The sequence below is a fragment of the Urocampus carinirostris genome, chromosome 9 (genome assembly GCF_059441175.1).
Source record: "Urocampus carinirostris isolate Australia breed hairy pipefish chromosome 9, RoL_Ucar_1.0, whole genome shotgun sequence".
Classification (NCBI taxonomy): Eukaryota; Metazoa; Chordata; class Actinopteri; order Syngnathiformes; family Syngnathidae; genus Urocampus; species Urocampus carinirostris.
The window spans coordinates 23,604,359-23,661,568 of record NC_142357.1 but is presented as its reverse complement, the minus strand read 5'-3'; the positions used below and the strand labels follow the sequence as shown (position 1 = coordinate 23,661,568).

Here is a 57,210-nt window from a genome sequence, read left to right as displayed (position 1 = left end):
CGCAGTCTAGGGGCTTTACCCTCGACGACAGAAATCAAACGTCGCTTGCGAGACAGGGATGTGGGTCCCTCCCCTGGGGTCATTTTGAGGTTGGGTCATTCTGCTATGATTATGAGGGTGAAGAACCCATGTGGGGGAAGCAGGAACTGAGGCCTGGGTGCTCAAAAGAGGGATTGCACTTAACATCAAAAAAAGTGCAAAGTGACAAACAAGGATTCACAACAATAAATGTCAATAACAACAAAAAACTGACAAATTCCAAATCTGAAACAAAAAAAATGAAGCTTGAAATGAATGGTAAATGGTAAATGGTCCGCATTTAAATAACGCTTTTCAAGTCAATGAAGACCTTCCAAAGCGCTTTACAATGTGCTTCACACTTTTCCCTTTTATACACTAACTAGCCAGTGGTGTAATCAAGGCTCATTTCTATTCGGACAAATGAAGAGTGGAAAGTAACAAAAAGAACAGATACAAACAAATCTGACTTGCTGGTGTAAACGAAATAAAAATGTCAATGAACGGACAAAGTGTGCTGATCAAAATGTCCTTTTAAAGGAGGGGTGTCAAACTCATTTTAACTCGGGGGCCACACGATAGAACAAACTTTCTGTCGGGGGCCGGACTAGTAGATTAAAGAGAAAGAAAATGAGAGATAAACAAATAAGTGAAAGAAGGAGGGAAAAGGAGAGAGGGCAAGACAAAGAAAGAAAAAGAGAGAGAGGGAGAGAGCGGGAGAAACAAAAGAGATAAAAAGAGAAGTCGTGAGAGAGGGGGGAAAAGAAGAAAGAAATCTAAAGAGAAATAGAAAGACAGAAGGAGAGAAAAGAGAAAAGAAAGCGTGAAGGGTAGGAAGAGAGAAAGAGAAAAATGAGAAAAGAAAAAAAGAAAGTTAGAGCAAAATGAGTTAAAAAGACACAGATAATTAGAAAAAGAGCAACAAAGGAAGAAAAAAAGAGAGTGAAAGTGAAAGAGACAGAAAGTGAGACAAAAGGGGTGAAAACGAAGGAGAGAGAGAAAGAGAGAGAGAAAGACAGAGAGAGAGAGAGAGAGAGAGAGAGAGAGAGAGAGAGAGAGAGAGAGAGAGAGAGAGAGAGAGAGAGAGAGAGAGAGAGAGAGAGAGAGAGAGAGAAATACAAGTACAGTGTCTTTGTTCGAGGCACCTTTATTTGGCAACATCAAGTTGACATATTTCAACCTGCAGCTTGTTTTTCTCTTGCGCTTCTCTGAGTGTTGTCTCGCGGGCCGGATTCAATCCCTTAGCGCGCCTGATCTGGCCCGCGGGCCGCCTGTTTGACACCTGTGTTTTAAAGGGTGAGGATAATTTGGCACAGGTATATCCAATCACCACACACCTGTATCCAGGTCTAAACATGTTTGGCGCCCTCTGGTGGAATAAGGTTCAGCAGACCCTATCCTATAACCATTGTCTGTGATTTACGTGTAAACAGATTATTCCGTATATAAAACCTTTGAAGTAATTGTGCATTGTGTCCAACCTGTATTTGAGTATTTGCAGTTGTTCTTGTAGGTTTTTTTTGTCAACCCATCAGTTCCCCAGTCACTTGTACTCTGACAAACTTCAATATAAGATAATACAAATTTTGGAAAAAATACAATTAACAGGCCATAGATATGACGACATGAGCGCAGGTCTTGCGTGGCATCCGCTTATTTTAGGTCTCAAGCAGCACACGGAAGCAAGCGAGAGATCACGCAGAGTTCATGTTCCGCTGCGGGGAGTCATCATGCAAAAAAAATAAAAATAAATGCATTTATGCGTATATGGCTACACGCATCTTATATAACTCAATAAATGAATCAGAGTCACGTATTGCCGACGAGAACAAAAAGGCCTGTTCCCTGACCTTGGTGAGACTGGTAATGTGCCACTTTGTAGCACACTTGCCTCAGGTTATTTTTGTTTTTTTTTGGGGTCGTGTTGCATTGGCCAATTTTCGACAGGAGTTTCGAACCGACGTTGCATTTTTATCCCTGTCTAAAATAACTGAACTGGAGCTCACACTTTTGGTGTTGTCATGCTGAGAAACGCCTCGAGTTCACATGACAACAGCAGAAATTGTTGCCAAGGAAGTGGAAACATATGCTGCAAAGGGAATAATGGATCTTACTGACGCATAATGAATCCATCTACTGCCAGGAAAGAATTATTATTGGAATTTTGATGTGATGATGCATTTTAATGTTAAAAAACATAGAAAGTACATTTTGTTTCAGGGTAGATAACTTCTGATGAAAGCATTCTTTTCTATATTTTAGCATGGTAATATAAAATGCCATTTTAATTATTCTTTATATTTATTCTCTAAATCAGGGGTGTCAAACGGGCGGCCTGCGGGCCGGATCAGGCACGCTAAAGGATTGAATCCGGCCCGCGAGACAACGCTGAGGGAAGCGCATGAGAAAAACGAGCTGCAGGTTGAAATATGGACACATGTGGTCACCAAAGCCAGGTCCCTCTTACAAAAGCTGTACTTGTATTTCTCTGTCTCTGTCTCTGTCTCTGTCTCTGTCTCTGTCTCTGTCTCTGTCTCTGTCTCTGTCTCTGTCTATCTCTCTCTCTCTCTCTCTCTCACTCTCTCTCTCTCTTTCTTTCTCTTTATTTGTTCATCTTTGTCTCATTCTCTCTGGCGTTTTACTTTCTTTTGCTCTCTCTTCCTTTTTTCCTTTTCTCTCTCTTCTATCTCTCTCTCTCTCTCTCTCTCTTTCTCTCTCTCTCTCTCTCTCTCTCTGTGTCTTGCTTTCCCCTTCTCTCTTTCTCCCCTTTTCTTTTTTCTCCTTATCTCTTTCTCTCTTTCTCTCTATCTAATTATCTTTGGATTTCTTTCTTTTTCTCTCCTTTTTCCCCCTCTCTCACTATATCTCCTTTTTCTAACATTCTCTCTCACTCTCTTTTGTCTCTCTTTCTCCCTTTTTTCTCTTTCCTTGTCCCGCACCCTCTCCTTTTCTCTCTCTCTCTCTCCTTCTCTCATTTCTTTTTTCTTTTTTTTCCCTTTCTCTCTTATCTACTAGTCCGGCCCCCGAGAGAATGTTCTTTTTCTATCGTGTGGCCTCCAAGTTAAAATGGGTTTGACAACCCTGCTTAAATTTAAATCTGAATTTTTTTTCCTACATACCTAAAACCTATATTTAGAAACATAAGACAAATAAAACCTGCATAAAAAGTGTATTATTTTTGTTGTACTTTTAAAAATATATAATTCATTCGTATATAAGAAAAAAAATACCTAAAGTTAGCATAATTATCTGAGATGAAAGACAGCACATCATATTTCTTATTTTAAATACACTTTCCCCCTTTTTTTATTAGGCACGTATTTAATTATAGATTAAAAGAAAAATAACACCCAAAATAAGCAAAACAATCTACTGGTAAACAATACTTCTACTACTACTACCACTACTACTACTACTACTACTACTACTACTACTACTACTACTACTACTACGACTATGAACGATGAATGATTTCAAATTAATTTTCTTAACAACCGTTATCTTAATCATCTGTATTATTTTTAATGATTTCCTGTATTGAAAATGTGTTTATTTTTGTATTTATTCATCCAATGTATCTAATTCTATGTATTTATGTATCTATTATAATTGTACTTCCTGATTGCAGCTCGACATCACACAATGTCCTGTTGAAAATTGAAAATAAACGAAATAACTTCAAAAATGTATTCGGAGAGGGTTTTTTTGAATATGTGTTGGTCATAATAATGTCACTTTCTTATTATTTGCAACATTTGTTTAATTAATCATTTAGAAATACTGCCGTTAATTATGTGTGTGCCGCAAAAAGCCACTAGATGGCAGAAAAGATACATTTTTGAAATATGTTCGCTTGGTTTTCAGTTTGCTTTTTGCTTTTGTATGACTATTTTTCTTGTTTCGCCTTCTTTTTATTTCATCTTCTTTTATATGTACTTCTTTTTTTGCCCTGATAAACAAAATACAATGCAAACACTAAATTGTAATCATCATTTGCATATATTTATACAGTGAAAAAAATAAATATTTGAACACCTTGCTATTTCGCTTAGAAATCATGGAGGGGTCTGAAACTTTGATCGTAGGTGCATGTCCACTGTGAGAGAGATAAACTAAAAAGAAAAATCCAGAATTCACAACCCATGATTTTTTTTTACAATTTGTCTGATACAGTTGCAAATAAGTATTTGAACACCTGAGAAAATGAACGTTAATATTTGGTACAGTAGCCTTTGTTTTCTTTTACAGAGGTCAAACGTTTCCTGTAGTACTTCACCAGGTTTGCACACATTGCGGGGGGGATCTTCACCCACTCCTCCACGCAGATCTCCTCTACATCAGTCAGATTTTGCTCTGTCGCTGAGAAACACTGAGTTTGAGCTCACTCCTAAGATTTTCGATTAGGTTCAGGTCTGGAGACTGGCCGGGCCATGCTAGAACCTTGATATGTTTCTTAAGGAGCTACTCCTTGGTTTCCTGGCTGTGTGCTTCGTGCCGTTGACGTAGAAGGCCCAGCCAGGACCCATCTTTAATGCTCTGACTGAGGCGAGGAGGTTGTTCCCCAAAATCTCAAAATACACAGCCCCAGTCATCCTCTCTTTGATGCAGTGCACTCGTCCTGTCCCATGTGCAGCAAGACACCCCCAAAGCATGATGCTACCACCATGCTTCACAGTAGGGATTGTGCAGGTGGACTTCTAATGGACTAACAGTGTCATGGTTGCCATGGGGCCTAATTGGTCCCCGCCATTTGGCGCCAGGTTCTGCCACGGTTGCCACGGCGCCCAATTGGCCCACCCACTGACACCAGCTGAAACGTGTTGACAGATTGCTGCCGGACTAGTTAAACGTGGTCTTGCGAGTTTAGTTCTGATTTCGATCCACTTCCGTGACCATTGATCCTCGGATCGAGTGTGCGCGCATTCATCCTCTTCTCCCCAATAAATCGTGAGTAACGTTACGCGAATGGGTTCTCATTCCTGTTTCCTGTCCTGGTTTGTGACAGAATGCTCTGACCACAAAATGAACAAAGCGAACGCTCACACAAGCGCGGATTGGGGGGAGCTAGATACGCCCTACACTCTGCAGCAGTTGGACGTGGCAGAGGGCGCCGTCTGGCGATTGCCCAGTGATGTCACCGCCCTTCAACTGCTGGTCAGGCGAAATCTATGGAGCATACAGCACCAGACGGAGCAATTAGCTCAGCGTACTGAGCTCCTGACTCCCCGGCTCTCCAGTCTGACTCCCCGGCTCTCAAGTCTGACTCGTCTGCCCGCCACTCCGACTCATCTGCCCGCCACTCCGACTCGTCTGCCCGCCACTCCGACTCGTCTGTCCGCCACTCCGACTCGTTCGGCTCTTCCGGCCCAGCATCTCCCTGTTCCTGCTTTTGTCTCGCCTTCAGAGGCTGAAGTGGGACCACCCTTCTCGGGGGCATCAGCCCATTCTGGGGTGCAACGTATTTTGTTTTTGTTGGGACTTCTGGAGCCGTCCCTTGGGGGGGGCTCTGTCATGGTTGCCATGGCGCCCAATTGGGCCCCGCTGTTTGGTGCCAGGTTCAGTCACGGTTGCCACAGCGCCCAATTGGCCCCGCCCACTGACACCAGCTGAAACATGTTGACAGATTGCTGCCGGACTAGTTAAACGCGGTCTTGCGAGTTGCCTGGCGTCTGCGAAACTTCTGCTAGACTCTGTGTGATATGCCAAGTCCTGTGAATTTGCCTGTGTTTGATCCTGTTTTATTTTCGGCCCGATCTGTTTGATTTCGACCACTCTTCAGTTCTGATTTCGATCCACTTCCGTGACCGTCGATCCTCGGATCGAGTGTAGGCGCATTCATCCTCTTCTCCCCAATAAATTGTGAGTAACGTTACGCGATTGGGTTCTCATTCCTGTTTCCTTTCCTGGTTTGTGACAAACAGGTCTTTCAGGGTCAGAATTCTAGATGATACACAGGTGTTATATATATATATATATATATATATATATATATATATATATATATATATATATATATATATATATATATATATATATACATATATATATATTCTGAGCTGTTTGTTTGTGTGAAGGGGTGATGAGACGTAAACATGTATTACTCAGCATGCGGTGATTAAATGCTTGACAGGAGGCAGATGGTAAAGCTAGCAGGAGTTCACGGCATGATTTTTGGAGTTGATGTCACCAGCAGTTGCTCTTACGGTTATGTTTCCATGATGTTTCGTGCAAATTTAAACAAAGGAAGGTTCCTCTTTGATGCGCTATCATATTAAAATATGTTATTGTTTATATACAACCACAGTTGTAGTTTCATACACAGTAACTTCATATTTAGGCATGATTATAGCTTAATTTAATTCAGACTTGAGCATATAAGTTCTATTTTTTTAATGTGTCTTGGGTTTTGTAACCAACTATGGCCTAATCCCTTTCTGTATCATGGGTTTACTATTCGCAGTTTCGCTACTCTGTGAATTTTCCCGGTGCATTGTGTTCTGCATTCTGATTGGCTAAACAGTAGACCCGCCCTTTTCTGCGTGTGTCTGCCTGTGTGTCAATTACTATTAAGTTTAAACTTCAGTAAAAATTTCAAAGATTGGAGAATAAGAAGACATCAATAGATTTTGAGCTTGCACGGAGGACCGGGAAAATAGATTTTGGATGAGAGAATTCCATCCCGGCCTGAAGCAGTTCCTCCGAGCTTCCTCTTTTTAGTAAATCATCAGGTTACAAAAAACTGATCAGCCTTAAAGGGTGTGAAAATTAAGAACAGCAACATGATTGGTCGATAATGATGCAATAGTCATACAACGAACAACAGTGAGCCCAAATAAGGAAGTGGCATCTCGGTAAATCTCATTTGCACTTGTCCAATAGAGACAATTTTTATCATATCAGCTGTGGCTTTACGCCGATCAAAAGGGAGAAAACAATCCACTGATCATCCAAGCCTCATGGTTGGATTGCGCCATGCTTCCTTGTTGAGGGCCCAAGAACCTGGGCTTCAGCCTTCTTTGTCCCCATTGTCAAAGGGGGCAGACGCCAGCCAGGGCCTACTTTTCGATCGTTGTCGTGAAAGTAAGAGAGTGGAAAATGCCAGAGCAGGCGTTCCCGCCTGCACTTTTAAATGCCAATCATGTCATTGGTTACAGAAGGTATTTTATATGACCAGTCAAAGTTTCCCGTTGACGTGTTTTTTTCAACAAGGTGTACTGATTGATTAATAGGCATAATCTTATTCTGACACGCAACAAAATAAATCTCTGGAATTAATGTTTTGATTAACAAAAAACTCTTTGGGGGTTCAAATCTTTATTATACAGCTGGAGAGTCTGGTCACTTCCCGGCTATTTTGTGGCGAATTGTGAGTCGTTCCTAGTGTTGGGAGAGTCTGTGGTCGGAAAGGTTGAGGGGAAATGTATTTGTGGCAGTTTAGCCTCCCACACTGTAAACTGTAGTTGAGACTGTGCCTTTTATATGCTTGACCGAACCCAATGTTAAATCAGTGTTGCTTTGTTTTTGCATGTAAAAATCTTGGCTCCGCATGTATCCAAATTGGATCTTCATGGTTTTGATAAAAAGAGCCATAAATGGCTCGCAAGCCATAGGTTCCTTGCTCTGGACTGACAAAAACACCAATAAACCCGGAGTTTTACCACATGCAAAAGGAAGGCAAAAGCATTTTTACGCCAAATTTTTGTTTTCCAATAATGTCCACATGACGGCAACAAGTTATCATCTGAGGCATCTGTCACGATTGCCCTCACCTGGGCCCGATTGTTTGGCCCTAGCTGCTGCTCGTTGCCTGATCGGCTCCCCTCCTATTTGAACTCAGTGCTCTAATTCACTCCTTGTCAGTCTGTCAACGAACTTCTGCACTTACAAGGCAAGCATTCTGACTCTGTCCGGTATCCTGCTTGTGTATCCAGTATACGGTATCGATCCCGTCCGTCCCGTCCTGTCCGGTATCTTGCCCGTGTATCTGGTATCGATCCCGTATGTCCTGCCCAGTATCTTGTTCATTTATCCGGTATTGATCCCGTCTGTTCTGTCTGGTATCTTGCTCGTGTATCCAGTATCCGCTATTGATCCCGTCTGTCCTGTCTTGTCCGGTATCTTGCTTGTCTATCCAGTATCCGGTATCGATCCCGTCTGTCCTGTCTGGTATCCTGCTCGATTATCCAGTGTCTGGTATTGATCCCGTCCGTCCCGTCCTGTCCAGTATCTCGCTCGTGCATCCTGTATCGATCCCGTCTGTCCTGTTCGGTATGTTGCTTGTGCATCCTTTATCCAGTATCAATCCCGTCTGTCCTGTCCGGTACCTTGCTCATGCATCCTGTATCCAGTATCTATCCCGTCTGTCCGGTATCCTGCTCGAGTAGTCAGTATCCGGCATCGATCCCGTATGTCCCGTCCTGTCCGGTATCTTGTTCGTGCATTCTGCAACAGGCATCGTTCCCATCTGTCCGGTATCTGCTCGGGTATCCTGCATCTGGTATTGATCCTTTATGTCCTGTCCGGTTTCTATCCCGTCTACCCCTGGCTTACTGCTTTACCGCGCCTGACTTCTCTGTCTCACTTCTTATGCCCAGCAATCGTCGAATCGCTGGTGTTTGTGTTCCCACGTATAACTGCCCCGTTTCTGTAAAATTAAACTTGGTGGGAAAACGTTACGCGTTTGTGTCCACGGTCTGTTCGGGTTCTGACAGATTTATAATTTGATGGTACAAATGATTGAGCCTGTAAATAGGGTTTGTTCTTTGGTTTGAATGTATAGTAGTACCTGTACTCAATATATAATATATAAATAAGAAACGCTTTCTTCTTTTGACTATTACAGGTCCTTTTTGGATGGATTACAGTACAACAAACATGTTTGAGCTGGTTAGACAGATGCTTATACTACATTCCTTATTCTTAGTGTGCTTGTCCGCTATTTGCTATTTCCTCACGTTATGTTTTGACTCATGGACCGCCCTTCCAGGATAGAAGTGATTGCCAGCCATGGTAGTCATTGCCATTGTGAATTCCTACAGCCATTGTTCTGTGGCCCTGAAAATTCTGTAATAAAAACTTCTAAGGAATTGCGTGTCTCTCCAGCTTTTATTTTGTCTTACAATCCGGATATTAAAATAAATGCAGGGGGAAAAAAACATTCTTCTTCATAAGACACAATGTTTATGTTTTTAGTCAAATAAATCCAGTCATTTTATGGGCAGTATTCTTGTGTTATTACCCTATGATGTCTTAAATTCAAATGTTGCGAAACAAGCCTCTGAAATATGCAACGCTATACCAGCTGTTCTGGTTCTACAAAAATACAAAATCTAAGTCAAAGCCACCCCTGGGCAACTTTACTGCGTCATTTGTCCCAGAACATTTTGTACCTTGTTGCTGGCCATTCCAAATAATTGTCCGTGATGCCCTAATTTCTCCCTTGTGTTTAATAAAATATTTTGTACTTTTACTCTATTGTTTCAGTCTTACTGCACTTACTGCCCACACGGCTCAGGGCTGAAGCCGTTGGGCGCTGTGTATGATTTTCCTCAAATGTCCTACTCGAAGTGCACCAATTTGCGAAAAGTAATTGCGGGGGCCTTTTAATGCAAAAATCTCCAATTATTCAACACTCATTTGTCGTTTCAAACAACGGACTGAATCCTTTTCTCCATTTCTCCTTCCTATTTTGAGTTCCAAAATACGCTGAAATTCTTATACTGTATGTTTCCTAGAATGCAAGACAGTATCTCCAATACCGTACTCTCCGATTGTGTCATCCTACTCTTAAACCCCATCTGTTTATCCTGCACGTAAACGATCAGATCTATATATGGCTCCCCTCCCACGGCCTTGTCTTGTATGGAAAGCATGCGGTTTTAACGGTGGTGCAGCTGCAGATTTATTCAAGTGAGTCTTTCTTTACTCAACTGTAAAGATTACCAGGTGAGACACCGATGAGAACTGGTGATAGAGAAAATTAGGTACATATACAGGGTGTCCCAAAAAAGTGTATTCATATTTTAGCGGCTGATAACTGTTATTTATTCTTACTTTATAGACTGAACCCATTGAACCGAGTGATGGCAGCCAGACTCGACCTTGAAGACATTCAAATTCAAAAGTGTTTATTGTCATATGCACAGTAAATAACCAAGATTCCCTGCACAATGAAATGATTTGCTGTCCTGAAAGTTGCTAGCGTAATAAAACGAAGAAACTATATACATGTATACATAAGAGAATATTACGAATATTAAAAAGATAAAAATGCAAGATTCACTCAAGATGAGTTAAGGCAGTAAGATGAAAATAAGATAAAACAAAGTTGAAAGTGACTGTAGTCCAAGAATAGTCCATGTATGGTCCAGTTTAAAGTGTCTGTAGTGTGCTGAACGTGTCTGTGGTGTATTGTTCAATCAGCAGCCATTTAGGAGTCTGATAGAAGAGGGGTAAAAAGAGTTCTTTAGACGGGTCGTCCTGCATTTCACACTCCTGTACCTCTGTCCTGAGGGCAGAAGTGTAAACAGTCCGTGTTGTGGGTGGTTGGGGTTCTTAATGATGGACGCTGCCCTCCTGTGGACTCTGCGGTGATATATGCTCTGCAGAGAGGGCAGTGGAGTCCTGGTGATCTTCTGAGCGTTCTTAACCACTCTCTGCAGGCGTTTGCGGTCCTAGGAAATTAATTTCAAAAGTTTTCGAAATGCAGAAGAAGTGCGAGGACAATTGAGGAGAGGGTTCGACAAAGAACCACCAGCACTAGTTTACATCACTTGAATGACAGATTATTTAGACAAGAAGCCTTCCTGATGACAGCCTCCCTTGATAAACCCACAAAAGAAAAACAATTACAGTACTTTAAACTCCTTCATTAAAAAAAGTCTTAACAGCAAGCCTTAAGAGCATGGACTAATTTTTGGAATCTTGCAGCAATTAGCTTCCAGGGCCTGCGAGGCCTTTTCTGATGGCCTAAACAATTTCTAAACCATGTGATATTAATTAGATTTTGTCCATAAGTGCTTATTATATAATTCCATATTGTAAGACAGCCTTCTTTAGTTGCTTTCCCTGGTTGCGCTCTTTCCAGATGTGTGTATTTAACCAATAAACATTTCAGCAATTACTTGTTGCCAAGGTCAGAAATCTACCTGGAGGCCTTCACAATCAGTTCTGCAGGCCCTGTGGCACAACATATATGAGCATAAAGCTGTTGGTTTAGCCAATTCCATTAAGAGTTGGCAGACTGGAGACGTCTAGCAGGCGTAAGGATATGTCAGCAGTTTTACAAACCATGATTGGCTAGGGGCGGTATTGGAAGTATCACAACAAAAAGTTAAATACATATACAGTATCACCAAGTCCAGTGCTTCTGTCAAATGGACATTCTCAGCCCTAAAGCGAATTGAAAACTAATGCCAGAAATATGACAGGCTAATCTCGACTTTCAGCCTTAGTTTCGATGGCGATAGAAATGCACTTCATGGAACTCAATCGCACGGATAAACAGTACAACAGAGTAATTGAAATGTACCTGAAAGGAGGATGGTATTTGTGCACAAATAAAACAGATTTTTGGTGAGTAAAACGTGGCCTTATTCCTAAATAATAGTGCAATTTTATCAAGTGATAATTTCTTATACGGGTCGCTGCTGTAGCTTCAATACATTTTTTATATCCATAAAATTGTTATTTAGAGTTGGATTGATTCAGACGTAGCACTAAAGGGCTGGATGTGAAATGCATGTCATCCCACTGTTGGAATGTAACTTTTCCATTGATATTGTGTCATGATTAGATTTTGAAATTTTTACCTCACAACTACCTTGCCGCTATGACATTCTTGGACATTTTTCTTGCGAAGGCAGACTAAAGGATGGTGAGTGAAAGCCCTCAGTATGTTAACCCTGAGTTGTCCATTTCAGAAAGCAGAGGTAACTCTAAACAGAGAAACAATGCAAATCCTGGCCATTTACTATAGTAGCAGGGTCTTTGGATCCAAACACATTTCATTTTTTGTCGGCATGATAGTTGGCCCCTGACATCCATCCATTATCTGCATCGTTTATCCTCAGTGGGGTCAAGGGGGTGCTGAAGCCCATCCCAGCTATCTTCAGGCAGTGGGCAGTGATCGATAAAGGATACTGGATACTGGCGCAAAATATCCGACTTGATGAGACAGGCGTAATCGATACCGGATACCGGAGACTGTAGCAAGATATCAGATAGGATAAGACAGACGGGAATGATACCGGATACTGTAGACTGGCGCAAGATATCGGACAGGATGAGACAGGCGTATCGATCTTGGATACCTGAGACTGTAGCAAGATATCAGACCGGACGAGACAGGCGGGATCGATACCAGACACTGGAAACTGGAGTCAGATAACAAACAGGACGAGATAGATAGACGGGATGGATACCCGATACTGGAGACAAGAGTCCGATATCAGACAGGACGAGACAGACGGGATCGATACCAGACACTGGGGACTGGAGTCAGGTATCAAGCAGGACGAGATAGACGGGATCATTATCGGACAGGATACACAAGCAGGATACCGCACATGTCTTGCGGGTGCAGAGGTTCGTTGACGGACTGACAACGAGTGAGTGAGAGCACTGAGCTTAAATAGGAGCGAAGCCAATCAGGCAATGAGCCGCAGCTGGCGCTAAACGGGCGGGGCCAAGTGAGGGCAATGGGCAACCGTGATACGTGGGGCTGCGCACTAACCACCCAGCTGCCATGCTGCCCGAGCCTTGACATATTTCTATTTTATTTTATTTAAACTAAAGAAAGGAAAATAATATCAAATATATTTTTGACTGACCAAAATTGATTTTCTCATCTCAGGAAAAACAAATACACAAAGCCGGAAGCTTCATCGCTAGCACTCCCTGAATTTCAGTGTCTTGAGACCAAGCCAAACTAATCAACTGAGAGCAAAAAAAAACATACAAGCATCGCCATGTTGGCTAACACATATCAACTAGCTAGTAAAAGTTTGTTTTTTTACAGCTCTCAAATAAAACTGTAAATCAACAAGAAAAGCCATTTCCAGGGCTTGTTCATCAGTGCGGTCAGCTTAAAAAAAACAGGAAGCTCTCCTGCAAGGGCATCCTTAATTTACTTGACTTTTGACCATGCTAACTAACCAACTCTTAGCCACAGACAGTAATCTTATAATGAAACATGAAAGTTAGATAATTGTCCATTTTTTGTGGGATTTGAAAACGCTGTTACTCTCTGCCGCCATACCCAGCTTTAAGTCACAAATGCAGCCTTAGGCAGCATGTTTCTTAATTCCTAATTTCCTCATGCTGAGTTTTTTTTTAGTTTTTCCTTGCCCTCATGAATGTTTTAGATCAGAAGATGGTGTAGTCTATAGTCTGTACAGCCCTTTGAGACTTCTTGTGATTAAGGGCTATACAAATAGACATGACTTGACTTTATTGAAATTTTTCCAGTAATCTTTCTTATTTTGCTGGACTTGTCGATATACCGTGTGTGGTCTCCCGCATTGCTTCTTTGGACCTCCTGAAGAGTTTCATCAGCTTCAAACTTATCTCTAAATCGAGTGATGGAAACTCGTGTTGGTAGTTATTGGTTACTGGAAACTCCAGCCTAAATTCTCTTTGCACTTTTAATGCGTTTTTGTACTTCATAATACATTTCCTTTCTTCAGAGTCAAGTTAGTCTGCCATTACTCAGTTCAAAGGGTTATGCATAAATAATTATTAGATGCGTTATAAGCTACTGAACTGTGTACTGTATACATTTTGGGACACCCTACCTTTTTAAAAAATGAATCATAAACTCCATGAACCAAATGTAAAGGAATAAAACCAGAGTCAAAATGTTCTGTTCAGATAATCACTAAGAGTAGGAGCAAATTAGCCATCCACTTATGCGGCCATTTTCTCAAGCACCCACACCAGCTCATAACATGTTAGAAGCCTGAGTCAAGATTTGAACCTAGAACATCTTCAGCAGAGAAAAGTGTCAGTAAGAAGCATGCGTTGGAAAGTTTATTGTATACAAAAATCTCACAAAATAATGAAATTTAGAACAATGGACAATTGCCACTATTTGACATTGTCATGACCCGGAATAGGAGGAGAACCCAAATGCGTGACGTTTCTCACAAAAGCTTTTATTTTACGGGAAATGGGACAGTCATGCACGTTAACCCAAACACTAGTGATTCTGCGGAAGACATAAGGCAACAGTCTGGCGTGGAATGAAAGCAAATCAGAGGCTGACAAGATCGATACCAATTGCTCGAGCTGATCTCGGACAGATGGAGCAATACCGGACAGGACCGGACAGACAGGATTGATATCATGCTTGGAACACCTCCCAAGGGAGGCGTCCAGGAGGCATCCTTATCAGATGCCCGAGCCACCTCAACTGGCTCCTCTCAATGCGGAGGAGCATTGGCTCTACACAGAGTCCCTCCCCGATGACTGAGCTTCTCACTTTATCTCTAAGGGATAACCCAGACACCCTGCGGAGGAAACTCATTTCAGCCACTTGTATCCGGGATAGTGTTCTTTTGGTCATAACCCACAGTTCATGACCATATGTGAGGGTAGGAACGTAGATCGACAAGTAGAACGAGAGTTTTGCCTTTCGGCTCAGCTCCCTCTTCACCACGACAGACCGGTACAGGGTCCGAATGAAGGCAGACGCTGCACCGACCCGTCTGTCGATCTTCCGTTCCATCCTACCTTCACTCGTGAACAAGACCACAAGATACTTGAACTCCTCCCTCTTCCCATAGGCTAACCACCTGTGGGAGGGGCCAAAGGGGTCTGGTGCGTAGAGAGCTGGGTAGCAGCCAAGGGAGGGGTCCTTGGCGCGCCAATCCCCGGCTACAGAAACTGGCTTTTGGGCCATGAAATTTGAGTATTTGTTTTACAAAATATTTTTTCTCACTTCTTGAAAATGAAAAAAAATCCCTTTAATGAAGCAGAATTTTGCATTCAGCAGATGGTAGATTATCTTAGTCATTAGATAGATAGATAGATAGATAGATAGATAGATAGATAGATAGATAGATAGATAGATAGATAGATAGATAGATAGATAGATAGATAGATAGATAGATAGATAGATAGATAGATAGATAGATAGATAGATAGATAGATAGATAGATAGATAGATAGATAGATAGATAGATAGATAGATAGATAGATAGATAGATAGATAGATAGATAGATAGATAGATAGATAGATAGATAGATAGATAGATAGATAGATAGATAGATAGATAGATAGATAGATAGATACTTTATTCATCCCCGTAGGGAAATTCACACTTCCAGCAGTATCCTTGTATTGAAAATAAAACAATAATAATTATGAGAAATATGTTCTGCCTAGCTTAGAAAAAGCAATCTTGAAATAAGTGACAGAACTCTTGATAAAGACAAGTACCTTTACTTTGAGAATACATTTTATTAATTTCCTTAAAAAGTAAAAACATAAAATTATTTTAATAAACTGCCAATGGGGTAAAAAATTGTCTATTTTAGTGTGACTAGTAAAAACGAATAAAAATAACAAAGATACAATTAAAGTGAAATAAAAACTGCATTTAAAAAAGTATTATAACGTTTTCTAAGCCATAGAGTATTTATAATCCCTATGAAGGCGCCATTTTTACCGAATTAAGCTCCAAATCAGCCAAAACACTGAAATGAAGAATGACAGCGAGCTGACGCTATCATAAATAAAACCTCAAAGCTTCTCCTTTGCAGCTTTGGAGGCATTAAACTGTGAGAGAGGAGTCGTCATCTTTTTGGCATCGGCTGACTGGGAGAAAACTACAAAGAAAAGGGGGAAAAATCCAAACAATGCAGCGTTAGCAGCACCATCACTCATCGGAACACTTATTTAGAGCACATAAACAGCCAACATCAATCTGTTGTTGTCAAGATCCTCATTAGACTCGAGAGATCGGCAGCAGGGCAATGACAAAAAATGGATTTCACACATGACTGCGTTCAGGAGGGATGAGTGGCAGCCGCCATCTTGATCTGTTGGTTTTCAGAGTGACAACGTTGTCCCTCAACTAACAAATCCACAGGAGGCCAATGATCTCGACCACGGGGGTGAAGAATCAAGGCTATAAACATAGAGCAGGATATACAACAAAGTGGACATCGCGTCAGTGAGGTGCGATGCGGTTTATGTCTGCTGAGGCCAAGTCATATCTCCAAATAATTGAACCTACTGTACAGCCAGTGTTGGAACTACAAAAGCACTCGTTTTTGGAACGCACCGAGCATCTTGACAAAGATCGATGGATGACTGCACTTGGAATGCTATTAGCTTGCTAATACTACTTCTTCAACAATTACAGGGAAACCTCTGTCATGGCTTCTTGGATTTCAAAAAGACATTTGACAAAAGAATGGCAAGCCACCTTGTGGGCCACCATGCAGAAAAAAAACATGGGCCAGAAAGTAGTTCAGACTGTTGGAATCAAATATCAAAATGTACCGTTTACCAAATTGTTTGAATTAGTTATCTGACTCCATTAACCAAACACAACCTACATTCACCCAACAATTTATGCGCGCTTGTTTCTTGAGGGAAAAATTAACAGGAAAGTCGACATTTGCACACGGGGGCAGATTTATTTTCCCTAACAGAAAATAACTAAGTGAACTCCATCGAAGACGGCCGAGGTGACGTTGGCATCTGTGTCTCTGAAGTCCTTTAGCTTTTTCTTCTTGGTCCACGTCTCCCCACAAGAAGGCGTCTCGGCTCCTCCCATGGGCATGCCAAGGGATTGTTTGCGCCCATCGTTCTCACAACACCGCGCCTTGATGTCTGTAACATTCTGTGTCAGCACACCCACGTGTCCTGTTATCAACAGAACTGGACAAAATATTATGCATTTCGAACAGCGTGCCCTGTCATTGAACTAAAGCCCACTCAGTGAAAATCTTCATTGCACTAAACTGAGTCAATCGTATAAAATCCTTTATAGTCAAAATGTATAAAATCCTTTAAGACAATTGAACAGCTGTATGCCAATGCCAATAGTGTGGTACTGGTGAATGGTAGCATTGGAGCGTGGTTTCAAACCACAGTCTGTGTGAGACAAGGCTGCATTCTCTCCAACTTTATTCAACATCTTCCTGGAGAGGAAGCCCCGGATCAACATGCCAGCATTGGGGGACATAAAGTCACGAACCTCCGTTTTGCTGATGGTATTGCCGGACTAGCGGCAGTAGCACCTCCAGAAATCTTTCATAGGGGTGTCCAGATGGGGCCACTTCGAATCTTGGGGTGGCAGACCAAAACTAAAAGCCTTAATTTCAGGTTATTGAAGTAAGAAGGTCAGGGCAAAGACTTAAGGACACAGCTGTCATGATTACAACTCAGATCACCTGGAGCAATCATGTGGCGCCTGGGTGGGCGCCTTCTGATTGGCTGGCACTTCTCTCTTAAGCGCGCTGCGTCCAGAGACCAGTGTCAGAGTGTACATTTGTAACTCTGTGTTTTTCTCCTGATATCCCGTTCATTTAAGAACTCTGCTTACCCGTTTCTGCCTGCCTCCGATCCGACCTGTTTCCGTACCACGTTTCGATCTCCTCTCCAGCCCCGGTAAACACGACCTGCTTGACTTCCGCACTACGATTCCAGACTCGTTCCGAAGTTATCTCCCCGGCGCCGCTGCTGACGTCTGACGGCCATCACGTCTCCAGCAAGCCCTGAACGCTTTCTTAATAAAAGACTTAAACGAATGCTCTGGGGTCCACTGGTCTGTTCTGGTTTCCTGATAACAGCTACTGATATACTTTGGTGTATTGTGTAATATTTGATGTTACTAATGATTTAATGTGCATAGTAGACATTTTGAGTTCCATAGAAATTATGTCTTATTGTGCCTGTATATATGAGGCATAAGGTGCACTACACCTAGTGCGCAAGTTTCCCAAGTTGGTTTTGCCATAACTACGCCCAACATCTCTTTCCGCTCAAATTGTGCAGCGTTTAGCCTCCTTCGCTCTACCCTGAACGAACCTGAACGAACCTCCAGGCTCCTCGCACTTTAGCCAATTAACACACAACTTACTTGCACATTCACATCTAGGGATAATTTGGACCGGCTAATTAACCTGACATGCATGTTTTTGGGAAATATGGGAGGAAACCCACGTGGAACACATGCAAACTACACAAGGGGAGGCTGCGGTAGTTGGACTTGAACCCTGAACTTCTGCACTGTGGGGCTGCGCGCTAACCACCCATCCGCCGCGCCGCCCAGAGATAAGTGTTTGATGAAATAATTTGTTGCTCGGATGCAAATTGAGCAGCAACAGTTCATCAAACGTCCCATGACTGAACTCGCTTGGTAATTCCCGGCCAGTGATGTCATCATTTGGTGGCTAGAACGTGACAAAATGGCAGCGCGTTGAAATGGTATTTTGAGGGATTTTGATGTTTAAAGTTCCATATACAGATAAAAACGCAGTACTATCATCAATTGGATCCACATTAAGCATAACATGAAAAATAACAATACACATAGATTTTTTTCATCTTCTTTCAGCCCAAAACAGTTTGTTTATATTATACTGCCCCTGGTTGGTCAATGCGTGCACACCAGAAGGAGCAGCAAAATGTCCCAAGGAACTGAAGGCCGAAATGCAGCATTTCTTAAATATAATTCCTTGTATTCTAAAGGTCTATACAGGTAAATAGTGCATATTTTTGTTGTAAACGCAAAGAATATGTTTTTTTGAGGAGGCTGCCCCAGATTACTGAAATCTACATTCGTTCAGAGGATAGAAGATGATAGGACGCATGAGCATTAGTTTACACATCAAGGCAGTACTGTTTTCCATGTATGGAGTCTATCTTATGGCTTTCATATAACTAAAAACTTTATTGCTGCAGTGATGGAGTGGCCAGTTTTCTGTGCCTTTCATGAACATGACATGAGCTAACCTTTCTGCAATCCGTTTCCACATCTTTGATTGCAATGATTAAAGGAAAGAAGCCAAGGTTAATATGATTTAAGAACTTCATGTAACTACTTTCTGTCAGCGGCATCCTCCAGTGATGTATTAAAGTACTTTTCTATACTCATCTAGCTAAAATATTGGCCTTTATGTCATATTGCCACATTCCAGGCTTCAAACTTAAAGCTATCCATCCATCCATTATCTGCATCGCTTATCCTCAGTAGGGTCGCGGGGGTGCAGGAGCCCATCCCAGCTACCCTCGGGCAGAGGGCAGGGGACACAGAGACAGACAACTCACTCGCTTAGTCACTCCTAGGGACAATCTGAACTGGCCAATTATCCTGACGTGCATGTTTCGGAATGTGGGAGGAAACCAGAGTGCCTGGAGGAAACCCATGTAAGCACGGCAAGAAAATGCAAACTCCACACAGGAAGATTCGATCTCATGACCTCAGAACTGTGCCGCACACGTGCTAACCACTGCGCCGCCGTGGTGCCTAACTTAAAGCTAAAAAAAAGAAAATATTTTCTAAGAATAAAAAAACACGTGAGACGCAATCTTGAAGTGGAACCAAATTCTTTTAATGTTTTATATTATATTTACAATAAGAAAGTGAAAAGTAGGCAGCACGGCGGCACAGTGGTTAGCGCGTGTGCGGCACAGTTCCAAGGTCTTGGGAACCTCCTGTGTGGGTTCAAATCCAGCTACCGGACTTCCTGTGCGGAGTTTGTATGTTCTCCCCGTACTTGCGTGGGTTTCCTCCGGGCACTCCGGTTTCCTCCCACATTCCAAAAAAACATGCATGTCAGGTTAATTGGCCGGTCCAAATTGTCCCTAGGTGTGAATGGGCGAGCGAGTTGTCTGTCCCAGTGTGCCCTGCGATTGGCTGGCAACCAGTTCACGGTGTCCCCTGCCCACTGCCCGATGATTGCTGGGATGGGCTCCCGCACCCCCGCGACCTTGCTGAGGATAAGCGGTGCAGCTGATGAGATGAGATGAGATGAAAGTGAAAAGTAGGTGTTGCAAAGATATTGGCCCCCTGTACTCTCAGCAGGGCCAACAAACTCCAGAAGTTCCTTGATGACTTCTTAATGATCCAATTTCAAATTAAGTGACAAAGAATGACAGAGTGTCATTAAATCTCACTTTGACTGCACCTGCTGTGACGGGCTCAAGGTCTGTGAAAGGAGTCACTGGAGAACAGACAACATTATGATGGCCAAAGAACACACCAGGCAGCTCTGGGATGAAGTTGTGGAAAAGTTCAACGCAGGAATGGGATGCAAGAAGATTTTGCAACATTTGCACATCTACCAGGGCACTGTGCAATATCGAAATGGAAAAGCATAACACGACTGCACACCTACCAAAACCTTCAGCTGTTTTGTAAGGGAGAATGGGCAAATATTTCTGTTTCAAGATGTGCAAAACTAATAGAGATACCGAAAAATAATTGTGGCTGTGATTGCAGCAAAAGGAAGTTGTACAAAGTATTAACTCAAAAAGGGGCCCCTTCTCAAGTTTTTATTTCTTAGCACTGTATAAATATGTTTCCTTTTCGTGTCACACATGTTGTTGATACTTAGAAAATATTTTCTGTTTTTATCTATAAGTTTGAAGCCTGAAATATGGCAATATGTAGTTGTTAGGACGGCAAGACTTCTACTAGGGACTGCAGATTGATGTTCGGTGAATACATGCAATGCAAAAAATGTCCAATCCAAACTGAATCATATTATTTATCTGTAAAACAAATATGACAAAAAGGTAATAAAATAAACAGATTTTTTTTTTTATCAAATGGCTGATTATTTAATTCCTAATTTTAAGGAACATTTTTCCATCGCAATTAGAAAAAAATCAAATGAAATGAGAAAAACAGAGTTTTTCTTATTTCAAGTACAAACTTTCATATTTTACTTGGAAATCAATAAAAAAAATTGAAGCTGAATGAAAGTCAATTTAAAATGCACTCAAAATTCTGCCAATGTGGTAAGACCAGCCGGCAGAAATGGGAAGCTGCGTCGTTGCTCCTATGGACTTTTTGGACAAATTTCAACATGTTACCTATTGTTTTCTTTTATTGATTTTCACTATGTTTTGTGTACTGTTACCCAATACTAAATCTATTGCACCTTGGTCATCCTGAAAGGGGGATGTAAGGGAAATCTTACAGTGGAACCTCGGTTCTCGACCATAATCCGTTCCAGAACCCTGTTCGAAAACCGATTTGTTCAATCACCGAAATCGTTTTTCCCATTAAAAGTAATGTAAATCATTTGATCATCATTGAGAACCGATTTATTCGAACTGAGAGGCGTTCGAAAACCGAGGTTCCACTGTAGTTTGATTATTGTTTGAAAGTGCCTTTGTATGATATTATCTTCAAAAGTGGCTTAACGAAGCCAAAGATTATATCCTAGGGCTGTTTATTTTCTTGCAAAAGTTGTATCCTCTTGGGGCCTGCTAACTATTAATCAAAATGGCCTTCGTTTTTAGTTCCGGGAAGCCTGCTCTAGAGTTTGACTTTTCACATTCCAAGCCTACTCAAGAGCTTCCCTTCCTACAATTACACATTTACAGAGACACATTGTGTTACAAAGTTTCACTATCCTTATTGCTCATTTATTATACTCGCACGGCATCTGGCGATCAACATAATACACTGCATTTAAACATGTAATTCCAGTCTAAACCAATCAGATTTGTTTCCTGTGTTCATATAATCTTGTTTAAACCAATCAGATGTGTTGTTTCATTCTTGTGTTTTCCAATAAATGAGCCTGTGGCCATGGGCGGAGCGTTTTTCCTTCCTGATCCGATCCTGGAAGCACGCCCCTCTGATGGAAGGGCTATCAAAAAGCTAAATCCCAGACTCAGAGTGGGTTCTTTTCTTCATTCTAATACAATCTCAAGTTTTAACCTTGACTTTAATCACTTGTGAGGCCCCTTCTCAAGGTTTCTTTTTTCCTCACGCTGAGGTTTTGAGTTTTTCCTTGCCCGCATGTTGGTTTAAGATCAGGCGATGGTGTAATTGTAATCCTGTGCAGTCTTTTGAGACATCTTGTGATTAGGGGTTTTCCAAATAAATGTGTCTTGACTTGAATAGTTCATGATTCCCAGTGTGGAATGTGATTGAAACAGTGAGTGTAAATCAAAATATTTTGAGCTTTAGAATGTAGGTGCAAACATCCACAAAATCTCCCAGATTTGGGATAGAAAAATAATCTATATCTCATCATGCGTTATAATGAATCAGGGGTGTCAAACTCTTTGTCGCTCCGGGACCACATGGTAGAAAAAGCATTCTCACAGGGGCTGGACTAGTAAATTAATGGCATTAGTGTGCCTTATCTGGAGGGCCGGGGCCTTTTCGGAGGATCACAATTAAATTTTATTGTGAGATGTAAGATTTGATTATAAAACTATTATTGAGGGGGTGTTTTTTGTCAATATTTTTTCCCTTACTAAGATTCAATCTCTTCTAGTGCAGTGTCAACCGTGCATTTATTAAAAAATGTTTTAAAAAAAAAAACAACAACAATTGAATTTATTTCCACTACACTATATTTAACTCATGCAGACTGGAAGGTTATGAAAATAGCAAACACTGATTTAAATAATCGGTTCAATGATTTAAAAAATCTTTATCTTCTCGTTTGTCAAGAAAATTTTTACCTGGGAACATCGCTTTTAGATATCATATTTTTTGTAGAAAGAAGCTAAAGCTTCTTTAAACTTCAGCAAAGACACCCAGGTGCTATTTATTATTATTTTTTGTTATATTTTTTGTATTTTCTTGACTTTTATTTCTAGTAAAATAACATTGGGGTGCGTTTCTACAAAGTTCTCTGGTTGATTATTGGTACTCAGACAATACAGCTAAAGTGGGTGCTCTGTGAGTGGCGCCTGTATTTTGGCGATACCCAGTGGACATATTTCAAACAGAAAGTCATTGTGTGATGCGATGTAGCTCATTTTTCTCTTGTATCTCACTCAGCATTGTCCAGCAGGCCACATAAAATGATGTGGTGGGCTACATTTTGCCGGTGGCCTTGACTTTCACACATGTATTATAAGTGATAGACCAGCCATGTCGAACATATGGCTTGCAGGCCGTATCTGGCCTATTGGATTATTCAATCCGGCCCACAATAAATTTCTGAATATGTCAAAGAAGAAGTGATTTCCTAAGTCATTTCTATTAAAATATATGATTTTTTTTAAATGCAAACGAAATACTCCCTCAGGCTGCTAGACGGCAATAAAGGATATACTATCAGCACAGTAGGCTAATCTGATGAAATCTAATCTTATTGCCCATGCACTACTAACTTTGTTTTTGGGTTTTCTTTTTTTTCATTTCAAACCAAGGCAATGGGTGTCATGATTGCTGATTCAGGGCACCTGTGACTGCCCAATTGGCGCCAACAGCCCTGAAATCTGATTGGCTTAGAGACTCCTTTTAAACCCCCGGCTTTCAAGAGGACGCGGTCATTTCGTTGCTAACCTTTGCTCCCAGCTAGGCAAGCTCATTCCGTCCGACATTTCCCTGCCCTGTTTTCTTCTGCCTGATACCGGTTTCCGAACTGTTTCCGGACCCCTTTCTGGACCCGTTTCTGCCCATCCCGACCACCGATCTGTTTTGCCCTGTTTCCCGCCTGATACCTGTTCTGACTTCTTTTCCGAAGTCGACACCGCCCTTGCTCTCCCGTCCCGGCTAGTGACCAGTATCCCTTCAGTCTACGATTATCCTCGCTTGACACGGAAGTGCCACTTCCGCGTTCCCGCCACCTGCTACCCGTGTCCGTCGATCCTCGGATCGTGGAAGCAAGCCCTGCTCTCCCTCTTTATCAATAAAACAGAGTAAACAAATGCTACTGGGTCCTGAGTCTGTTTCTGGTCCGTGACAATGGGGTCTTTTTCATTGCCCCCATTGGTATTTGTATAAAAAGGTGAGTTGGTTCAGGTGTAACACTTCATTCACTCAACTGCTAAATGAAACCGATTAACAAATTCAGTGCCAAACATGAAAATGATGTTTTGCCCATTTGTTTGTGAGAAAATGCAAAGAAAAGATTGTCACCCATGATTATAATATTTTGGGTAGGCTACTAAAGTAGTCTGAATAATAACACATCACACTAAAAAACAAAGCTAAGAATGTTGATTCTTTTACTGATCCGGCCTGCCTTCGAACAGATAGTGTGGACCTGGCCCTAGAGCCAAAATGAGTTTGACATCCCCGTGGTAGACCTTTAAATACTCATTAAATAAAGATAATGTTTTCATCCTCAACAGTGAGTCAAATATTGTATCATTTGGCTGATTAATAAAAAGATACGTCCACTCAGGATAGGAAAGATCTTCTATTCTGGATTTGGCAGCGTGTCCCTCACGTCGCTTATATTCCTTATCGGCTCCCCATCTGTGAAGCAAGCGTTAGCCTCCTTTCGCCACCATGGTGTCCTTGGATAAGTAAACCACCCAGTATACCATATTAAACGCCCCGAAGGACACTGGGAAAAGGATCCTCGCGTATTTGTCAATTTTACTGGTTCCGCCCATCCCGGCGGCGCTGGGTTGGGAGCACGGCGTCTGTTTCAGTTCTGCTTTGTTCCCCATCAACTGGAGGCGTTCTAGTCTAGGTCCAAGGAGTTGCTGCAAAGAAGCCGAGTCGGTGTTCGGCTCGTGCCGCGATCCCGTTGCTACGTCCGGCGTGGGCGCGTTTGACGGCTTTTCCTCCGAAGATTTGGTGCTGAGCGCGCTCTCGGATTTGAGGCTCGAACGGGAGATCGTGGAAGAACTGTCGTTGGCCCCGTCGTCGGGGGGTCTTGGAGGTCGAGCTCGGCCCACTCCCGAGATGTTGCTCATGGACTGAGCTCGCTGGTGGTTGCAAGGAGCTTGGTGGGGAATATAATTCATTCGCTTCCTCAGGTTGCCGTTTGTGTCTCGGTTTTGCTGTCAATACAAAAGCATAGAATTAACAGTTGCCTGCAAACGTTGATATTCTTCTTCTGTGGTGGGCAAAGTACTGCCAGCGGGCCACGTGCTTATTAAAAACATAATAATATATATAAATGGTTCAACAAATGGTTAAAAACGTAAGTACAGTGGGACCTCGCTACTTCGCGGTTCGACGTTCGCATATTCAGAGCTTCGCGGTCTGTAATAGTAAAAAAAAAAAAAAAACGCGCATTCTGCTGCGCTTCCGACAAAAGCAATCGTACTCTATATAATACGCTTATTGAAACCATAAAGCTAGCTTATTAAAATAATTGGGCGATCGTAGTCTATATAATGCGTTTATTTAAACAATAAAGCGCGATCATATTCTACAAATTGCGTTTGTTAACGCAAATGAAAAAGTCACCAACGTCACGTCTCCCGCTCGGGCCGCGATGGCTCTACATGGCGCTACACGGCCCTCGATGGGGGGGAAAGGGGTAGGGAGGACCTGTGAGGGTTAGGGGGCAGTGAAGCGGAAGCCGCGTGGACCCAGCAGTGGCAGCCGTGGGCTACCAGTACACTCAGTACGGCCAGAGTAAGTCGAGAGTCTTCCCGGCTTAGCATGGTGCTCGTGGCGCACGTTAAAGCTCGTGTTTGCTGACGGGATCTTAAAGACTATTATGCATTACGGCAGTGAAGCGGAAGCCGCACCAAAACCGCGCGCCGGTGTTGTGCCCAAATCCGACTCCCGTACAAAATCCTCCCCCCCTCGCGTGAACGCGCATTCTGCTGCGCTTCCAACAGGCCGTCGCGGTGTCGTGCGTATCGTGCCTGAAAGTACCCGCGGGTTAGGGGCTCGCTCGTGAATAATAAGGATAAGCAGTGCAGATAATGAGAGGAGATGAGATTTTTTCTTTTTGAAGGGGCGTCGCTACTTTGCAGATTTTCACTTTTTGCGGGTGGTTTTGCTCTCCATTAAACAGGTCTAAAAAATAATAATTAAAAAATAAACAAAAACTATAACTCACTCAAATACAGCACCTTCCCTATCTGGTTGCCGTTGTTTTTCAGTATAAAGTGTCATCTTTTTGGACCTCGTCATTGACAGGCAATTCTAATACTAGATCCTTAACCATTGAGGAAAAAATATTTTGTGAAAAAGTTTTGTGCACATTGTACGTTTGTGGCTTTTCATATTTTTGCTGCAAAACAAACTTGATGGCGATGGCGTTACCTCTTTTGCCATTGTGATTTATTAAAGGCTCAAAGGCTCTTTTTCCAGTAAAGGACTTTTTGTATGGGTAAATTAAGAGTAGTAGCACAAGATGATTATCGGTGATAGATTATTAAAATGGGTCACTGAGTCACCCTGACATGAGTATTCCAGCTATGTTAATCCATTCATCCATTATCTGCACCGCTTATCCTCAGTAGGGTCACGGGGGTGCTGGAGCCCTTCTCAGATGTCTCAGGGCTGTGGGTTTTTGTGGCATGATCCATTGTTATTCGCCACCATAAGAGAGGGCCAGAGACATTCTTGCTTGCCTTTTGGTGGGAGAACACGTCTCCATCAATGGGTCCTGAGTGCACTCTGATTTTCCTTTTATTTTTTAAACTTTTCAATAAATTTCCTTAACTGTATTGCTTCTTTCCAGTTCTACTTTTTCAAAGTCCGAATACTCGGGTCCCGGAAAAGAACACGCGGCGAGGCATCGGCAGGTCCTTTCGCCTTCCTCCCTCTCATTAGCTACACCGCTTATCCTCAGTAGGGTCGCGAGGGTGCTGGAGCCCATCCCAGCAATCATCGGGCAGTGGGCAGGGGACACCCTGAACTGGTTGCCAGCCAATCGCAGGGCACACGGGGACAGACAACTCACTTGCTCATTTACACCTAGGGACAATTTGGACCGACCAATTCACCTAAAATGCATGTTTTTGGGCAGCACGGCAGCGCAGTGGTTAGCGCATGTGCGGCACAGTTCATGTCTTGGGAACCTCCTGCGTGGGTTCAAATCCAGCTCCAGACTTCCTGTGCCGAGTTTGTATGTTCTCCCCGTGCTTGCATGGTTTTCTTCCGGGCACTCCGGTTTCTTCCCACATTCCAAAAACATCCCTTCCTCCCTAATCGTGTTTATTTATTCTGAAAAAGCGTTTTAAGTAAAAGATGAAGGCTTGGTAAGAATGTTTTTTTTGCTCCTTGTGCATCAGTATAGAAATGATCCGTTTTTTTACTAAATACTGTAAAAACGTGACGGCGTGACGCAGACCTCGACATATTGGTCCGATTACAGAGGACCTCACACAGATGGCCTTCATCATAGAGCAGACCTTAGAGTAGGCAATGCAGATGTTTCGAGGATTTTGCTCGGGCTTAAGACCGAAAGTAGGTAGGACTGCATCGCACTGGTAATGCAGTATGGAGTCAAAGAAGCTTATCCTTTGCGAGTTGATGTTTTCCAGCAGGCAAGAGTGCGAAGCTGCCTGCCACTAAAGAGTTTGCAAGAATAATCCACCCCCACCCGACCTTTGAAACGGAAAATACTCGCTGTTACTGTGTTGTCTGCATGTTTGCTTGTCTTCATAGATGATGTGAGATGTTCACAAAGTGGGACCGTCACCCAAGTCTTTTGTGGGGTCAACAGGATATGTTAAAATAACCTATACAGATGAAACCGGGCTGTGTTGCCGTGGCAACCTACTTAATCCACTGTAGTGCTGTTGTCGCTCGACTTCATTTAGGCGTTTTTATGCTGTAGTGCGATTTGGATGAGAGGAGGCGACTGAAATAAACTGGTGGGTTGCTGATCACTGATCAATTGTTTTCTGCAAAAGAACTTGCCACGCCCACAAAAAAAATAAGATTTCATTCAGTTTCTTGCCTTGTATTCACATACTGTAAATATGTAATAGTATTTAAATATTAATGATCTAATTTACTATTATTTTTTAATTACCGTATTTGTTCATTACCACGTACCCTTATATATATATATATATATATATATATATATATATATATATATATATATATATATATATTTTTTTTTTTTTTTTTTTTTTTTAACTTGATTCCACATAGGTGCAGTTCCATACCTGTCAACCTCAAGGGCTCCACGCCCTTACAAACTGTCGTATTTTCCCTTACAAAATACAAAATAATCTTACACCATTTTTTTTTTCAAACGTGTTTATTTATGTAGTTTAACATGTTATATTGTACATGTGTTTCGTTATATCATACATATTGTTAATTAACATTTTGTCGTGAGATACTGAGTTGCTCGACATGAATGAGGTTTATTATAAAAAAGTTCAAAAATGAAGTCGCTTGGACGATCACTGTAGAAGGAAAAAACACATGCAAATATAATTGAGTAGAATAATACATTTTCTTATTCAAATTATGAATTAATTTTCTGCATTAAATTATTGTTGGTAATATACTGATTAAAGGGATGACTACAAACCTGTCTTTTTTCATTTTCTCCTTTTATACTTTTTTTCTTAACTTCTTTATACAACATAATAATTCGTAATATAATGCATCAAAGTAAGAGAGCCGTTTGAGAGTCGGCTCTCTTTACTGAGTTAAGCTCCGGTTCTCTAAAAAGAGACGGACTTCCTTTCACTACACAACTACCACATAGATGCAATGGGAAATCCCCGGGCGGCAGACGCATGCGCACAGTAGCATCAAACCGCTCGCTTCTTTTGCAACGAAAAAAAAACGATACCAAGATAAAGGCTAGCGTGGCGAACTCGTTTGACTTGATTGATTTGCCGTTTCGTGATAGTCGGTGTATATCGGATAGTAGCCATAATTGACAAATTTGCGTTTTTCCGTATAGATTTTCTTGTACATCGTAAACGTCTTAAAATGCATAGTAAACATACTTTGTACGGCATAAACGTACAGGTTGACAGGTATGCAGTTCAAACACTGGTCGTAGCCATGGCAGGGCTTTATCCTAACCACTCTCCTACCAGTGGCATTGATGACTTATAAAAAGGCAGCAGATTTCCTGATACATCCACCTGCCTTGATGGTGACGTTTCCCCTCTAAAACAGGCGGAGCTTGGGCCACACATCCACACCGTACAGTGGAAAGAGAGAGTCAAGCGGGCGAGCAATGCACCTGAGTTAAGCTTGTTTCTCGTGAACTCCAACCGGCTCCTCAATGAAATTTAATTTCTATTCCACACATTTTTACAGCACTGGAAAAGTGTTTGTGTCATGCTTACCCTATAACAGAAACTATCCATCTATCCATTATCTGCACCGCTTATCCCCAGTCAGGTCGCGGGGGTGTTGGAGCCCATCCAGCTATCTTCGGGCAGTGGGCAGGAGACACCCTTGAACTGGTTGCCAGCCAGTCGCAGGGCACACAGGGACAGACAACTCAATCGCTCATTCACACCTATGGACAATTTGGGCCGGCCAATTAACCTGACATGCATGTTTTGAGGAAAGTGGGAGGATACCAGAGTGCCCGAAGGAAACCCACGCAAGCACGGGGAGAACATGCAAACTCCGCACAGTGGGGCTGGTGGGTTTTGATCCAATGATCTCAGAACTTTTCCGCGAATGCGCTGACCACTCGGCCGCTGTGCCACCGCTGGAGAAACTATATTAAAATAAAAATACATTTTCCTCCTCAATCTTTTTGAATGTGTAAACTGGCTGCGTGTTGCCGACCACCTCTTTGAGCTCTACCAGGTTACCTGTGAATCTTATCTTTGAGTGACCCAAAAATTACCTGCAGCACTCCCTCCGTGTCCTTGAGCTTGACCGGTGTGCTCTGGGGCCCGGGTGGGCATTTGGCCGGTTTCCTTCTGGCCCGTTCCAGCTCGGCGTTGGTGAAGTAGTTGACGGCCGCAAACTCGATGAGAGCCGAGAAGACGAAAGCAAAACAGACGGCGATGAACCAATCCATGGCAGTGGCGTACGACACCTTCGGGAGGGAGTGTCGAGCGCTGATGCTGAGCGTGGTCATGGTCAGCACGGTGGTGATGCCTTCGGGGGGCGAAAGAGTGTATTTGAGGGAGTCGATGGCAGCAAAGTCGGATGCTAAGTTGTGTTTGCTTTGCGATTAAAAGAAGTGAACTCAGCTAAGCCAAGTGACACATGAAAGCAAGCGCAACGGTGCTGTAATGTATGTCGAAAATAGAAACTGCATCAAACGCTTTTTCGCATTTATGAGCAGCTTTTCAAGTCACACACTGAACTTATAAAAATATAGCCCATTTTCAACACTAATCTTCCTTATTAGCATCCTTGATGCAGTACTGTTTCCTTCTGTTTCAGGTCCAGAATCAGCATAAATCCATACCTGTCAACCTATACGTTTTTGCCGTACAAAGTACGTTTATTATGCATTTTAAGACGTGTACGACGTACAAGAAAATATGTACGGAAAAACGCGAATTTGTCAATTATGGGTACCATACGGTATACACCGACTATCACGAAACGGCAAATCAATCAAGTCAAACGAATTCAAGTTGTGCAGTGAAAGGAAGTCCGTCTCTTTTTAGAGAACCGGATTTTTCGGCTCAACTCATTAAAGAGAGCCGGTTCTCAAATGGCTCACTTGCTTTGATGCATTATATTACAAATTATTATGTTGTATAAAGAAGTTGCGAAAAAAAGGAAGTATAAAAGGAGAAAATTAAAAAAGACAGGTTTGTGGTTATCCCTTTAATCAGTATATTACCAACAATCATTTAATGCAGAAAATAAATTCATAATTTGAATAAGAAAATGTATTATTTTACTTAATTATATTTGCTTGTATTTTTTCTGTCTACAGTGAACGTCCAAGCTACCAAATTTTTAAACTTTTTTTATAATAAACCTCATTGATGTCAAGCAACTCAGGACAATATATATGATATAACGAAACGCATGGACAATATAACATGTTAAACTACATAAATAAACACGTTTGAAAAAAAAAATATGGTGTAAGATTATTTGTATTTTGTAAGGGAAAATACGACAGTTTCTCCAGCTTAATTACACATTTATCCACTCTCTCGCCAAATTTAATTTTATTGGGAGATTTCACGATTCACATGGACAACCCTAACCTGCCACTCACCAGAGACTTCACATCCTGCCTGGAGGGCCTCGGGATACACAGCCTTATTGACTTCCCCACCCACATTAAAGGCCACACATTGGACTTGGTCTGCTGCTCTGGCCTCTCTACCTCCAAGCCCACTGCCGACGTTTTTCCTGAATCTGATCATGTCCTCCTCACTTTTAACACGGTACTCTGTCTCTCTACTGTCAAAACCTCCCGTCTCATTTCTTTTCGTAATACCAAAAATATCAACATTGACACCCTCTGCTCCATTATTGACCGTTCCCCACCCCCAGAAGCTCTCTCAAGCCCGGATGACCTCACCACTCACTACAATGCCTGCCTCACAAATATTCTAAATTCTCTTGCCCCCCTGAAAACCAGGACTGCCTCATTCTCCACATCTGCCCCATGGTTTACACCCGCTCTTCGGTCAATGAAATCAAAGAACCGCCAACTCGAGCGACTCTATAAGAAAACCGGCATCACCATCCATAAGGACATGTACATTACCCATACTGGACCAAATTGCACAAACCAAATCCAGCTACTACTCCGGCCTCATCCTTTCCAACGAAGGAAATTCAAGAACTCTCTTCTCTGTCATGAACAAAATCCTCCAGCCACCAAATTCTCTCCCCCTCCACCTGTACTCCACAGCAACCTGCAACTCCATAATGGAGTACTTCAATCACAAAATCCTTAAGATTCATCACCAACTCCATCAAAACCTGTCTGCTCCCTCCCCATCTGAATTTCTTTCTCCTTGTCACTTCTTCTCCAGTTTTGCTCCACCCACGACTGCTGAATTATCCAACCTCATACTCAAATCCAAGCCCACCACTTGCCAGCTCGATCCCCTCCCTTCATGCCTTGTTAAATCCTGCCTCCCTTCCCTGCTTCCTCTCATATCTGCCATTATCCACTCCTCACTCTCTTCTGGTATTGTCCCATCACTTTTCAAAACCGCTGCTGTTACCCCTACGCTGAAAAAACATGGTGCTGACCCCAACAACTTTGACAACCTCCGCCCCATCTCCAACCTTCCATTTATTTCGAAAATCCTTGAAAAAACTGTTGCTGCTCAACTCCACACGCACCTGTCCCTCCACTCTCTCTATGAGCCCTTTCAGTCTGGTTTCCGCCCCCGCCACAGCACAGAGACTGCCCTAATCCGTATTGTAAATGATCTCCTCATAGCATCTGACTCCGTTTTAGTCTCCATCCTCATCCTCCTAGACTTGAGCGCCGCCTTCGACACAATCGCTCACCCTATCCTCCTCAATAGACTCTCCTCCATTGGTCTCACCCATACTCCCCTCAGTTGGTTCCATTCCTACCTCACTGGCCGCACTCAGTTTGTCCAGCTGAAATCCTTCACCTCAAAGCCCTCCCTAGTCACCACAGGTGTTCCCCAGGGATCTGTCTTAGGTCCTCTTCTCTTCATCGTCTACCTCTTGCCTCTTGGTCATATCCTCCGCAAATTTAATATCCACTTTCACTGCTTTGCTGATGACACCCACTCTACCTCTCCTGCAAACCAAACTCCATACTCCCACCTCCCTCCCTCACCTCTTGCCTTTCCGAACTCAAAACATGGTTCACAACAAACTTTCTTAAATTAAATGCCAATAAAACAGAATTCCCCCTTCTTGGCACCAAATCCACTTTATCCAAAGTAAACAATTTCTCTCTCAACATCGACAGCTCCTTAGTGTCCCCCTCCCCCCAGGTCAAGAGTCTGGGTGTCATCCTGGATAGCATGCTTACCTTCCACTCACATATCAACACCATCACCCACACTGCTTATTTCCACCTCCGCAATATTACCAGACTCCGCCCTTCCCTCACCCCCCGCACCACTGCTATTCTCGTCCACAGTCTTGTCACATCCCGCCTTGACTACTGCAATGCTCTCCTCTTCGGCCTTCCTCAAAAGTCCCTCCAAAAAATGCAGCTGGTTCAAAACGCCTCTGCTCGCATCATCACAAAAACATCTTCCCAGCAGCACATCACCCCCGTTCTCCAACAGCTACACTGGCTTCCTATTCAGCATCGCATCAGCTACAAACTGATCCTATATACATATATGGCCATTCACAACCTGGCTCCTCCTTACCTGTCCGACCTTCTCCAGGTGCACGTCCCCACTCGCTCCCTCAGATCCTCGTCCTCCCTCCGACTGTCAGTGCCCCCTGCCCACCTGAGCACCATGGGAGCCAGAGCCTTCAGTTGCGCTGCTCCCAAGCTTTGGAACAATCTACCTCCGGACCTCCAAAACTGCACACCTCTCTCCACTTTTAAGTCCCGTCTAAAAACACACCTGTTCAGGACTGCTTACAACACATAGCTTCTCCATTTCCTATGTTTTTATGATTTTATGTCTTGTTTTTATTTATTATTTCGCTTACAACTTTTTAAATTGTATTTTTTTCCATTGTCTGTACAGTGTCCTTGGGTGGCCTGAAAGGCGCTTTTAAATAAAATGCATTATTATTATTATTATATTATTAAGGGCATGGAGCCCTGGAGGTTGACAGGTATGTAAATCCGCTACTAGTCAGTCGGCAGTCAATCATAGATTCTCGGTCAGGTAACCTAACATGACAGCCGACGATTCAGATCTCCCTTTCATCCCCTGCAAAAACGAAAGTTAGATTCATACCGATTTCCTAGATTCATACCGATATCCGAATCTAGCATTGTCATAAATATCAATAGCATTTACCGTTACCTTTAGTGAGTAACATTCCCTTCCTTTTGCAAATAATCACAGATATTTTTTAAGTTTGATTGTGTAGCATTTGACCAGCATATATCGTTGTATTTTGTAGTGCAGGGGTTTCCAACATGGCGCCTGTACTCAAGCTTATCTCTTCCTATTCCCTGAATCTTAGACGTCTGCATTGTGCCCATTAAAGATTCCATATAAACAGTGGTACTCCGACTTACGAATTCAATTCGTTCTGGGAGTAGCTTTGTAACCTGAAACATTTATACTTAACGACACCTTTGAATGTAAAAACCCCGCTAAAGTATATAATTTTTGATAAATCATTGAGACCATCGGAACATTAAACAAATACATATTAAAATTAGATTAGCACAATGAACGTAAAACGAAAGAGCACATGATGGAAATAATATTGAAAATATAAAAAAAGATAATCTTTTTCCTTTCAACTGGCCTCTTTGTTTTTTGCCACGCGTTTCCTGAAAAACTGATTCAATGACATCAGCTTTTGCCGGCTTTCGTCAGAAATGCGTGAGGCAGACATCATCATAATGAGCGATGGCCCCACCTGCCAACACTTTTTCTTGGTTATTCCTCTACACAAATTCCGAGACTACATTAAATTTTGCTAAAATGTCTTTAATTTTGGCTGATGGAATGATGGCTGCATCCTCCTATTTATTGTCTCTGAACTTCAACTGCATGGCGGTGTGTTTTCATATCTTTTTATCATCTTTTACTTTGTTTTGATGGCCAGAAAAAGTCTCTTCCTCCTCTTTTCTCCTTGTCCACTTTTCTGCATGTCTTTCATGGGGTCAATTGTAAATGATAGCTCTTAATATCGTACCGTACTGTAGACAGTTTACAGGGAAGGAAGAGGACACGAAGAGCATGCCGGGATTCATACATACACACCAGACTACCATGTGTTTACAGAGCGGGAAGAGGACACAAAGAGAATGCCGGGTTTAACGCATACACATCGGGTTGCCAGGTAGAACTCTGGCGAATTGCATCGTGTAGTGTACTGTACTGTATTTTTGACTTTGTATTCTGCAACGCCTATGTAATTAGAGGCAATATTTTCCCGTTCAGGTACTTTGTAACCTTAAACTTTTTTATGTAGAGACATTTGTAAGGAGAGGTACCACTGTATTCAGCCATGTGGTTTGAACTGTATTTATGTTGTCCGTTTTCTCCCTTACCCTCCTATGTGGAGCACTTTATGTTATTTCCCTTTACCCTCATTTACCCTTTACTCTCAACTTGACTCAAGTCTTCATGTTTGGATCTGTGCAGCCGAACATAATAAAATACAACATCTTTTCTTGAAGTATAACAGAATTAATGGCCATATTGATTCTGTATTTTCTACTTCCTGTCCCTTAAGTAACCACAAGAGGGCTACCTAGAAATCTGTTTTGACTACCCAGTGTTTCCCATACTTAAGAAGCTTCTGGCGAGCCGCCAGCATTGAATTGTTCCATCCAAAATCACAGAAAATTTGCAAATATTTTCAAATATATTTAAATGTAAAGTTAATCATAATAAATTGTAGATTTCTCATTATATAAATTATCTCAAACGCCATTGAGTGCATTTGTGCTACGTATCTGTCAGTCAGAAGGAATCTTAGTCAGCGATCCTTTCCCCCCCGTACCAAAGCGTTCACTCTCATTCCTGCCTCGTCTGCACTGTGATTAGACAACCAGGTAAAATTTGACATAGACAAGTGTCGCGTTTTCCCTTAGTTGAAAAATTTTCAACTCTCCGCGACCAGAAAAAAGGTAATGTGCGAAGCTTTTCACGCAGAAAAGCTGCCCAGCGCCTTGCCAAACTGCCGGGGCTTTCAACAGGGCGTAAAAATGCAGCGCTGCCATTGCAAGCAATTAAAAAAAAATGCTCACAGCAAGAAAATTCTTTAGTGTACACAGACTCTAACTGTACCTTGTAAAGTATGTTGTGCGTCACAATAACATCCTGTAAACCAGGGGTCGGGAACCTATGGCTAGCGAGCCATATATGGCTCTTTCTATGAGTACCTATGGCTCAGAGACCAATTTGATTGCATGCAAAATTTCTCCATTTTGTTCAAAACCGAGATTGTTTATCCTATTCAGGCACACGTAAAGCCAAACCAAAGCTAAATGCGAAGGAAATACTTCGCAGTGTATATATAGGGCATGTTTTTCACTACAATTTACAGTCAAGGTGTCACACAAAAAAAGGGGGGAAAAAAAACTCGTTTTGGCTGTACAACGCTAAAGAATCCTTTATTTAAAAGTTCACGATATAATCTGTGTTCAGTGTTCAGATACTTTATGATGAATCCACAGAACTGTAAATACGCCAAAACACCGGAAGAGAACTTAGTCATTTGATTGGGTGAGTGGGAGGGATGGGTGGAGCTATGCAAAAAGTACAAGCATTCCCTCCCATCTCTCGCCAAAGGTAAGCACACAAGGCTCCCTATTCTCAGAATGTTGTGACGTTTTTACAAAATAAATGCTTGCATCTGGTTTTGAAACCAATATGTATGAAAAAAAGGGGTCAAAAGGAGTTTAACCGATCTTGAGTAATTGCAAGAGACAAGTTTAAAGTGGTCTGTTTGTTGAATTTGGGACAGGGGCTCTGGCATTATTCTCTTTTCATAATTTTTATCAAATCATCAAAAATAAATGTGCTGAAGACTAAGCTTTTGTCTGGGGCGCGGGTTTAGCAATTTAGTAAATTTGTCTCATAATATATGGTGTGGCTCTTTCCCAAAATAAAATTAATATTTTTTGCTTTTATGGCTCTTTGAGTCAAAAAGGTTCCCGACCCCTGCTGTAAACCATTGAAGAAGAACCAGCATCTTGTCATAGCAGCAATTACAAAAACACTGATATTTAATGCTGTAGTTTACTAAATCAATGGTATGAGTATTACATTTAATTACATTTAAAACTCATCGATTTAATCTGTTTACCTACTGATACTATACTTTAAAAAAGTATGGCATTGGCATCGGGACAACACTAGTTAATTACAGTAAGTGTAACGAGATGACAAGCAGATTTTATTTTTCATTAAACTCCTAGATCATTAACCATGCTTTGTGGCTGTGACTTGTTTGCTGTGTCATTGCCTTTTAAGACTAGTGTGTTTATAATTCAATAGGGCACACATTTTTCATAGATCTAGCTTCATGGTTTTTCTTTAAACATACTCCAGATGCGTTTGAATTCAAAATGTACGAATTTTCTTCCGGGCGGCATGCCCCTGTACCTGTCCACCTACCGGTTTCACAAAATTATATGGGAAACACTGGTAGCCATACCTTGAAATATGGTCTGGTATTGTGTTTCCGTGGTGCAGTGGCAAGCACAATCACAAGATACGCGAAAGGTCCCAGGTTTGAGACCAGGTGGAAAGATATGTTAGCCTGGAGAGGAATGGGTGCCACCAGGCTGTACTTGCTCAAGGCACACCAGAGGAATTTGTGCCCCTAAGACCCAACAGCGTAAGGGATCCAACCAACCATCGGCCTATGATTAAGAGTATCAGTACTCCTCTTACCTCAGATGATAAATGTCCCAGGTTGACACAATATCCAACCTCTTTTACACTAGGCAAGTTAACGCTGCTATAAACTGTATAATGAAACGAAGCAATAGGCAGACATGAACTAAAATAAAGAAGTCTGCATGATAGTCAGCGCCAAAGGACACAACGTAATGAACCTGATGGAATGTCACATTGTTGCTGTCACGCTGCGGAGATGAATGCGCGAGTGCAGACAAGGTCATGTGGCGCTACTACAAAAATAGAAAGATGCTCTCGCTATATGCTAACGGCACACCAGTCGTCCTCTGTGTCATTAACCGATTGCTGTAATTCAATTTAGAGAAAATCCATTTTATATTGGCAGTCCAGAACATTCCGTATAGCACGAAGTCCTTTTCTCCACGTCAATGGGTGCGGACGTGACCGCTATATAATTGTGTGTCAATCAAAAGCAACCGAATGAGAATTTCTGGTGAAATGTAGCCCGTGGATGCAAATTGAGTGGATTGTGTCAGCGAAAATATTTGCTACCCTTGCAATAAAAAGAAAAAGCCAAGACGCACCCATTTACTTTTTTACAATAGTGCTGATTATACAATGTGATTCTTATATTTTCCCTCTGTCATGTGGAAAAAGCATACCTCGATTTATTTTCAGGTTTCGGGGGACATTGTATTGGTGGTCTGTGCAGACGTTTTACAGGAATGAAGCATGAAAGGAAGGAAGAAAGGTAGGAAGGAAGAAAGGAAGGAAGGAAGGAAGGAAGGAAGGCAGGTAGGCAGCAAAGAAGGAAGGCTGGAAGGCAGGAAAGAAGGAAAGAAGGGACAGAGGTAGGAAGGAAGCAGGGAAAGGAAGGAAGTCAGGAAGAAAGGAAAGCAGGAAGAAAGGAAGGACAGAAGGAAGGAAGGACAGAAGACAGGAAAGAAGGCAGAAAGGCAGAAAGAAAGAAAGAAAGGCAGAAAGAAAGAAAGAAAGGCAGAAAGAAAGAAAGAAAGAAAGAAAGAAAGAAAGAAAGAAAGAAAGAAAGAAAGAAAGAAAGAAAGAAAGAAAGAAAAACAAAGGAAGGCAGGAAAAAAGGAAGGACAGAAGACAGGAAGGAAGGCAGAAAGGCAGAAAGAAAGGCAGAAAGAAAGAAAGGCAGAAAGAAAGAAAGAAAGAAAGAAAGAAAGAAAGAAAGAAAGAAAGAAAGAAAGAAAGAAAGAAAAACAAAGGAAGGCAGGAAAAAAGGAAGGACAGAAGACAGGAAGGAAGGCAGAAAGGCAGAAAGAAAGGCAGAAAGAAAGAAAGGCAGAAAGAAAGAAAGAAAGAAAGAAAGAAAGGATGGAAGCAAGCAAGGAAGGAAGGCAGGATGAAAGGAGGCAGGGAAAGGAAGGATGGAAGCAAAGAAGGAAGCAAGCAAGGAAGGAAGGCAGGAAGGAAGGAAGCAAGCAAGCAAAGAAGCAAGGAAGCAAGCAAAAAAGCAATGAAGCAAGCAAAGAAGCAAGAAAGGAAGCAAGAACGAGAGAAAGCAAGAAAGAAAGAAAGCAAGAAAGAAAGCAAGATAGAAAGCAAGATAGAAAGCAAGAAAGCAAGAAAGCAATAAAGCAAGAAAGCAAGAAAGAAAGAAAGAAAGAAAGAAAGAAAGAAAGAAAGAAAGAAAGAAAGAAAGAAAGAAAGAAAGAAAGAAAGAAAGAAAGAAAGAAAGAAAGAAAGAAAGAAAGAAAGCAAGAAAGCAAGAAAGAAAGAAAGAGGGAAGGATAGAAGGAAGGTAAGCAAGGAAGGAAGGAAAGAAGGAAGGAAGCAAGCAAGGAAGGAAGCAAGGAAGAAACAATTTAAGATTGAAAAACAATTAATCCCCCACAAATGTGTTCCGTAGATTTTCTTTTTAACATGAAAGCAACGATAAATTTCATATTGACAGATTCAAATGATTCTCTTAAATTAATGTATTGTATTGCTGCAGTTTTCACCATCCAGAGAAGGAAGTTAAAGACACAATAACACGTCCCCTGTGGTGGTTTAACTCTGTCATATCGATAGCGTTCCTAAAAGTGACCATTTGGAGACGACCAGCTCACAGCCCTTAAAACTCCATTTGTGTGTTTTACTTTGGCCAATTTTTAGACGTTGTGAAAGAGTTGTAAATATTTTATTTCTCTCTTTCTATAAGTCAATCCATGACTGTGAGAATTTTTCGCATGATAAAGGGCCGTGAAATGAATCATGATTGGCTCTGCGCACATTAACTTTTGTCTCAATTTGAATTCCCAAGTTAATATTTACATATTTACAATTGAATAACATTAGCTAAGATACCTTTATACTGTCAATTAAGGCAATGTGATCATTTAGCTCTAAAAACAAAATAAAACACGAAACTGGTGCCGGAAATACCTTTTTGAATTTGATCTCGAGATTTTTTAACGAAAATTGTGTGCCTTGCCTCAAAAAGGACACCAAATACCGCTCTAAATAATCACCAAACTGACTTTGTGTTCCCGTCCGATGGTATCTTTCGAACATCGGCCCGCATCGGCGGAGGAGCTCTCCATGAAAAGTGTCGGCACTCCAAGCCATCCGACAGGCGACCAAAAAGTTGGCAACCTCGAGTGAGTCCACTTACCGAAAACGGTGCGCGCCGGAACCGACTCTTTATTGATCCAGAAGGACACTTGCGAGAGGATGACCGTCATTATGCACGGGATGTACGTCTGGATCATGAAGTAGCCCATTTTGCGTTTCAAGTGGAAGAAAACCGTCATCACCACGTATTCACCTGCGCCATCAACACAGAGGAATTAGCGCTTGACACCCTTGAAATGTTGCATTCAGCACGCTGCAAATACACTGTAGAGCAGGGGTAGGGAACCTATGGCTCGGGAGCCATATATGGCTCTTTTCATGAGTACATGTGGCTGCGAAATAAAATGTAACTCTTGCACATCTCTCTGTGGCGTTCCAAAGTCAAGTGATTTCATCCCGATTTTGGTCCATATAAAGCCGAAGCAACTTAATGCAGAAGTTTGATAAGAAACCATTTAAACTGAGAAATAAAAACGTTGGCAAACGACTTTGATTGGGTGAGCAGTACAGGTGGGCGGATCCCTGCACATAGCGCAAGGCACTTCCTTCTCTCTCTCTCGCTTAGTGCAGTCTACACCGAAATTGAATATGACGATATGCTTATCGTTTGCAGTAATTTGTGACATTTTTACAAAAGCACTTTGCATGCACATTGTTTTGAAACCGTTATTAAGGACACATTTCATGGAAAAAAATTGCCTCAACACTCTTAACTGAAGGTGAAAGACAAATTGTAAATGACATATTTACATTGATTTGGGACACAGGATTTGGCATTATTTTCATTTCATACATTTGATTAAGGACAGCACGGCGGCGCAGTGGTTAGCGCGTGTGCGGCACAGTTCTGAGGTTGTGGGAACCTCCTGCGTGGGTTCAAATCCAGCTACCGGCCTTACTGTGCGGAGTTTGTATGTTCTCCCCGTGCTTGCGTGGGTTTCCTCCGGGCACTCCGGTTTCCTCCCACATTCCAAAGACATGCATTTCAGGTAAATTGGCCGGTCCAAATTGTCCCTAGGTGTGACTGAGCGAGTGAGTTGTCTGTCCCTGTGTGCGATTGGCTGGCAACCAGTTCAGGGTGTCCCCTGCCCACTGCCCGGAGATGGTTGGGATGGGCTCCAGTCCCCCCGCGACCCTAATAAGGATAAGCGGTACAGCTGATGAGATGAGATGAGACATTTGATAAAATCATCAAATGACACACAGTGAAATAAAATGTGCTGAAGAATTAGCTTTTGTCTAGAGAGCGTGTTTGGCAGTTTTTCCATTTTGTCTGAAAATATATGATGTGGCTCTCTCATTTTTTTTTTTAAACATTTTTTGCTTTTATGGCTCTTAGTGTCAAATAGGTTCCTGACCCCTGCTGTAGAGCTTAAGTATTCAGGTTGAGAAATTTGCATTTATTTCGCAAAAGGCTGGGCAGAAAAATTGTGCGGTTGTGTCTCTTTGAGTCTCCGTAGTTTGTATCTTCCTTGTGCTTGGTAACACTCATTTTCGGTCGCATTGTACAACACAGCGACATCTAGTGGTCAAATAATACACACTGTTCCATTAAAAAATATCAGTTGTTTTACATAGGGATGGGAACGTTATGTACAAATGGTATCTGTGTTGCCCTTACTGCAACTGTTTTTGATTGAATGAATGAATGAATTAAAACTTTATTCGAACATCAAAATAAAAACAGAACAAAAACTCAACAACAAAATAATGCTACATAATATGTTCCAAAAGGGGTAGTAAGAAGCAAATGCTTATATTACCTACCCCTTCATCTTCCCCACCAAATACACCAATAATATAACAACAATTGTAATGACATTAATAATAACAGTTATGATATAAGAATAGCAACAATAACACAAAGTTAACTAGACGCACTATTCCCAATCTCCCGCACCACTCATACCGCACCCTCCTCAGCTCTGTATTCCGCCAGGAATGTTCCTTTGTATCTAAACCTGAACAAGTGAATAGTTGGACATTATTTGATCTCTTGTAAATTGTTCCAAAGCTTGACTCCACACACAGACACACACATACTTTTCCTGGTGGTTCTCACCTTTAGGATTATGAATTCACTACAGCCCCTTATGTTATAATTTCCCTCTTTCCGAATGAATAATTTACGGATGTTTTCTGGCACTATGTTTTTGATTCATAAAGTTACAGTGTTTAAATGTAATACAAGACAAAAACAGTTGTAAGTTCAATAAGAAGTGTTTTACATAAAAGTTTAGATTTTTTTTTTAGCTCTAAGTTGAAAAATAGTATGAAATAATTTTACATCTAGGTTACTTGAGTACTTCCTGTTCTTAAAACTATTTTGTCAGTAGTCTCACACAATGGCTGACAGAACAGGTGCACGTTCAATCTATCTCCATCCATGTTGAAAGATTAACAAGGTCCGAAGATTTTAAAGAGACAGTGTGTAATATTTAGTGCCTTCTAGCGGAACAAAAATCTTTCATTTATTAAAAAGAAATATTCATTTGAATACTATGCAAAAATACATGAACTATCAAACCTATGTTAGTTTTTTTCTGAAAAAAAAAAACATGGGTGGAAAGATTTGTATTTCTTTTAAACAATGGAATACACTCTTAGGTCGCTGCCATATTTGTCCAGTATCCAGCGTCCCTCTATGGCTAAAGCCATACTGTCTTCCTCCCGTGTCCTCTCTCGTTCTCACAAATAAAATATGCAAATTTGGTTTTTTTTTCTGTCCCTCAAACCAAGTTATCTTGTCAAGTTCGGTCTGGGCCAGACTTCTTAACATTCCTATAAAATTCGCATAAAATCTTTATCCAAAACGTACACAAAGAAACTGAATTTTTTTGAACCATTTGGAGAATATGGACGGTTTTTGTCTCTTTTGAAATGTAACACTCTGAGGTTTTGTCCCAAATTAAAAAATAACTGCAAATGCTACCAAAATTGAGTAATCTGAGGTGAACACACAGAAATAGGAGGTTTTAATTGGTCAATAAAATGCCTTAAAAAGAGTGTAGCATGGGCATCTCAGCTGGAAAACAGGTGAGACAACTTAATGCCTTACCTATTACCTTGTCAAATTTGATCACATTCTGAAAAACTAAATATTGTGTTTTACACATTTTTCTAATGCTAACTCTAGGCGTTCCTAAAAGTGACCATTTGGAGACGACCAGCTCACAGCCCTTAAAACTCCATTTGTGTGTTTCACTTTGGCCAATTTTTAGACGTTGTGAAAGAGTTGTAAATATTTTATTTCTCTCTTTCTATAAGTCAATCCATGACTGTGAACATTTGCGCGTGATAAAGGGGCGTGAAATGAATCATGATTGGCTCTGCGCACATTAACTTTTGTTTCAATTTGAATTCCCAAGTTAATATTTACATATTTACAATTGAATAACATTAGCTAACAAATGTGTAGATTCACATTTGAATCGGTCACTATTGGGTAAAGACATTCGAAGCTGAATTGGCCATGACGTTGTTTTCAATACAGGCCCTCATAGGTTGTCCAAGGCTAAGGACTGTAAAAAAAATCTTGCAAACGGCCAAGATTGGTGTCAACCAAAAGGTCAGAAGCTAACTAAAGTATTAAAAAGAATCTGACGAGTGTGCTTATTTTTAAAGGGGCGTCATAAAGCCAAACAGTTGGATTCAATGAATATCAAACAATGCAGGAATGCTTTTAGGCGGATTTTTTTTTAATCTGTCAGCATTATCGTTATTGTGGAGTAAATATTTTACGCGGTTGGATTCACTGGAGTTTTCGTGAATGTAACCCCACCATATTAGCAGGAAATCGTATCATGAACAGAATCCCAGGAGACGTTTTCGGTGAGCTATGCCAGCTTTATAATTTTTGGGTATCTTGTTTCAGACTGATGGTGATGTTCTGTGATGAGTATATTTGAAAATGGTCATCACATCTTGAATCTTGAGAGTTTAAACCTTCCAATAATGTGTGGTATAATGTTTTTCAATGACTGGTGACATTGTGAAGATACAACTTTGAACATAGAGGGGCCGGGTCGGGCCAAGCTAAATTTTTAGGGCCGATCTCAACTCTAAGACAAGTTTTTTGCGACAAAATGGAAGCAATCATACAAATTATACCAGTGGTCTCACCTGTGATGGATTTAATGCTTTCGCTGGAGACAGTCTGGCCGATGAGATCATACTGGACCAAGCTGGAGGATTCTGGGGGGACCTCCACTGAGTGTTCGGGCCCTTTGGTCCAAGTATATATCATCTCCGTTTTGGGGTAAGCATCTGTGCACAATCAAAACACTGGTTGAGTGCTGGTTAACGCTAACTAGGGTATTATTTCTATCGCAAAAAGATGTTGTTATTGGATGTTCCGAAAAGTAGTATTAATTTCTTTGAAGCATCTTCCTTGTAAAAATAAGTGTCATTTTATGTGACACTTTAACTGCTTGTCTCTTTTTAAACCCCCCGTCTTCCTGTCACCAGTTGTCAGTCCATCGGCGAACCTCAGCTCACGCTAGGCAAGCCTTTTCGACCCTGACTCTCTCCTGTCCTGATTCCTGTTTGATACCCGGCTCCGACCCCTTTTCTGAACTTAACTACGTTTTTGCTCCCCTTGTCCCGGCCATCGATCTATTTTTCCCCGCTCTCGACACTGCCTGCGCTCGCCACAGAAATACCACTTCCGCGTCTGAGTAACCTGCTCCCCACGATCAACGATCTACGGATCCTGTATACTACCCTTTCCCTTCTTCCTGATAAAACTAAGAGAAACGCACGCATGTGGGTCCTGTCTTCGTTCTGGTCCTGACATCTGGGTTAACTTTTTAATAATTTTCCCGCATAGTTTTATAAACGGCTAAAGAAAGGGGGTTCATACTCACGTGCCTACAGTTAGATATTTGTGACTGCAAATACACATGTATAAACTGTATGAATCCCACCAGCCAAAAAACTTTAATTTAAGTAAAAAACATATATAGTCGCACCGGAGTGCCCCCTGCCAATGTAAGAAAAGAACTGCAACTTACAGTCAGGAAAATACTGTAGTCATGATGGTTCTTCTTTTATAACCTCATCATCATTTATTTGTTATTACTCCTTTACTATATTTGTAGTAATTAATGTTCTTTACGAAGATTCATTTATTCAACTGAAATTCCTTCACTTCTTGATAATATCCATTCATTCTGTTGTTCCTTATTTTATTTTTGTCTCCAATGTGGCTTCTTGCAAACTCCAAACGGGCCCTTTTAATGGTATTCCTTTTCCTTCCACAAAGGGGAGATTCATGTAGAATATGAGTCATAGTTGTCTTATGCACGGATTGTCCTACCTTAGCTGTGTAGGCCTGCAGGTCATATAATGTGATCATGGGTCTCTTGGTTGCTTCTCGGATTAGTTTTCTCCTTATTTGGGGCGAAAATTTAGAGAGACAGCCAGGTGTTGGTAGGTTTGCAGTGGTTTCATGCTCTCTTCATTTTGATATTGTTGCTCGAACAGTGTTCCAAGAGATGTGTAAATAATCTTCTTGTATCCCATTCCTACTTTGAACTTTTCCACAACTCTATCCCAGACCTGCCTTCTGTGTTCTTGCTCTTTATATTACTGTCTTAGCCCATCACGGAGCAGGAAAATTTAAACTGAGACTCAATGACACGCAGGAGCACTCTCTTTGTCATTGTTGGTCATTTACTTTAACATTGGATCATTCAAAAGTCACCAGGGAACTTCTGGAGTCAGTTGGCTGAGCTGAGGGAACAGAGGGGCAATAGTTTTGCAAAACCTACTTTTCAGTCTTTTTGTTGTCAATGCAAAATAAAATGTTGAAAAAAAAAAGTTTGTAGCCTGAAATGTGGCAATTGTCACAGTTGCCATGGCCCCCAATTGGCCCCGCCCACGTGGCGCCAGCTGCGGCTCATTGACAGATTGGCTTTCCGTCTATTTAAGCTCAGTGCTCTCATTCTTCCTTTGTCAGTCCGTCAACGAACCCCTGCCCCGCAAGACATGGGTTTTGACTCAGGTCCTGTTTCCTGTTGGCATTTCCTGTCCAGTATTGTTCCCGTTTATTTTTGTCCTGTTTAATATCGGTTTCCAGTTTCGTTCCCGTCTATTTTTGTCCTGTTTATTATTCCCTCCAGTTTTCGTTCCCATCTAGTTAGTCCTGTATTACTTCGATATCCTGTTTCATTATCAATCCTGTCTAGACCGTCCTGTCTGGTATCGACCCCATCTGTCCGATATCCCCTCGGGCAATTGGTATCGATCTCGTCGGCCTTTGGCTTCCTATCATTTCACGCCAGACTGCTGCATAATGTGCATGACTACCCATTTCCCGTAAAGTAAAAAGCTTGTGTGAGAAACGTCACCCGTTTGGGTCCTGATTCTGTTCCGGTTCATGACAGAAATATGACGTAAAGTTCTTGGGAGGGTGTGGGGCATAATACTTTCGCTAGTCACTGTAATGACTGTTTTTCAGTAACGCGCCCGACATTGAGTTTTACATCCTAACGTTTCCCTTCAATTTTTTTCGACCACTCTGTAAATGCACAACAAAATGACAGCTGCCTTTGCCTTCCACTCCCTATGGGACTCGGCACCAGCAGGATACCAACTGTGCTGCCAAAATGAAATGACTCTGGTGTGTCATGGAGTGCGCACACAAGTCCAGATGGAGAAGCACAAAAAAAAAAGAAAAGTGTGTGGGGGAATGAAGGCAGAGGAGAAAGAGGGGGGATACGAGTGTGCGTACACGCCCGTATGGGAGATATGGAAAATAGCTGCGTAGGTCTTTGCTATCCTGGGGCAGAGAAAGGGATTCTGACCTTTCCTTTGCTCTGGGCCACATCGCATCCAGGGACGTTTCCCCCCGACTGGAGGTGAGCGCGAGCGGAGGTGCTCGGTGACAATAACCGAAAATGTAGAATTTGTCCTCCACAATGTCATGTACATGCTGTGTAAGATTGGCCGAGAGCAAAGACAAACGTGAGTTCCGTTCCTTGTTTCTCTTTGGCAGATAGAATCTCTAAACGGCTGCTGATAAGCATGCGCCTTTCTATTGGAGGAGCTACTTTAATTGAGATAAGTCTTTTTCAGGTTTTTTTTTGTTTTTTTTTCATTTCTGCTGACCAGTACACGTTATCAACAATGGTGCTGAGTTGAACTTTCATTGTTTGGTGAAAATCGCAACAATGGAACACACTACCAAGATGTCATTATTTTGTATTAACAGTCTGAGATTTCGATGACAACATGGAACCAGGGTTCATACACCTTTCTCGAAATTTAAGCACTTTTGAAGTACTTTCAAAGCCAATTTTCCAATTTCTCAAGTACCTTTAAAATAAGAAATTATGTATCATAAATCATTTTGCAGAACAGCAACTCTATCTGTGATTTTCATACTCTATTTGTAATCTTGCATATGCATTTATCTGTGATGATTACCGATGTGAATCACCTGTGCCTGCTCATTTGGCGCCAACCGCTGCAGGCTCTGATTGGCTCCCTGTCCCTACTTAAACCCAGTCCTGTCAATCCCCTGTTGTCAGTTCGTCTGCGAACCTCTGTTTATACAAGGCAAGCCTTTTTCGACCCTGACCCCTGCCTGTCCCGTTTTGCTCCCGTTCGTCTCCAGCTACGACCTGTTTTGATCCCGACCACGTCTGCTCTCCCGTCCTGGCTTACGACTCGTTTCCGACAACTGACCTGTTTTTCCGTCCCTGACACCGCCGTAGCTCGCTACGGAAGATCCACTTCCGTATTCGGATCACAATCTGAGTGCGATAGCAACTTGCTTCCCGCATCTAGCTAGTACCGGATCGTGGGCGCTGCCCTTCCTCTCTCTATCGCAATAAACTTGTGAGAAACATTACGCAATTGGGTCTTGTTTCCGTTCTGGTCCTGACATTATCAAGACATCATTTTTTAGTAAATCACGAATATATTTGTGGATCTGAACAATACGTGTGAAAATATATTTTTAAACACATCTCTCTCCATACTGTAGGTGTTGGGTAAAAATGACAATTTTGTGTAGCTCATATTTTCAGTTGCAGGAAGTTCTTCCTATTACAATTTACCACTGCGAAACGCAACCTTAATTGTTTGCATGGCCCATGTTAGCCGTCTATAATTTATACATCATCCTATCACTAATACACATGTTCATCTGTCCTCTTGTGCACGACCCATAGAGGACGAGGATGCTTCATAGGCAATGGCATACAAACTAATGCCATCTGCAGTTAATCATGATGGAAAAAGAATGCAATGGCAAAGAAAAGCCTTCCAAGAGCAGTGTCTGCATCATTTTTATGTAGACTTGTTGAGAAACATGGCCACAATGTCAAGCATTTACAAGTACTGCACCCAAAATGTAGGCAATCCTTGAAAACATGAAAGTTCAAGCATTTTCAAGGATTCTAAGCACCTGTACGAAGCCTGCAGATACATTAGAGACTCTTATACAAAACTTACAACTTCCAAATTTGAGAGGGCAGGCGTGTCCGTCCATGGGAAAGTCCACGAGCTTCATGGGGCATTCTGCACTAATCGTCAATCTGTTGAACATAAGAGAGAAGAAAAAAAAGAGAATGAGAGACTGATAAAGAACACAAATATGAAGATGAAATGTTATTTTTTATACCAGATTAACAAAGACAAAAAAGCACACTGAAAATATGCATCATATTACATTGTTTAATCCTTAGATTACATTTTTTCTTATTTTTGAAGAAAAGTTTTCTGTGCTGATGAATTATTGGGATTTTGCTATTTTAGTCACTTTTCCATTTTTTTCCAAACTACTTCGTGAGTACAATACGACAAATTATACTTAAAACGAGTAAAATGATTTATCATTGAACATGTCAGATCATTTTGTATTATTTTAAGAATTATATTTTACAATTTTTCGAAAAATTATTTTACCTATTTTTTTCCAATTAATTTGGGATTTGTTTTACTTTCAAATATTATTTTGGGGATTTTAGTAAATAAAAAAATAATTATTGTTTATATTGATGTATTATTTTTCTAGTATTGGTAGAAAAAAAAAACTTTTGAATGTGTCATGGTTGCCATGGCGCCCAAATGGTGCCAGCTGCAGCTCGTTGAAAGATTGGCTTCCCCTCTATTTAAGCTCTGTACTCTCACTCACCTTTTGTCAGTCCGTCAACGAACCTCTGCCCCGCAAGACGTGGGTTTTGATTATGTCCGGTTTCCTGCTTGCTTTTCCTGTCCGCTATCGTTCCTGTCTATTTTTGTCCTGTTTATTATTCTCTCCAGTTTTGTTACTTTCTAGTTTGTCCTGTTTAATTTCGATATCCTGTTTCGATATCAATTCTGTCTGTCCCGTCCTGTCCGGTACCGACCCCAGCTGTCCAATATGAAATGAAATGAAATGATCTGCATTTATATAGCGCTTTTCAAGTCAAGACTTCCCAAAGCGCTTTACAGTGTGCTTCACATTTCCCAATAGCGGCCGTGCAGCCATATAAGGCTCTAACCTGCTTGTTGGGACATTAGGGGTTCAGTGTCTTACCCAAGGACACTTCGACATGTAACTGCGATCTCTTGATCCCAAGACGGGCGCTCTACCTCCTGAGCCACTGCGTTACTCGGGCAATTGGCATCGATCTTGTTGGCCTCTGGCTTCCTATTATTTCACACCAGACTGCTGCCTTACATGCATGACTCCCCATTTCCCGTAAAATAAAAGACTTGTGTGAGAAACGTCACGCGTCTGGGTCCATGACACTATTATTGCACATTTCAGATCATTTTGTATTTTAAGAATATTTTACAATTATCAGAAAAAATATTTTACCTTTTCTTTTTTTCAATTAATTTGGGATTTGTTTTACTTTCAAATATTATTTTGGAGATTTTAGTAAAAAAAAAAAAGAGTTATTGTCTAATATTGATGAATTGTTGTTCTAATATTGGTTAAAGAAACATTTTGAATGAATAATTAAATGTAATCATTTTTATTAAAGTCAGGATATATATTATACTTTTAAAAGTTATTGTTCTGATTTTAATAATAAAAAAATAATAAAATGATCAAAAATATCGTATAATTTCAAATATTTCTGTTACTGTGATTTGAAAGAAAAAAAAACTAAAATTAAAAATAAATTATCTGCCTTCTCAGAAAAATGTGTTCATTTGAACTATTATCTTTCTTTTTAACTACAGAAACAAAGCTTGTGAGATGAGAATCAAATTCAAAATGAAGTTTTTGCCTCTGTGTTATCATGTATTTTTATAATGTACTTTCAGTGTCCGTATAGTATAATGTTCAAGCAACAGCAAAAAATACTGATCTTCGTTTTGCTGCCTATCTTGTGTTTAATAGGAGGACTATTCTATTTTAAAGGCTGGCCTGCATCCTACACAACGTAACGGCATATTTCTATTTGCGGTTCTGGCCAGCTGATCTTTGAGAAGGCGGGCTGTTCCCATTTAGGAGTGCTCGCAGCAGCTTTCAATCATGACCTAGTAAAGTCGTTTTTTCAGAATAAAACGCGTTTGATTGTGGATATGGTGGTAATACCCCCCAACTGACCGAACCTTGATTGTTTATTGGTCTGCAAAACGAAAAGTTTAGATCAACTTTACTACGTGTCAAAAGTGCTTGGACTAACACGTAACAAAGGAATCATTTTCCAGGAACATATTTACTTTTCTTGTTTTTGAATACTGCAACCCGTTATTAATAAAATGCAGTGTCTCATCTGTTGTTACTCCTCGAAATGTTACTGCGCTGCTCGTTAAATGCTGATAATGAATTGCGCTCTCTGATTGCTGAATAGTTTTGCATCACTTATAATTCTGCATACAACCCTCTATCCGACCCAAAAAAACAAGTAGGCATGTTTGTATCCACCTACAAAATACATCTGAATACAGTTATGGCGGTGCTTTCTCAAGCACAGAGTATGATGTTGAATTTCTCCTCATGCAGATATTCTCCCTCCCGCATATTCTCACATCTAAGCCAAATTTACAACTATAAAATAACTTAAAAGCACATAGTTGGTTGTGTTTCACCAGTAGAAAATAGTAGGCAGCTTGTGGAAACCAACTTAAATAATGGGGCAAACATAAGCACAGAATTTACAGTAAAAATGATATGAATTATTTTGTAAAATTATTTTAGCAATACACCGTGCCTAAAGAAAAAGGAAAAAGTCTTGGACAGTACCCAGAAGTGGAAAAGGAATTTTTCTCGTGAGTTGAAGCCCAGAACCAAAATGGATATGGAGAGTCTCAGCTAAGTGTTTGCTTGCAAGCTCTCAAGTTTGCACAAGCTAAGAAATATGGAGGTTTACAACGTCAACAGGTTGATGTACACATTTCCTTTATATATTTTACTTTGAATCTATTTTAAAGCAGTTTTAGGGGGTTGGCTTCTATGCAAGTATATACGTTAATTTGTTGCTAGACTTTACTTTTGGAGTAAAACGCTACTGCTTGGTTGTGAGTAATCTGGGGATAAAAGAGTGGCATATTATATAAAGTAGCTGTAAATATTTACTGTTCTTCAGTATCGCGCCCAACCCTGCGTATCAACATATAATAATCCTGCTCTCTAGCTTTGTTATATGTTAGTCAGTTGGTGAGTAAAAGGGAAAAGGGTGAAGCACATTGTAAAGCACTTTAGGAGGTCTTCATTGACTTGAAAAGTGCTATATAAATGCAGACCATTTACATTAACATTTACATATACCGGTTCGACATACTGCTAAATATTAGCAGCAAGTTAAAATCTTGTTTATTTAAAATAGAAGCCTACAAGTTTGAAGTCTCAAAGCTCAACTAAAAGTGGAAATCAAATATCGAATCTCTTTCTATTTGTTACTTCAAATAAGTCCATCTGGCAAGACCTCATAGTGTAGAGTATGGTCCCATTCTTCATGATGCGGAAGAGTTTGTTGGGAGCTGTCATGTTGTGGGCCACAGACTTCTTTCCATTTCTGAAGTAAGTGTCTGGGGTCCAAACTTTGGTCACCATCAAGTTGTTCAGCCTCAGAATCTCAATGGGACCCTCGTACATCAACCTGCGGTCCACCCATGTTTGGCGAAAGAACACGTCCATCGTGTATTCCTAGGAGAAACAAGGATGAAATCAGATTATGTTTACTATGTTTGTTTTTTGTTTTTCTTGTACCAAATATAGAAATGAAAGGGGGGGCATATGTCATGTTCCCAAGGATGTAGGCACAGGCAATCACGTTGGTCATATGCGTCCACGCTTCAGCAGAGAATGTGATTTATCCCTTTCTGCGGTGCTATGTGAATGGGTCGTTGATCTTTCTTTTTTTTTGGTGGAGACAAAACGATGATTGCTTGATATTGGTGGGGACACATAACCATGCCAAAACTAGTCCCTTGCATGTGTCTGATTTCCATTAAAAAGCAATGGAATTCATCCGAAACCTGGCACCAATTAAATATTGCTGAGCAAACAGTTCCTCTTTTGTTAATACTCATATAGTAACAGTAACTACGAGATGTTTGGTTATTCCCAGTTGTATATAGTGATTGCCAAAAATATTGAAAATGGCCTTTTCTGACTGTCAGGTAGAAGAAGGTATAAGTTTTCAAAAATGTTTCCTGCTCTTAATCTATTACTCGGTTTTGGCCACCACTCATACAAAATCTGTTTAGTGATAGCAAAACGTTTGTGGAAAAGATTTCTCCCAAAGCATTCGCGCCCCAAAAAACAAGCAAAACGGTTTTCTAGTCCAAGATAACAATTTACTTGTCCATTTTCTATTTCCAACAATAATTTTGTCTCACTGTGTTAGGGTGTGGCACGCCACATTCCCCCAGGGGGCGCCAATCAGGTGTGGAGCATGACAAAACTAAACCCAATCACCACACACCTCTCCCTAATTATCAAAAGACGTGATAGAGACTGCTTATACAGCATGCTGGGTGGGGTCATTGTATTTCCATTTTAGTGTTTGTTTCTAGTTTGGATCATTATTTGATTTTGTTTGAACGTGTTATTTGTTTTGTGACCCGCTGTTTGTTTGTTACTTTGTTCCTTGCAATCCATTTCTGATTTGGGGCTTTGTTTCTGATTTGGATATTGCCGGGTTTGATTTTGTCCGGACATGTTATTTTTTTCCGACAGATGGGGAGGACTGTCATGAAACAGCTTATGAATGGCCTGGTAAAGATCGACCAAAGCCAACTCCCTGGAAAATAAAAGGTCTGGTGCGGCCAGACGATTCTCTAAAGAAGGCTGATGTGGACCCTAAAAATGAATGAAATCTCCCCTTTCGCTGTGAGTAAGATGGATGGGAAAGCCAAATCATTCATCGAAAGTGGCTGGGACTGCCACTTTGCATTTTGAAAACAGACCTCTACAGAAAGAATGTACTCCGACTCCCATTACAGTCCCTCAGGCTGGGCAACATGCAGATAAAGACCAGGCCTCTCCTCGAGGTCCTGAGGAAATTCGCTGAGATGCTTGAGGGGTGCCGAGGGGGCAGACAGAAATTACCCAGCAGGGAGCCACACTAGCTTTGTCAAGGAAGAGTGGGAACAAAGAAGCCCCATGTTGAGAGAGAAACCAAGGTCCTTCTCCCCTGAGCGGGAGTGGAACATGAGAGTCTGTCTCAAAAAGCAGCTTTAGTTTGTCACGGAGTTTACGATAACATCTCTCTGCCCTGACATTGTGTCCACAAAGGCAGGAATGGTGCACCTCATAGAGCTCACAGCGCCATCAGAAGGCGAAATCGTGGCCACCTTTGAGCGCAGGAAAGCCAAGTGCTCAGAGATGGCTGCTGACTGCCGGGAAGTTAGTTGGAAGGTGACAATCTGCCCGGTGGAGGTCGATTGTCAAGGCTTCATGGGGCGGTCATCCACCTGAAAGATGTAGGAGTGACAGGAGGGAGACCAAAAAGGGCAAACAAAAGACCTGGCAGAGGAGGCAGAGAAGAGCAGCTTTTGGTCTGGTTAAAGATGAACGACATGAGCTGGGGAAAGAACATTTAAACCGCAAAAGCAGCTGCACAGAGGGAGGCAGGACGATGACCCGGCCTTGCTCCACCACCAAGGGACGTTCTAGCGATGAAAGAAGCAAAACGTTGACAATAGGTGGTTCCTAGCTGACAATCCTGCAGCTGAACCATTGGCACAGGAGAAAGTGTGACAGCCAGAAAGCACCAACTACCTCTACTTTAATTGTGACCCCTTGTTTGTTTGTTATTTTGTTCCTTGCATTTCCATTTCTGGTTTGGTCTTTGTTTTTGTGGTTGATTATTGTCAGGTTTGATTTTGTTCAAACATGTTTTTTGTTCTCTACCCCCTTGTTTGTTTGTTACTTTGTTGCCGGTTTTGTTATTAAATACCCTGCCTCACCCGCACCCCTGCCTCAGTTCCTGCTACCTTTCACTTGGGTCCTGCACCCATAACAAACAATTACCCAAGTAGCTGAAACTCAACTTTTGAAGTACAATTCATTTTCCAATTTAGTCACAGTTGTGCATAACGTTACAGAGATTTGAGGGGACATTTCCACAAATACATAGGTATATTAGACTACTCTATATAATCTGGGTTATTTTTTTGCTACAAGGACTACATTTGAATTTTTTTTATCTATAGTGTAACACAGATTAGACAATTTTTAATTCGGCATTGGTGACGATGTGTGTTCCTTGCAAAACTGCACCAGTGATATCCCAGAAAAGCAAAGAATTAACAAATGAATTAATGCAATGTATTAAAAATCATGTATTTATGTATATTTTCATATTTTTAGCAATGCAACATTTTAAGTTGTAAAGAAGGGAAGGAAAAAAACAAGCTCGTACCATTTCAACATCTGACACAGGACCAAAACTTGTCACGTAAATGTCTGTCTTGACTTCCGTCACTCGACCTGATGAGACAATAAAACACGTCATCAACTTTAAATGCCCTTAAAGTCCCCAAACACTTATTCAAGCTTCATTTTTATTTTATTTTTTTAAAATCCCTTCCCCATTCCTCTCCTATAAACATGCCTAATGAACCTTATTTATGCCTGCAACACATAATCCAGTTTTATTTTTCTCTTTTAGTAACATGTAAACTTGACTGATGTCTTCATAGCAGGGATCAACTGCGTACAATATTGCTTTCAGACATGCTTGGGAATCAAATGTGCACTTTTTGCACTTGAACTGTGTATTAACGCGATTATATAAGCATGCTCTGTGAGCTTATACGGGGATAAAAGTAACAAATATACCGTTTAACATTGCGTGGGTCTTGATGTCCTGTTTGGAGGTTGCATGAATCTGCAAAGTTTCGTCACTGCGTCATTTAATTAGGTCATTACGCGTAAAGTTAATGGTCAGTCCAGAATGGCACGTCAGGTTGCATTGATTCATTTCGTAAGAGTAAAAAGACGTTTTAAAACAGGAGCTGCATTTAATGCATGGTTTATTTCGTAAATGTAGAGTGGAAATCTGGAAAAACTATGACGTACCTCCAAATCCAGGTCTCAGCCTGCTATCGTAACCGTCCAGAAGCCGGTCTAAAATGCGCGTAAAATTCTCCGGGTATAATCTTTCATCCTTCCGTGTGGTGTTCTTAATACTGGACAGGAAAATCGAACGATTTAGAGTTTTTAAAAAATGAAAGTTTTTTTTACCCCGCTAGAAAATCCGGACTCACCAAGTGGCCGAAGAGAAAAAGTAGACGATAGTCACAGCACTCCAAATAAAAACAGGACTCGTCGCTGTTACCATTGAATTCGCAGAATTGGCAGAAAACATCTTTGCATGCCATGCTTTAAGCTTCTTCACATTTCCTTGCTTCCAGGTTCCTCTTTAGGGAGAACGAAGGAGGCGATGTAGTAGGACCACAGTGCGCAAACGGAGCAAGTTTCTCCCCCCCGCGCGCATTCGGACGCGCCAAATACGCACGCACCTTCAAGCGCGCTCACACTTCCCTGCAGTTTGGCTTTCGAGCTGCTGCTCCTTTTCCTTTTTACATTTCTATCCACAAAACGAAGAAAACCCCACCATCTTCATGTCTCCCTCCCTTTCTTAGCATGCCCACGCAGTGTCCTTGTTCTTGCACTATCAAATATGATTTGCATGACCCTGGTAAAAACACTGAAGGTGCAAAGCAGAATAAGTTGATGTTCAGCTCTGCATTTGGGCGCTACCCTTCAGAGGCTGTCGCTTCCCCTGCTGCCTATTTGCATATTGCATGTTGGGTGTTCTCCCTGTGGAGTTATTTGCCCAATTTTATCTTGGAGTATAGTGTTTTCTGCACTAGAAGGCAAAAATAGCGCACTGTACTAAAGGGCATATGAAATTAAAAGCTACCGGGGGTGTGCAATTTCTATACTTACGGTAAATATTAATCGCTGACCAAATTCAATGCAAGGTGAATCAAATTTGGGTTGTGTAAACCGCCGTAACTAAATACTAGAACAGTGGTTCTCAACTGGTGTGACTTGAGGACCCACCATTCCAACCTTAGTACAACTAAGCTGACACCCAAATTAAGCAAATAATTTGACTTCCCAAATGTATTGCATGAAAGGATTGTGGAGTTTAAGGCAGAGATAGAAGAAAATATTCACCTCCTTTTTTTCCCCCAAAAAACAAAATGACCAGCAACAGCAAAATGACTTGAAGTACTGATATACATCATTTTTATGTGTCACATTAAAACTGCTTTAAAATAGCCATATATTTAAATACGATTGTTCCCAAAATATTTAAATATGACATACCCAGAGAAAGATAATTACTTAATTGTGTAGATGATAAAGATCAACACACTAAAAAGATACAAATATAAAACATTTAAAAACTTTACTGTACCTTTAAGCAGTGCTTTAATGGCAGACACATTATTGTGCGGCAGAAAAAGTAAATAAAACAAACAAAATCACAATAAACTGAAATGTGGGCCCTCTCAAACACAATTGGGACGGTGCTGATTGAGTGAACAAAAAGGGATCGAGTAGGACAATATAAGTTAAGTTAAGTAGTGTAATTGAACATATGTGTTTTTTTTCTTTTTCTTTATTATTCTTCTTCCAGGGTAAAGGCCCGCAACCCCCTGAAAATAGGTCTGTGACCCACTTTTGGGTCACATCTTACCAGTTGAGAAACACTGCACTAGACTAGTAGTGGTGCAGATGACATATGAAAAGGCATTCGATTTTATCTCATTATCACACTATTTATACACGTGAAGCCAGACTTAAATATTAGATTAGAATATTAGAAAGGTTTCCTGAAATATATAAATAGATGCAAAAAAGGATGATAAGGTGTGGTGTATTTGATGATGATTTGCGTTTACGATAAACTCTGTGCTCA

General features: G+C 41.3%; 1 protein-coding gene across 2 annotated transcripts; it reads right to left on the bottom strand.

Annotated features, from left to right (window-relative positions):
* Nucleotides 1-20,469: 20,469 nt before the first annotated feature.
* On the bottom strand, nt 20,470-55,806 carry gabra4 (gamma-aminobutyric acid type A receptor subunit alpha4). 2 transcript variants are annotated; one of them, XM_088343307.1, is made up of 9 exons: nt 55,544-55,806; nt 55,356-55,465; nt 54,697-54,764; nt 51,754-51,974; nt 48,341-48,423; nt 44,003-44,146; nt 39,921-40,073; nt 29,710-29,966; nt 20,470-24,964 (listed from the first exon to the last, which is right to left on the bottom strand). In XM_088343307.1, exons 1-9 carry the CDS (start codon nt 55,642-55,644, stop codon nt 24,446-24,448), a joined length of 1,656 nt encoding a protein of 551 aa, XP_088199433.1. In that variant the 5' UTR covers nt 55,645-55,806; the 3' UTR covers nt 20,470-24,445. The 2 variants fall into 2 exon arrangements, with proteins under 2 accessions (XP_088199433.1, XP_088199434.1); XM_088343308.1 differs by lacking the exons at nt 55,356-55,465; nt 55,544-55,806 and adding an exon at nt 54,898-55,010.
* Between the last annotated feature and the right edge of the window lie 1,404 nt (nt 55,807-57,210).

Bases quoted from the DNA above. Each gene is read 5' to 3' on its own strand.
- gabra4 (XM_088343307.1), bottom strand. From the start codon at position 55,644: ATGTTTTCTGCCAATTCTGCGAATTCAATGGTAACAGCGACGAGTCCT. The intron at 29,967-39,920 runs GTAAGTGGACTC...CGCCCCCCGAAG, and splicing joins TCCGGCGCGCACCGTTTTCG to GCATCACCACCGTGCTGACC. The intron at 24,965-29,709 runs GTAATTTTTGGG...TTGTATTGACAG, and splicing joins ACACGGAGGGAGTGCTGCAG to CAAAACCGAGACACAAACGG.